The following is a 72,089-nucleotide window of genomic DNA, read 5'->3' on the forward strand; positions in this document are numbered from 1 at the left end:
CAGGCTACTAATATCAGACCCCAGCTGAATACCTAGCCTTTACTAGCTATTAAAATGGGGGACCCCCCCAAAAAAAATGACGTGGGGTCCCCCCTATTTTAATAGCTAGCAAAGGCTAGGCAGACAGCTGGGGGCTGATATTAATAGCCCAGGAAGGGTGCCATGAATATTGGCCCCCTCCCAGGCTAGAAACACCAGTCGTCAGCCGCCCCAGAAATGGCGCATCCATAGGATGCGCCAACTCTGGCACTTAGCCTCGCTCTTCCACGCTGCCCTGGTGCGGTGGCAGGGGGTAATAGTGGTGGGGTTCATGTCAGCGCCAGCTGCCATGAAGCCCAGGTTAGTAATGATGGGCGTCTATAAGACACCCCCATTACTAACCTACAAAGTGTTAAAAAGAAAAAACACACTACACCCAGAAAAAAATAATTTATTTGAAATAAAACACACAATTTTATTTAATTCTTAGTTTACTAAAAATAATAGTTACCTGTCCACGTTCCTGCGCTGATCTCCCATGCACAGCTGTCATATCTGGAAATGGTGACAGCTGTGCATGGCTGCTGTAAGCTCACACTGCCGGGAACACGTCCGCTCCCGGCAGCGGGAGCCACTGACTGAGGTCACCGGAGTGCATTCAGGCAGCGCAGCTCCGGAGACCTCCTTTACGGCACTGCTGTACCGTGGGAATTTCTCACGATACAGCAGGGCCGTAAAGGAGCTAACCGGAGCAGCGCTGCCTGAACTCCGGTGAACCCTTACGGCCCCGTCATTCTAGCGGCGGCAGCGGTTCAAAGCGGTCACATTCTATGTGGCTGCTCTGAACTGGAGATCTTCGTGGGACACTCGTGGACTGCTACGGAGGGGTAAGGATAAGGTTGTGGTTTATTATTTTATATTTTATTACAGGAGATCGATGGCTTCGGGGAATTAGGTGTCTTGGTGAGTATAGGTGTAGTTTTTTATTTTTTACTTTATTTTAGGTGGCGATCGGCGGGGACAGGTAATGTATGAACTAATTTCTTTTAGGTAACCACTGGCCACCAATGACATGTATTTAACATTTATTGGGGACACAGTAGGGCAATTTAAATAGCAGGATCAGGCTGATGGGAACTACTGCTCCCATCGAGCTGATCCTGCTGGCAGGAGTGGACGGGGGACAGACATAGGCCGATGGGAGTAGTAGTGTCACATCGGCCTATGTCTGCCTGCACGCACACACCCGCACACACACCGCACACACCCGCACACATCGCACAGACACCGCGCACACCCGCACAAACATCGCGCACACACCCCGCACACACACCCCGCACACACACTAATCATGACGGTCTGATCGTCTGGGAGGTGAGGCTGACCTGTGCGGCCGTGGGAAAGTTCATGTGAGTTCATGCAGTCAAGCATGAACTCACATGAACCCTCTGAGGGCAACGCGGCGACTTCAAATGAACAGCTGATCGGCATCACCTGATACCTCAGCTGTTCATTTGAAATAACCGGCGGGAAAGCGCAGCACAGAACGGGAAAGCCGGCGGTGAAGTCTTTTCACTGCCGGCTTCCTCGCCCGGGTCCTTCACTCCCCGCTCCTTGGAGCTGCGCTCCCCGCCCGGTCCTAACTTACGATCGGGATGGGAGGTGGCGAGGGGAGCGGAGGATCGGGGTGGGAGGCTGCGGGGAAGCAGTATGGGGCTGTGTGATTGTTTAAAAGCCGGCGGCTTTATACCGCCCGCCGGCTTTTAAACAATCAGGAGAATTCTCCCCCGCTGGGATGGCATTCTGATGACAGGCTGGATCGCGCTGCCATCCAACTTGTCATCCTTCACAGACACTGCAGAGCGCAGGCATTATGGGAACTTCCGATTCCGGTATCCGATATTGTAAAAGTATCGGAATTAAGTATCGGAATTCCGATACCGCGAATATCGGCCGATACCCGATATTACAGTATCGGAATGCTCAACACTAATGACCATGTGATATTTCAGTTTTTCTTTTTTAATACATTTTCAAAAATTTCTACATTTCTGTTTTTTCCCGTCAAGATGGGGTGCAGAGTGTACTTTAATGAGAAAAAAATGAACTTTTTAGAATTTACCAAATATCTGCAATGAAACAAAGAATGAAAAATTTAAAGGAGTCTGAAAACTTTCCGTACCCACTGTACATAGGCATATGTCTTCACACAGATATATATACAGTATATATATATATATACATACAGTATACATACCACCTAGAGTTCATACATTCTAGGCTCAACCACACACTCAGAGATACATAGACACAGACAGACAGAGACACCCACACATCTATTCACATCATTGAGCTGTCTGTGTCATACAGGATGGGTCCTCCAGAAAGAGACGCTCTTCTAATTTTTTAGCAAAGAGCTCCTATATACGTCATACTAAAATCAATTTTACATAGAAAAAAGTTACATTTGAATTATTGAGCACCATCCTGGTGTTCCAAAATCCCTATGACAACACTTCCTGTCTTGTGTTGTTATGGGGTCACCAGGGTGCTCACTAGTGGAAATGTTGAACTTAATGCCTTGTAAGTTCTGCCTGGTAAATGTCTACACATTTAAGAATTAAGGAGGTGTCCTAACTCTAATTACATTTTATAGATATTATTATTTTTTAATTTGATAGTACAACCATCATGAACCTCCAAAGAATGAAGCCTGCAGGGAGCGCTTGTGCTGCTATTATTTGGCTATTACAAGAATTTTAACCCCTTCATCCCCAAGCGATTTTCCATTTTTTTTGTGTTTGTTTTTTCCCCCCTCTTCTTCCCTGAGTCATAACCTTATTTTTCCATCCACATAGCCGTATGAGGGCTTGTTTTTTGCAGGACGAGTTGTACTTTTGAATACCACCTTTCATTCTACCACACAATGTACTGGAAAATGGTAAAAAAAAATCCAAATGCGTTGAAACTGCAAAAAAATTGCAATTCCACAATTGTTTTGGGGATTTTTATTTAGCATGTTCACTGTATGGTAAAAGTGACTTGGCAATATGATTCTCCAGGTCAGTACGAGTACGCCGATAAACTTGTATATTTTTATTTTATTTAAATGCTGAAAAAAAATACAGAAATTTGTAAAAAAAAAAAAAAAAAAAAGGTTTAGCTTTTGTCACCATTTTCCGAGACATTTTCATTTTTCAGGATTTCAGGATATGGGGCAGTGCATGGACTTATCTTTTGCACCCTGAACTGACATTTTTACTGATACCATTTTGGTGTAGATATGATGTTTTCATCGCCTCTTATTGCATTTTATTTTAATTTCAATGTTGTGGCTGCCACAAAAACTTAATTCTGGCGGTTCTATTTTTTCTCTCATTATGTCGTTTACCGATCAGATTAATTTATTTTATATTTTGACAGACATTTCGGAATCCAGCGATATCAAATTTCTGTATTTTTTATTATTGTCTTATTTTCAATGGGGCAAAAGGGGATGATTTGCTCTTGTGTGGGTTTCTTTATTTTTTCACTTTTTACTGTATTTTATGGTCCCCTTAGGGGATTTGAAGATATGATTGTCTGATGACTTCTGCTATACAAAGGAGTGTCACAGCACTGCTATCTAAGTATAGCGAAATTCACAATCTCCAATGAACGCCGGCCATTGACCGGCGTTCACAGGAGAATCATGATGACAGGCACAGGGGTCATCAGCAGACCTCCAACTTTCATGGCAACCCATGTATTAGACCCATGTGTTAAATGCCGCTGTCTCTTTAGTCCTTCTGATTCCTGCAGATTGCAGGATCTGTGGTGACATCATGGTCACATGATTGGTCACATGATCATAATGTTACCAAAGGTCCTGAAATCCCGCTGAGTACAAGACCTTTGGTGACATCACAGCCACATGACCAGTCACACGATCGTGATGTCACCAAAGGTCCTGAAGCAGTCTCCCCATTGGAATGCTATTATCAGTGAAGTTCCTGCTGTAGACGCTGGGGACATTGTACCAGCCGCCGATTCGTTTTGTTCAAGATTAGTGTTTTTGCTATGTATACCCCCTTTTTCACATGTAAAGCGCCATGGAATAAATGGCGCTATAACAAAAAATAATAATAAAATTGTCCAGTCTGCCCCCCCCCCTAACACCTGCCCTGCCGAGTTCCCCAGCTGGTCGGCCTGACCTTGCTTACCAGATGTTCAGACTGAGTGGAAACCATCATCCTGCTCCTACCAATTCAGCTCTACTGTTCCTAGTGTCCTTACCCTGAACTCTGCTACATTAAGGTACCTTTCAACCTACTCGTCTTTGCTATTCCAAGGTGCTGTTCCCCCTTTCAACCAACTCTGCTGCATTCAAGGTACTTGCCTACTCATATTTGCTATTCATAGGTACTGTCCGCACTCTCAACTTTTCTGCATTAATGTACCTGCCAGTCTATTTATCTCTGTTTTTCCAAGGTGCTGTTCTCATCCTTCAACTCTCCTACACCAAGGTGCCTGATTGCCTTTTTACCTCTGCTGTTTCCATTTTCTATCCGCACATGTGGATTGGCTGCATCAACTACTTCCAGCTCTGCTGATCCACCTGCATATTAGTTTTACTGGTTACTGTTTTGCCTGGTTTATCAGCTCTGCTGCATCAATGTGTCTGCTCATGCTGCTAACCCTGATTTTTGGTTTAGCAAATCCACCTAAATAGGTGAGTCCATAACACAATGGTATAATAATTATTAACTAAAATCTACAAAGACATAAGTGAGAAAGAGAATGCTATTAGGTAATTGCTGCACATATTATTTTTTTTACTGCCTTTGGATCGATCTTGAGCCATGGTGACTTGATGGTCGAATGCTCTGTAGGAAGATTGATCTTGTGCAAGCCTAGATAGTTCCTCCAGGTTCTTCACCATTATCTTGATTGTATCAAGCCATCGGATTGCTGGTTTTCCTCTCTGCCTTTTTCCTTCTATTCTTCCGATTATGATGTCTTTCTCCAGTGATTGCTCTCTTTGTATGATGTGCCCAAAGTAGACAAGTCATAGGTTGGTGATCCTTGCTTCCAATGACATGTCTGGCTTGATTTATTCCAAAATTGATTTGTTTGTTCTTTTTGCCGTCCATGGTATTGATAACATCCTTCTCCAGCAAAATATTTGAAAGGCGTCACTCTTCTACTGTCTTGCTTCTTTATCCTCTCAGTTTCGCATCCATAAGTTACTACAGAAAAGACCAAACTATATATGAGCCGTGTCTTCGTCGCCAGTGAAATGTTCCTCAATTTGAAGACCTTGTCCATTTCTTATTATCATTTTTTATTTGCCCATAGCTATTCTCCTATTCATATCCAGTGTTGTTTCTGCATCTTGAGTGATCATTGATCAGAGTAGGTTGAAGTCCTTTAGAACCACCAGTTTGTCACCGTCCATCTCAAGTGTGTCCCACCCGTACTTGACAGTAGTCAATATCTTTGTCTTCTTTGTGTTGAGTAGGAGTCCCATGTTTGTTCTTTCCATCTTGACACTTCGCAATAAGTCCTTCATTCCATCTACGCTTGTTGCTATCAATGTTGTATCGTCTGCGTATTTAAGATTGTTGATGGTTCGTCCAGCAATCTTGATTACTTCTGTTTCGCCGACTCCAGCCTTCTTGAAAATAGCTTTTGCATATAAATTGAAGAGAACTTTGAACCATGCCATGCCGCCATGTTCTGTTCAGACTGTTGCTTCTTGGCTGATGTAAAGTTTCCTAATGAGACTGATCAGATGGTTCGGCACATCCATATCATTCATGGTATTCCAAAGTTTCTGGTAATCAACACAGTTGAAGACATTGCTGTAGTCAAGGAAGCAAAATTAGATCTTCTTGTTGTATTCTTTAATTAGCACATGCAAGTAAATAGCCTCCTCTGAAGTTTCTCTCTCAGTAATGTGTTCCTGAAAGCTGATCTCCATATCACTGGGAAGCAGATAAGAGAAAGGACACCATTAATTTGAGGTGTGAGGACTATTTTAAAAAGGAGTTTGAATTGGAACAGAGGCAATAGACAAGAGTGGTGCTGTCTCTTACAAAAGGAAGCCTTATTTTTTTAAATTTCATACAACTCCATTTAAAGTGAAAGTGCAACAGAAAATAACCTATCATTTAAGCTTCTTTTTATGTTGAATGTATTTATTTAACTTTTTGTGTGTATATATATATATATATATATATATATATATATATATATATATATATATATATATACAGTGGTAGCCAAAAGTATTAGCAAAATGTAGCAAAAATCAAATCATTGATCATTTCACACAAAACTCCAAAAATAGGCCAGACAAAAGTATTGGCATCCTCAGCCTAATACTTGGTTGCACAACCTTTAGCCAAAATAACTGCGAACAACCGCTTCCAGTAGCCATCAATGAGTTTCTTACAATGCTCTGCTGGAATTGTAGACCATTCTTCTTTGGAAAACTGCTCCAGGTCCCTGATATTTGAAGGGTGCTTTCTCCAAACTGCCATTTTGAGATCTCTCCACAGGTGTTCTATGGGATTCAGGTCTGGACTCATTGCTGGCCACCTTAGAAGTCTCCAGTGCTTTCTCTCAAACCATTTTATAGTGCTTTTGGAAGTGTGTTTTGGGTCATTGTCCTGCTGGAAGACCCATGACCACTGGGCCCTACATTATGCTGCAAAATTTGTTGGTAGTCTTCAGACTTCATAATGTCATGCACACGGTCAAGCAGTCCAGTGCCAGAGGCAGCAAAGCAGCCCCAAAACATCAGGGAACCTCCGCCATGTTTGACTGTAGGGACCGTGTTCTTTTCTTTGAATGCCTCTTTTTTTTTCCAGTACACTCTATGTTGATGCTTTTTCCCAAAAAGCTCTACTTTTGTCTCTGACCAGAGAACATTCTTCCAAAACGTTTTAGGCTTTCTCAGGTAAGTTTTGGCAAACTCCAGCCTGGCTTTTTTATGTCTCGGGGTAAGAAGTGGGGTCTTCCTGGGTATCCTACCATACAGTCCCTTTTCATTCAGACGCCGACGGATAGTACGGGTTGACACTGTTGTACCCTCGGACTGCAGGGCAGCTTGAACTTGTTTGGATGTTAGTCGAGGTTCTTTATCCACCATCCGCACAATCTTGCGTTGAAATCTCTCGTCAATTTTTCTTTTCCATCCACATCTAGGGAGGTTAGCCACAGTGCCATGGGCTTTAAACTTCTTGATGACACTGCGCACGGAAGACACAGGAACATTCAGGTCTTTGGAGATGGACTTGTAGCCTTAAGATTGCTCATGCTTCCTCACAATTTGGTTTCTCAAGTCTTTAGACAGTTCTTTGGTCTTCTTTCTTTTCTCCATGCTCAATGTGGTACACACAAGGACACAGGACAGAGGTTGAGTCAACTTTAATCCATGTTAACTGGCTGCAAGTGTGATTTAGTTATTGCCAACACCTGTTAGGTGCCACAGGTAAGTTACAGGGGCTGTTAATTACACGAATTAGAGAAGCATCACATGATTTTTCAAACAGTGCCAATACTTTTGTCCACCCCCTTTTTTAGGTTTGGTGTGGAATTGTATCCAATTTGGCTTTAGGACAATTCTTTTTGTGTTTTTTCATTGAAGACAAATTAAATGAAGATAATAATACCAAAGAATTTGTGATTGCAATCATTTTCATGAAGAAACTGAGTATTATCTGACAGAATTGCAGGTGTGCCAATACTTTTGGCCACCACTGTATATATATATTATTGTTATTAATAATTTATATAGCGCCATTGATTCCATGGTGCTGTACATGTATATATATATATATATATATATATATATATATATATATATATATATATATATATATATATACTGTGGCATGTAAAAGTTTGGGCACCCCTGGTCAAAGTTAGTGTTATGTGAACAGTTAAGCAAGTTGAAGATGAAATGATCTCTAAAATGCCTGAAGTTAAAGATAACAGATTTCCTTTGTATTTTAGGCAAAAAATATATATTTTTTAATCTTTTACATTTTAAAAATGACGAAAAAGGAAAATGGACCAATGCAAAAGTTTGGGCATCCTGCATGGTTAGTATCTAGTAGCGCCCCCTTCTGAAAGTATCACTGCTTGTAAAAGATTTTTGTAGCAAGACAAGAGTCTTTCAATTCTTGTTTGAGGGATTTTCATCCATTCTTCCTTGGAAAATCCTTCCAGTTCTGTGAGATTCCTTGGTCATCTTGCATGCACTGCTATTTTGAGGTCTAGCCACAGATTTTCATTGATGTTCAGAAGAGGGGACTGTGAGGGCCATTGTAAAACCTTCAGCTTGCACCTTTTGTGTATTTTGATGTTTGTTTAGGATCATTAACCATTTGTAGAAGCCATCCTCTTTTCAACTTCAGCTTTTTTACAGATGGTGTTATGTTTGCATCAAGAATTTGTTGAAATTTCATTTAATCCATTGTTCCCTCTACCCGTGAAATGTCCCCTGTACCATTGGCTGCAACACAACCCCAAAGCATGACTGATCCACCCCCATGCTTAATAGTTGGCGAGATGTTATTTTCCTGAAATTTGGTGGCCTTTTTTCTACACACATACCTTTGATCATTGTGGCCAAAGACTTCTATTTTAACCTTTTCGGTCGACAGAACTTGTTTCCAAAATGTATCAGGCTTGTTTAGATGTTCTTTTGCATACTTCTGATGCTGAATTTTATGGTGAGGCTGCAGGAGAGGTTTTCTTCTGATGACTCTTCCAAGAAGGTCATATTTGTGCAGGTGTCTCTGAACAGTAGAACAATGAACCACAAAGCTAGAGTCTGTTAAATCTTTCTGTAGGTCTTTTGAGGTCAAGCGGGGGTTCTGATTTGCCTCTCTAGCAATCGTACGAACAGCTCTCACTGAAATTTTGCTTGGTCTTCCAGACCTTATCTTGACCTTCACTGTTCCTGTTAACTGCCATTTCTTAATTACATTTCAAACTGAGGAAAGGGCAACTTGAAAACACTTTGCTATTTTCTTATAGCCTTCTCCTGTTTTATGGGCCTCCACCATTTTCATTTTCAGAGTGCTAGGCAGCTGCGTAGAAGAACCCATGGCTGCTGTTTTTTTGGCATAAAGTTAGAGGAGGCTAGGTTTTTATAAAGCTGGGAAATTTTCATCACCTGGCATTTCCTAACGATGGTAGTGAACAAGCCATAACCCTAGCAGGCTAATTAAGGTCAGAAACCTTGGTCAAAATTATCAAAGCACACAAATCTCCAAGGGTGCCCAAACTTTTGCATAGGCCCATTTCCTTTATTGTAATTTTTTAAAATGAAAAAAAAAGACCATCTATATACTTATTTGCCTAAAATACAACTGAAATATGTCATCTTTAACAATATGCCTTTTAGAGATCATTTCATCTTCAACTTAACTGTTCACAATAACAGTGATTTTGACCAGGGGTGCCCAAACGTTTACATGCCACTGTATATATATATATATATATATATATATATTATAAATACTGACTAAGACCCTATTTGTGTCAAATTGTTATCTGAGCATGCTCTAATCTGGCCAGCGGTCATTGTGAGGGAAGGGGAAGATGTGAGTTGTGAAATCACCTATTGTGAATGGTGGATCCTGTGTTAGCTACTGTATATAGAGGTGTTATCAGTCATTGCACAGGAGGAGGAGGTGAACTGTGACATCATCTATTGTGAATGGTGGATCCTGTGTTATCTACTGTATATAGAGGTGTTATCAGTCATTGTACAGGAGGAGGAGGAGGTGAGCTGTGACATCACCTATTGTGAATGGTGGATCCTGTGTTATCTACTGTATAATGAGGTGTTATCAGTCATTGTACAGGAGCAGGAGGTGCATTCTGACATCACCTATTGTGATTGGTGTTTTCTATTATATGTACTGTTTATAGTGGTTATTGTAATTCAGTGTGAGATGATTATGAGACTGCTGAAAAGTCATCAGTACAGAACACGATGTAGAAGCCTAATGTTAGGCCTAGAGCACAATTTCTGATTTTTTTTTATATAAGGTTGATATAAGGTAGAAGCCAGACCATGTACTAAAGGTGACTTTTATAATAATAATTGTGACTCATAGCGTCCTCAACAATGCAAATGCTTAAAACTTGAAGACTGCAACAGCTGCCCTTTATAAACCTTCATGAATATTGGGGTTGATTATTTACAGAGGTATGGCCACTAGACTGGTCTAAAAGAGCACCTGAAGATGCAGCTGCACAAAAATATACAAAAAAAGATCCAGAGCAAAGTAAAAACTTTTCAAGGAGTCACTCACCACTAGAATTCATATCTTATGGGATGAAACATAAATAGAGTCAAGCAGAACATTCACAGAACTCTGGTCCAGTTGAAGGAGAGGTCAGGGCTTATGCTGTGGGCCGGTTCTAACTTCTTTTCACCCTGAAACCCCTCTTCTAGTTGGATATTTTTCCCATGTGTTGTGCTGTTGCATTAGCTCTGCTCTTACTTTTAGGCCGGAGGCCTCTGCTCCATCTCCGTCCTTGGGACCGGGATTAGTAGCACACATACCAGAAGACCTTGGGTCCGGTTAAACAGGTTTGATTTTACTGTAAAATTCAGGTATATTTGGCTGCGGTATACAGTATGGGGCAGAGCCCCCTCCAGTTGATGTTCCCATAAAACAGTAAGCTTCTGGGTCCTGCCTCCGGTCTCCCCGAACTGTCCCTACCTCAATAGCTTCTGTTGGCACTAGGGACTCCCCGTCCGGCAGCCCAGCTTTCCTGAAGCCTGCTGCCATTTCCTCTTGCTCTTTCCCAACTGGCCTCTTCCTCTTAGGAGAGAATGAGACATGAACTCCAATGCCTCTTCTGGGCCATAGGCCCCAGACCGTCCAGGGATCTACTCTAGACTATCGGTAGGCCCTCCTGCTGTTTGGCAGCTTGTTACTATTAGGGCCCATCGCAGCTTGTACGTGAACTTAAACCTTGCACTAACACTGTCTGAGACTTCCAAAACCCCAACTAGGAAGCGCTTCCCCTTTTTATCTGATCTAACCCCTCCCAGTATGTTGGCTATTCCAAAGCATTTAACTATATCTTACACCAAATTGCTACTAACTGTATCCCTATAGCCTTAACTGGTTCCCCTATTGGACAGCCCCTCCCCACTCCCTGGGGATGGCCTTGAGGTTAAACCCCCAGGAATACCAAGACACAAGCCAGCCATAAGGATAAAATGTAGATTTATATATAAAACATGTAGCAATTAGTGTTGAGCGAACATGCTCGACACTGCTCGGTACTCGCCCGAGCATCACACTACTCGGGATGTTCGGCGAGCACCGAGCATTTCCGGGTTACTCGGGCGGGAGCTCGGGTCTCTGCCCTGCATGTTTGGCGCTCTTTACAGAGCCAATGAACATGAAGGGATTGCCAGCCAGTCACTGTAATGCTGCAGCCATGTTGGTTGTGGGCACTACAGTGATTGGCTGGCCGCACAGCGTCACCTCGAGTATTTAAAACCGGGCGCCGCCATCTTGGACACAGTCGCTCCGGATTAGACAGTGTAGGGACAGCGCTGCTGATTTAGGGAGAGATATAAACTGCGAAATAGTTAGTGTAGGGTCTGTAAAGGCTGCCAGAACAAACAAACAGTCCTTTTCAGGACTAATATCCATCCCAGATACCAGGCAGGCAGGCTGTATAGGGGACACAGTGGTTATACCAGCAAACGCTGCATTACAGTCCTGTGTGCTCCTGTTGATGAAATTGCTGGACTTAGCACCAGGTGTCGGGGGCCAGGAAAAATCCTTTTTTTTCATCTAAATCCTCCTTTTTTTTCCTCCTTCACACTGTACAAATAGCTGTCTTATTAACCTTTTGGTGTGTCCCCCCCCACAAAAAAAAGCGTGTCTCTGATTTTTCAGACACAAATATAACTGTTGAAAATAGTCTGGTGTAGGCTAGAGAAACAGAAGTGTTGTTTTGCACTTCCACGGTTCAAACCTCTGTATTATCCATTTTGGGCCATTTGTATCTAAAAAAAAAAGCAGTTTGAGTGTGTCGCTCACTGTTCAGCCGCAAATATCTCTATTTAAAAAAGTCTGGTATACCCCAGTAAACAATAACTGTGGTTTTGCCATCCCACGGTAAAAAATCTCTATTATTCAGGTTTTGGTATATTTTCCGTAAAGAAAAACAGTAGAGTCTCCTGACTGTTGTGACACAAAAATATATCTGTTGAAAATAGTCTTGTGTAGGCCTGACATCCCAGTGTGGTTTCGCAGTTCCACGGGTCAAATCGCTGTACTATCCAGTTTTGGGCCTTTGGTATCTAAAAAAAAAGCAGTTTGACTGTGTCGCTCACTGTTCAGCCGCAAATATCTCTATTTAAAAAAGTGTGGTATACCCCAGTAAACAATAACTGTGGTTTTGCCATCCCACGGTAAAAAATCTCTATTATTCAGCTTTTGGTATTTTTTTCCGTAAAGAAAAACAGTAGTGTCTCCTGACTGTTGTGACACAAAAATATATCTGTTGAAAATAGTCTTGTGTAGGCCCGACATCCCAGTGTGGTTTCGCAGTTCCACGGGTCAAATCGCTGTACTATCCAGTTTTGGGCCTTTGGTATCTAAAAAAAAAGCAGTTTGAGTGTGTCGCTCACTGTTCAGCCGCAAATATCTCTATTTAAAAAAGTGTGGTATATCCCAGTAAAAAATAACTGTGGTTTTGCCACCCCACGGTAAAAAATCTCTATTATTCAGCTTTTGGTAGTTTTTTCCGTAAAGAAAAACAGTAGTGTCTCCTGACTGTTGTGACACAAAAATATATCTGTTGAAAATAGTCTTCTGTAGGCCAGACATCCCAGTGTGGTTTCGCAGTTCCACGGGTCAAATCGCTGTACTATCCAGTTTTGGGCCTTTGGTATCTAAAAAAAAAGCAGTTTGAGTGTGTCGCTCACTGTTCAGCCGCAAATATCTCTATTTAAAAAAGTATGGTATACCCCAGTAAACAATAACTGTGGTTTTGCCATCCCACAGTAAAAAATCTCTATTATTCAGCTTTTGGTAGTTTTTTCCGTAAAGAAAAACAGTAGTGTCTCCTGACTGTTGTGACACAAAAATATATCTGTTGAAAATAGTCTTGTGTAGGCCTGCCATCCCAGTGTGGTTTCGCAGTTCCACAGATCAAATCGCTGTACTATCCAGTTTTGGGCCTTTGGTATCTAAAAAAAAGCAGTTTGAGTGTGTCGCTCACTGTTCAGCCGCAAATATCTCTATTTAAAAAAGTGTGGTATACCCCAGTAAACAATAACTGTGGTTTTGCCATCCCACGGTAAAAAATCTCTATTATTCAGCTTTTGGTAGTTTTTTCCGTAAAGAAAAACAGTAGTGTCTCCTGACTGTTGTGACACAAAAATATATCTGTTGAAAATAGTCTTGTGTAGGCCTGACATCCCAGTGTGGTTTCGCAGTTCCACGGGTCAAATCGCCGTACTATCCAGTTTTGGGCCTTTGGTATCTAAAAAAAAAGCAGTTTGAGTGTGTTGCTCACTGTTCAGCCGCAAATATCTCTATTTAAAAAAGTGTGGTATACCCCAGTAAACAATAACTGTGGTTTTGCCATCCCACGGTAAAAAATCTCTATTATTCAGCTTTTGGTAGTTTTTTCCGTAAAGAAAAACAGTAGTGTCTCCTGACTGTTGTGACACAAAAATATATCTGTTGAAAATAGTCTTGTGTAGGCCCGACATCCCAGTGTGGTTTCGCAGTTCCACGGGTCAAATCGCTGTACTATCCAGTTTTGGGCCTTTGGTATCTAAAAAAAAAGCAGTTTGAGTGTGTCGCTCACTGTTCAGCCGCAAATATCTCTATTTAAAAAAGTGTGGTATACCCCAGTAAACAATAACTGTGGTTTTGCCATCCCACGGTAAAAAATCTCTATTATTCAGCTTTTGGTAGTTTTTTCCGTAAAGAAAAACAGTAGTGTCTCCTGACTGTTGTGACACAAAAATATATCTGTTGAAAATAGTCTTGTGTAGGCCCGACATCCCAGTGTGGTTTCGCAGTTCCACGGGTCAAATCGCTGTACTATCCAGTTTTGGGCCTTTGGTATCTAAAAAAAAAGCAGTTTGAGTGTGTTGCTCACTGTTCAGCCGCAAATATCTCTATTTAAAAAAGTGTGGTATACCCCAGTAAACAATAACTGTGGTTTTGCCATCCCACGGTAAAAAATCTCTATTATTCAGCTTTCGGTAGTTTTTTCCGTAAAGAAAATCAATAGTGTCTCCTGACTGTTGTGACACAAAAATATATCTGTTGAAAATAGTCTTGTGTAGGCCCGACATCCCAGTGTGGTTTCGCAGTTCCACGGGTCAAATCGCTGTACTATCCAGTTTTGGGCCTTTGGTATCTAAAAAAAAAAGCAGTTTGAGTGTGTCGCTCACTGTTCAGCCACAAATATCTCTATTTAAAAAAGTGTGGTATACCCCAGTAAACAATAACTGTGGTTTTGCCATCCCACGGTAAAAAATCTCTATTATTCAGCTTTTGGTAGTTTTTTCCGTAAAGAAAAACAGTAGTGTCTCCTGACTGTTGTGACACAAAAATATATCTGTTGAAAATAGTCTTGTGTAGGCCAGACATCCCAGTGTGGTTTCGCAGTTCCACGGGTCAAATCGCTGTACTATCCAGTTTTGGGCCTTTGGTATCTAAAAAAAAAGCAGTTTGAGTGTGTCGCTCACTGTTCAGCCGCAAATATCTCTATTTAAAAAAGTGTGGTATACCCCAGCAAACAATAATTGTGGTTTTGCCATCCCACGGTAAAAAATCTCTATTATTCAGCTTTTGGTAGCTTTTTCCGTAAAGAAAAACAGTAGTGTCTCCTGACTGTTGTGACACAAAAATATATCTGTTGAAAATAGTCTTGTGTAGGCCCGACATCCCAGTGTGGTTTCGCAGTTCCACGGGTCAAATCGCTGTACTATCCAGTTTTGGGCCTTTGGTATCTAAAAAAAAAGCAGTTTGAGTGTGTCGCTCACTGTTCAGCCGCAAATATCTCTATTTAAAAAAGTGTGGTATACCCCAGTAAACAATAACTGTGGTTTTCCTCTTCCACGGTTCTAATCTACTCTTTATTACCCTTTTTCCATTGATAGTGCAAGTGTAAGCTATTTTACTTCATTTACAATGGGCAAGGCGCGTGGCAAGGGACGTGGAAGTGGGCGTTCTGGTGATGGTTCGTGCAGAGGACGGGGCCATGGCCAAGGTGAAAATGTGCCACAACCAACAGCCACATGTTCTCGCTCCCACTTCTTGATCGAATTACTAGGGAAGCACAGAACAACACCAGTATTGAGAACTGATCAGTGTGAACAGGTTATTAATTGGATAGCAGATAATACTTCCAGTTACCTGGGCACCACCACCTCCGGTCTGTCTTCCACATGGTCAACTCTTAGTAGCCGTGAGTCTCGACCGCATACTCCTACTCACCCTGATGGTCCTTCCTCCCACCATGCCGAATGTCGTCAGACAGCAAGTGATCCCACACTTGGACACTCTGAAGAGCTGTTCACTGGTCCATTTCCATATTTGGGCCCCTCGCCTGATACGCTTGAAGTGGTGGAAGAGGAGATCCCATGTTGCGATGCCCAAATATTTGAACAGCCACGGCCACAGGAAGTTGACGTTGGCAATCTGTCACAAGAGGTGGACGATGACGAGATACAATTGCCAGGAAGTGAGGAGGAGGATCGTGGTGCGCAAGTGGAAGAGGAGGAGGTGGTGGATGATCTAGTAACTGACCCAACGTGGAAGGAGGACATGCAGAGTGAGGCCAGCAGCACACAGGGGGAGGGAGGCAGAGTACCCCAACAGGCAGGAAGAAGCAGTGTGGTGGCCGCAGACAGAAGGCAGGCAACCGTTCCCCGTAACACCAACACGAGGGACATTGCCAGTACAAGCGGTAGGTCTTCCAGAGTCTGGAATTCTTTTAAAGACTCTGCTGATAACCCCAAAAAGGCCATATGTTCCACCTGCCATGCCAGCATCAGCAGGGGTGACAAAACTACCAGCCTGACCACCACCAGCATGATCAGGCACATGGCAGCAAAGCACCCGACTTTGTGGGGCGAAACCCAGGGTCCACGACCAGTGTCAGCGGGTGTCACCACTGCTTCTTCCACTGTTGTGCGTGCAATAGAACCCCCTGTTGTGTGTGCAAGGCAATCCCCTGTCCATACTGCATGTAAAGATGCCCCCTCCTCTCAGTCTTCACTTGTTATGGCAGTTTCTCAAGAAACAGCATCAACGTCCACGTCCACGTCCCACCGCAGCGTTCAATTGTCCATATCCCAGACCTTTGAACGAAAGCGGAAATTCACAGCTAACGCCCCACAGGCCACAGTCCTAAATTCGCACATTTCACGACTGCTTGCGTTGGAAATGCGGCCTTTTAGGCTAGTGGAGACGGAATCCTTCCGCAATCTTATGGCGGTGGCCGTCCCTCGGTACTCGGTCCCCAGCCGACACTATTTTGCCCGGTGTGCCATCCCCGCACTACACAAGCACGTGTCCCAAAGCATCTGCTGTGCCCTCAACAACGCAGTTACTGGGAGAGTCCACCTGACAACGGACACGTGGACAAGTGCTTGTGGCCAGGGACAGTACATCTCTCTGACGGCACACTTGGTAAACATAGTGGAAGTCGGGACCCAGTCGGACCTTGGGACGGAACACATCCTCCCCACACCGAGGATTGCGGGCCTTATGTCAGTCAGAGTTGCCCCCACAGTGTACAGCTCCTGCGCATCCTCCTCCTCATGTTCAGCCTCCATCTCAGATATCACCACATCAGTTACAAGCTGGAAGCATTGCAGTGCTGCCTCCGCCAAGCGGCAACAGACTGTGCTGAAACTCATAAGCTTAGGTGATAAACCTCACACTGCTTGTGAGTTGTGGACAGCTGTGAAAGAGCAGGCAGATCTGTGGCTGAGACCGATGAACCTACATCCCGGCATGGTCGTGTGTGACAATGGCCGTAACCTGGTGGCGGCTCTGAGGCGAGGTGAGATCACACACGTACCATGCCTGGCTCATGTGCTTAACCTCGTGGTTCAGCGGTTTCTTAAATCGTACCCCGAGTTGCCAGATCTGCTCGTGAAAGTACGCCGCCTGTCAGCTCATTTTCGCAAGTCGGCTACAGCTTCCGCCGCCCTTGCTGTGTTGCAGCAGCGTTTGCAGCTTCCGGCACACAGACTGGTGTGTGATGTCCCCACACGTTGGAACTCTACCCTCCACATGTTGCAAAGGATTTGTGAGCAGAAGAGAGCAGTTGTGGAGTACCAGCTGCAACAAGGCCGTCGATATTCAGGTCTGACTCCACACATAAGACCTCAGGAGTGGACCTGGATGTCTGACATATGTACCATCCTGACAAACTTTGAGGAGGCCACCAAGATGGTGAGTGGCGATGATGCCATCATTAGTGTCAGCATCCCACTTGTCTGTCTTTTGCAACGCTCTCTGCAGAGAATTAAAGAGGAGGCATTGCAGCCAGAGTAAGATGAGATGGATCAAGAAGCCGTAGCGGGCGATTACACACAGCCCAGCTTCATCTCATCCCAACGTGCATTGGGGGACAATGAGGGAGAGGAGGAGGAAGAGGAAGAACAGGAGCTGCTATCATGCGTTGTAGACGGTAGTACCTGTACAAGTGTCATACCGTCGGTTCAGCGTGCGTGGCCTGAGGACAGGGGGGAGGAGGAAGAGGAGGAGGAGGAGGAGAGCATGGTCAGTCGTCATCTTGGTGAGGACACGGAAATCTTGCCCGTTACCAGTCTGGCACGCATGGCTGACTTTATGTTACGCTGCCTTAACCGTGACTCTCGCGTTGTCAAAATGTTGGGTGACAGTCATTACTGGTTGGTGGCACTTGTAGACCCCCCGCTACAAGGAGAACTTTCACTCTCTTATTCCTGAGGTGGAGAGGTCTACAAAAATGGGGCAGTACCAGAAGGCCCTTGCTGCAGAATTCCCATCTGAACACGCTAGCGGCAGAGGTCACAGTTCGTTGCCCAACCAAGGCGTACAACGTTCTGGGACAGTTTTCTGACACCCGCCCAGCTTACAGGCCCTGAGGCGCGGGGTACTCTCACAAGGAGTGGAAAGTTTCAAAAGATGGTGAGGGAGTACCTTGCTGACCGTACCAGCATCCTCCGTGATTCCTCTGTGCCTTTTAATTATTGGGTATCCAAGCTGGACACTTGGAATGAACTCGCTCTGTACGCCTTGGAGGTCCTGGCCTGCCCTGCCGCTAGCGTGTTATCGGAGCGTGTTTTTAGTGCCGCTGGGGGAATTATAACTGATAAGCGCACTCGCATGTCAACTGACAATGCTGACAAGCTGACCCTTATCAAAATGAACAAGGGCTGGATTGGGCCAGACTTCTCATCACCACCAAATGACAGCAGAGTAACATAAAGTCAAATCCACTGTGTTATTTCGGGAGGTGTATTCACATGCACCGCTTCACACCCACACATGGGTATACGCTTCCTCGTTTTGGCTGTTTTATCTTCTTCTCCTTATCCTCAGCCTCCACCACCACTATACCACCAGGGTGCCAGCATTGCAAGTTCCTCCGTCCTTATTTTTGGTAGCTTTTGCTTGCAAGGCATAAGCAAATACTATGGGACACCCACTCCCCAATAATGGGACTTATATTTGTAATATGCTGTACTGCATGGTTCTTGTAAGGGGCATTGCAAGTTGCTCCGTCCTAATTTTTGGCAGCTTTTGCTTGGAAAGCATAAGCAAATACCATGGGACACCCATTCCCCAATAATGGGACTTATATTTGTAATATGCTGTACTGCATGGCTCTTGTAAGGGGCATTGCAAGTTGCTCCGTCCTAATTTTTGGCAGCTTTTGCTTGGAAAGCATAAGCAAATACTATGGGAGACCCACTCCCCAATAATGGGACTTATGTTTGTAATATGCTGTACTGCATGGCTCTTGTAAGGGGCATTGCAAGTTGCTCCGTCCTAATTTTTGGCAGCTTTTGCTTGCAAGGCATAAGCTAATACTATGGGACACCCACTCCCCAATAATGGGACTTATGTTTGTAATATGCTGTACTGCATGTGACGCGCCCCCTGGGCCGTGTGTACACATGTGTGGGATACCCGGTGCCGGGTCTCTGGGGTCTGTAGTCTCCGTGGCGGTGACCCGGTCCCGTGGCTCAGGCTGGTCAAACCAGTGGCAGTCTTTCTTAGGTTTTGAGGTTAATTGTCCGACTGCGCCACCCGTGGATTGCGGTCAGGGAGTACCACCGCTGCGAGGCAGACCGCTGAGGCTGGTGTTGTGTGCGCAGCAGAGAATGGGATAACTCCCCACGGGAGGAGTATAGCCTCAGGGCAGTGAGTGTGGATGATGGGGGTGATGGTTCACGAGCGCAGCAGGAATGACTCAGGGTCTTTGCAGTGCAGTTCAGGGTCTTTACTGATGATTATAAGGTAGCATAAGAGGCCTGGTCAGTCTGTGAGCAAGCAGGAGTTCCCCTGGCCAGGTGGAGTTGTAGGCCTTCCCATCTGTCTGCACTCTTCCTGGCTACCTTGCTGTAAGCGGGTAGAAGTAGCCCACGTCCCTGAGTGTACCGTGTAGTGCTCACCCGTATGGCTGGTGACTTGGGGCCTTCTGTTAGCCTCCGCTCCACGACGGCGGTGCTGGTCCCTTGCTTGTGACTGAGCCTCCGGGCTTCTATGGCCAGAGGACCTGAAATCCCCTGCCGGCTGGTTTCTGCTGCTGGATATATAAGTCCTCACAGCCTCGGACTCCTGTGTCCGGTTCCTATTGTCTTCTGCCAGGGCGCGCTCTGCTCAGCTTCCAGCCCCTGGTCTTTAGCTCCTAGCTCCTACAGAGCTCTTTGCTGTTACTTTCCCTTGCTCTCACTCTGACTCTGACTGTTCTCTGTTCTCTGACTCACTCAACCCCGCCCCAGATCCAGTTTATAAGGGCAGAATTCTCCCCTCCCAGGACTGGGGCAGGAGGATGTTGCATGTTTAAGGGATCCTGACCAGGAAACCTCCCACTTGCTCTCCGATGTAATATCTCTATTACTGTGGTGACCAGACCCCTGGGGTGCCACACATGGCTCTTGTAAGGGGCATTGCAGTTCCTCATAATTTTTGGAAAGCCTTCCATTCACTGCTTAGGCCAACAGTGCACAGGAGACCCAGTTGCTATAAATGGAAAAAAAGGTTTAGTTAACGCCCTCTGACCTCCATGTCATTTCCAAGGGGCATTGGAGTGCCTCGAAATTTTTGGTAGGCATTGCACTCACTGTATGCCCTATAACTGTGTAGCCGAACCGCTCCTTTTGTTACAGAAACATATCCTACAAGACATATCTGGTTGACTGGCCTGATATTGATGTGAATGGTCCCTGTTCCTCCTGCTCTTTCTCCTTTGTCACTATCTCATCCATAATTTATCACCTGAAGCTTTGTTTTAACGGGAGTCATAGAACTTGGATAGTAGCAGGAAAACATCCAGCAATCCTCGGAGGAGGTAGGATATGCGCCAAAACGCTGACCACCTCAGGCCTAGCCGCTACTACATACATGCGCTTGCATTACAACAAAACAAAGCAGATGCTAACTTCTATCATCCTCATCATACTCCTCACCTTGGCACTCTCAACTCTCCTGATGGAGAAGCCAGGGCCCACCGGAGGAGTCTGATAGTCTGGTGGGCTCGGCCAATGCTACCCTAAAGCAGACCAGGCTAAGAAAAGTGTGGGAAAGGTTACCAGGACAAATAGGGGTGGCTGGGGACCGAGTATGGACACCCGGCCACCCCCTGGAGGCTGGGGAGCAAGCGGGGACACCCGGCCACCAGGCGGCTGGGGACTGAGTATGGATACCAGGCCGCCGACACAGCCATGGCGTGGTGGCCAGATTCCGCCTCCACATGCCTAAAAGGCCCAATTTAAAGTGCAAGCAAGCAGTATGGTATTGCAGCCTGGGGGTGGGTGGGTGGCAGGCTGCATACTTGTGCTTGCATAGCAAGGAATGGGAGAGGTACAATTGAACACTGCCCTGGGACAAGGACTTGAATGGGGATAGTTGCAAGTCTGCAACGACAGGTGCAAGGTGGGAGGCATTTTTGCATGTACCATGAACAGGGGTTTGGCATGCACACACTACAGCGGAATAGGCTCTCCTTCCCACTAAATGCACTGGGGAGGGCACAGGTAATGTTTTGGTATACGCGCTTAACCTTATGTATAAGGCACACCAGGACAAATAGGGGCGGCTGGGGACTGAGTATGGATACCTCGCTGCCGAAGCAGCCATGAGGTAGTAGCCAGCTTCGGCCTCCTCCAAACTAAAAGGCCCCATTTCAAGTGCAAGCTAGCAGTATGGAATTGCAGTCTGGGTGTGGGTGGGTGGCAGGCTGCACACTTACACTTGCATTAAAAGAAAACATAGCAGATGCTAACTTCTGTCATCATCATCATGCTCCTCACCATGGCACTCTCAACTCCACCGATGGAGAAGTCAGGGCCCACCGGAGGAGTCTGGTTCTCTGGTGGCTCGTCCAATGCTGCCTAAAGCAGGCCGGGCTAAGAAAAGTGTGTGGGGGGATGTTCCAAGGAGAAATAGGGGCGGCTGGGGACCGTTTATGGACACCCGGCTGCCCCCAGGCGGCTGGGGACCGTGTGTGGACACCCGGCCGCGGGGCGGCTGGGGACCGAGTATGGACACTCGGCCGCCGGGCAGCTGGGGACTGAGTATGGATTCCAGGCCGCCAACACAGCCTTGACGTGGTGGCCAGATTCCGCCTCCACATGCCTAAAAGGCCCAATTTCAAGTTCAAGCAAGCAAGCAGTATGGTATTGCAGCCTGGGGGTGGGTGGGTGGCAGGCTGCATACTTGCGCTTGCATTGCAAGGAATGGGGGAGGTACAATTGAACACTGCCCTGGGACTAGAACTTGCATGGGGATAGTTGCAAGTCTGCATCTTCTGATGCGGCAAGGATCACTTATGATGGGCACACTTTTAGACAGTGACCTGAGAGTCAGAGATGCTTCCATGGGTCTTCCCCATGCTGTTCCCATGTCTTTTCAGCACTTTATGCATGTGTCACACAGCACATGGCCAGATAAGGTTGTAAAATGTTAAAATGACATTTCCCGGTGAATGCATTTGTCATAGTTGAAAGCAATACAAAAGTGCAAAAACGCATAAAAAATGCTACTTGTGAACATAGCCGAAGGTGTGGAGGAGTATTTTTGTTTTTGGTCATTTATTTTAACTTATACACAAGTCTTTTCCCTGGAAAGGATGTTCCTTAACATATTTCACAGGAAAAAAGTTTCACTTTCGTTTTTGAACGTTTTATTGTGAGCCCGTAAAAGTGGCTTAATACCTCTGACCACGTTGTTGACAGCAGTGACCTGGGGGTCAGAAATGCTTCCTGGGGCGATCCCATGCTGTCCCCATGTCATTTGAGCACTGTCACTATCGTTTTGGGCACTTGTTAGGCTTTTAAAAGACTGCCGGGGGTGCCACCGCAAAAATGCTCGAGTCTCCCATAGACTAACATTGGGCTCGTTGCTCGGGTCGAGCACCCGAGTATCACAGCGAGCTCGGCCCGAGCTTCGAGCACCCGAGCATTTTAGTGCTCGCTCAACACTAGTAGCAATAAAACATTTCTATGAAATTAAATTCTCTCTTGACATGGCATCTTCTTGACCACCGCTCACCCTCTTACACAGTAGTCACATCAGTAATTCGCTCCCACCAGACCAGAGCCCTGCAAACCTGCCCCTACTAGCCAGCATCCCTGACACCCCTTTTAATCAACTGCAGGCTACTGACAAGTAGGTCAGTAGTGTTGGGTGTGTGTCCAACATGACGTATTGCAATTGTGGAAGTCTCGGTATAATCAGGCTCATCAATGGAACCATAAAATTATTCTGCTCGTCAATATCCAGATCTTCCCATTCCAGCAAAGAGCATTAGAAATGGTTTGATATCTAGGTCGCGTAACACAAGGTCTGTGGCCAATGAAAAAAACAGACAACCAAGTGTTCGGATGCCTGTCACTTTTTAAGACATCCAGGAGAGAATTATGAGAAGCCCCAGGAAAATGACTAGAAAATGATCCCCACTGGTGCATGTCTACAAAAGAACATCTCTCCTTGTACACAAGTCCCTTCACTTACAGCCACCGGTGCCATCAATGCACAAGTTAAAGAGGGGGTGTATAGATGGACTTGAGTGTATTGGATATGGATATGATTGAATGAACCCCTTTCCAAAACATGAAGTACAATGAAGCATGGCTCCATCTGACTTGGTATGGTAATTCATAAAACAATAGATCCTGGAACACAGAAAATTAATGGCGTCCTGTTTTTCGGAATCTCCACTGGGCCCCCCTTCTTACTCCACATTGAGATGCCATTAGTCTCCCAAGATTGAAGTTGTGTATACCACTTAGAAATACATCTATAAAACCATAATAAACCATCCGTCTGGTTGGACACATGCTCCGGTCTCCAAGTTCATTGCCTCCGGGCTTCACATTTTTCAAGAAATATTAGATCTCTTAACAACGTATCCGACAATTTCCTCCAAACATCATCAATTTGTATGGAACATGCAAGTAAATCAGCCAACCCTGAGCTACGCAGTTACTGGGATAATCAGAAGACTGGTAACAAAAAATAGTTTTTTGGCTTTTCATAAATTATTTTCTCTGGATGAATTTCATAAGTGGATGAGGAAAAAGATGGAAAAATTAGATCCTATGAGTGATGGCCACAGGACGAGGGGTACGGCAACAATCAGCAAACACGCACAAAGATTAGATAATATAATATGAATATTTACTAATCAGTTTATAAAACAAAGGAAAGGATGATTGGTAAATAGTTTATAAGTAACAAATATGATGACAGCAGTTCCTCTCAATAACACCAAATAAGAGTATTCACAGGTACACTTAAACAGAATTAACAGTTATATGAGAGCAAAATACAATGCAATTAACCTTTTCTATGCATAAATCAATAAAACAACAGTGTTGTGCCTTTTCTCCTAAATAACTGGACCTCTTTAAGCCTATTTATGCATGCACATATATATTTAGATGTAAGATGGTACTAGAGCGTCCTGAGACTGAATTAGAAGGGTCTTTGCTGGGTTGAGTTCCGAATAATCAAAAACGCCATCTTGAAGCTCTTGGGGAATGCCGATCTCTCCAACGCAGGGCTTCTCTAAGTCCTTAGAGATAGGGCCCCATATAGCCTAGCCCAAGATGCTGTGTACTTGGTTGTCCTCACCGTCAGCTCATGTCAAACCGAACAACGGATTCCAGGGTCACGAACAACAGATCCAGAGTCGTACCGCTCTATCTAGACTTTTTCCAAGGGTTCGCCACTTCACTTCCACCCAGACTCGCCTTCGACCCCTCCCAACCACCAAACCCCTGTGCCCTACCTCCGGCCTCTCTCTGCTGCCCTCTACTGGCCGGATCATACAGTATATTAAATCACAAATCTCCAACAATACAGTAAACTGTGATTAACCATTAAACCTACGTGAGAGAAGAAATAGGACTTTCCCTCCCTTTCCTGAATAATTTTTGGACAGATTTTCTCGAAATTTCAGCCCACATAATACTGCCATAAAAAGTTAAATGGGTTGTCTGGCCTTAGGTTACAAATCTTCAGTCACTCTACGTGACTGCAGACTTGTGAATCCTCACATCATGGATACTGTGAGGATTCTCTGGTGCCATCGCCGGGAGTGGGTGGTGATGTGACCCGCAAGAATGCGATTTGCATCCTTCTGGCCACATTCCAAGTAGACTGTATTTGGCCTCGCTCAATACATTTGCATTGATCGTGACCACATGTATGCAGATTACATACATATGGTCACGCACCTGCCAGCTACCGCCACCGGAGAATCCTCAAAGCGAGTAGTATGCACACTGTGACGATTCACAAGTCTGCAGTCACATTAAGTGACTGCAGACTTGTAGCATAAAGCCATTTTAGACAATACTGCTACATACAGCTTATATAATCCCAATATAATACATTTATATATGACCTACTGCTACAGTCTGCCAGCAAGCAGTCATGGATGGTCCTATTTCTTTGATAACTGAGCAAATAGAGATCAACTGGTTCCACAGCTGAATGTGTGTATTTCTAAACAAAAAACATTATATGGACAAAAGTATGTGCCCCCTCCACGTTACATCTACAGGAGCTTTTCTAATCTCTCATTCTACATCCATAGCATTAATATGGAGTCGGTTAATTAATTAATATTGCAGCCATAATAGCTTCTGCTCTTCTAGGAAGACTTTCTAAAAGAATTTGGAGTGGTCTGTGGAAAAATTTGTCCCTTTATCCAGAAGAGCATTTGTGGCACCCCAGGGGTCTGGTTTCCACAGTAACGGCAATGTTATGTCTGAGAGCAGGTGGGAGGTCTCTTGGTCAGGGATCCTGTGCATGCCACACCTCCTGCCCAGTCCTGGGAGGGGAAGAACTTCCCCTATATAAACCTAGGGCTGAGGCAGGGTTAGTGAGTAGAGAAGAAGTAGAGACAGAGAAGAGAAGCAGCATAGGAAGAAACAACAGGAGCTCTGTGGGAGCAGTACTACAAGGAGTCAGGGGCTGGCAGCTGCAGAGCTCGCCCTGACTGAGAAGCTATCACCGGACCCGGAGTCCGAGGCTGTGGGGACTAACTCCTATCCAGCAGCAGAAACCGACCGGCAGGGGATTTCAGGTCCTCTGGCCAAGAAACCCGAAGGCACGGTCACACGCGTGGGACCAGCACCGCCGTCGTGGAGCGGAAGCTACTAGAAGGCCCCGAGTCACCGGCCATACGGGTGAGCACCACACGGTACACTCAGGGACGTGGGCTACTTATACCCGCCTCTAGCAAGGTAGCCAGAAGAGTACAGTTAGTTTGGGAGGCCTACAACTCCGCCTGGCCAGGGGAGATCCCATCTGCTCAAGGACTGACCAGGCCCCAATCGCTAGCCAGTACTCCGGGAGGGTCTATCTTTGTCACCAGTAAAGACCCTGAACTACACCGTACCGTCTCCGAGTGGTTCCTGCTACCCCCATCATCCACGTCGGCTGCCCTGAGGCCATACCCCTCCCGTTGGGGGTGATACTATCACGCTGCACAATCCTACCACCGGCCTCAGCGGTCTGCCCTGCAGCGGCAGCTCCTTCGCTGCATTCAACGGGTGGCGTAGTCGTACAACATCTACCGCTAATACAGCGCCACTTAGTCTGACTCCCTGGGCACGGACCGGGTCACCGCCACGAGACTACAACCCTCAACAGATCCGGCTCCGGGTAAGCTCCCGCGTGCGCAACGCTGCGCGACACAGGCCCAGGGGTGCGTCAACTTTTGGCGTAGTCGGCAGGATTTCGTGCCCGCAACCACCGGGTACTGCGTGCCTGAAAAAGACTGTTCAAACTTACCAGTGGTGAAGATTCCCGCCATCCGGCGCCATCTTCAGCCTTCTTCCCGCCATCGGTGAAGATTCCCGCCATCCGGCGCCATTTTCAGCCTTCTTCCCGCCTTCCGTGGAGTTTTCCCGCCGTTGGACGCCATCTTGAAGACGCCGCGCGGGAAGAAAAGGGGCGTGGACTCCAAAAGCGCGCGAGAACTGAAGCCCCGCCTCACGTTCAGACGTCGCGTAAGGTCCTGGAAGGAGCCCAGCAGATGCTGACGTCACAGGAGCGCGACGGAAGGTCCTCAACCCTGACGATCCACTGCGGAGCCGCGGCCTACGGAAGAGGATCATCGCAAGGTAGGCCACGGTCCACTAGGGGGGAGAAGGATGTCGGATACGGAGGAGAGCTTCACCGCTTCAACCCCCGCCAGCGCCACCGCCGTTGCGGTCATGCCTTTCACCATGCCCTATATCCCGGGGGCAGCCTGGCTACCCCAGTACTCAGGGGAATCACATACCCTGCATGACTTTAGAGAAAAGTTGGATAGCCTCTTCCAGGTGTATCCCCTCACAGAGGAGCAAAAAGTGAGCATCCTGGTGGCCCAATTAACCGGGGCAGCCCAAAGGGAGGTAAAGTCCTGGCCACCTGGGAGGAGGACTGTCGCAGAGATACTAACCCGGCTGAGGGACACCTTTGATACCCGCACCTCAGCCGAGATCAAGCTTAGATTCTACGGGTGCAAACAGCGGGCACATGAGAGTATAAGGGACTATGCCCTGAACCTACAAGAGGCCCTGAGAGCCATTAAGCAGACCGACCCTGACGGCATGGGAGACGAGGACAGGCTGTTGACTGAACAATTTATAGAGGGTTTATATTGCAATGCCCACCGAACCCAGTTGCGGGCAATGGCCTTACAGGACCCTCATCTGGGATTTGCACAGTTCAAGGACAGAGCCATCCGGGTGCTCCGAGAACCAGCACCAGGTGGCGTTGTGACCCACAGACGCCCCACTACCACTTACCACCAGGAGGCGGCGCCCTTGTCGGCAGGGCCTGTGGGAGCTGATGCGCAGGCTTTGAACAATGACCCGGCTCCAAACCTGCACCATCAGGTCCAAGAGCTAGCTAAAAGCGTTGCTGCGCTAACCCGAACTGTGCAGTCTTTACAGGTTTCCACTCCAGGGAAGATCCAGCTGGCATCCGGACCGGAGGACATCCCGTGGCGTCGACCAAGGAGGACCCCACCGGCCAGAGGAAGACCCAGCGACCGATACAACGAGGACGGACGACCCATCTGCCGCCGCTGCAATCAACCTAGACATATCGCAAGGTACTGTCCTTTAAACTGGCACAACCTGGGGTAGAGGGCCAACCCCCAGGAAAAAGATCATCAGGCCCATCGAACTGGCGCGACAGATATGTGGGAGGACGTCCAGTCTTGCCTGTGGTACTGGATGGCATCCCTATGAGTGCCCTATTGGACACCGGGTCACAGGTCACCACTATCCCGTACGTGCTCTTCAAGCAGTACTGGAATGACTCGGATATCACCCGCTACCCTGACGACGACTTGAGTATCATCGCCAGCAATGGTCAGCCCGTGCCACAGATTGGATTTAAAGAGGTGACCATTAAAATCGGTAGAGTCGAACTGGCAGCACAGGGACTGATCATTGTAGACATTGACAAACACGAGAGTCACCCAAAGATAACTCTAGGAACTAATGTAATTTGTAAATTGTCTTGCAGAGGTGATTTTCCTTTTACAACAGGTTGCCAAGAACGCCAGCTCCGGCCAGCAGCGAGTGCTCCAGAAAGAGATCCGGGCACTGATGCGACGGCAACAGATAGAACTCTCCGGTGGTGAGATTGGTAGCGTAAGAATGTGTGACCCTTTCCCTATTGCCATGCCCCCAAAAAGTGAAATGATGATTTGGTGCCGGGCAGCTATTGGTCTGAGAGGTAGAGATTACCAGGCAATGGTAGAACCAGTTTACTCAGACAGTAGGCCCACCATTTTGACAGCACGGGGGGTGGTCAATGTACGCCATGGGAGGGTGCCCGTTCGCATAATAAATATCGGGAAGAGGGAAGTGTACCTGCCCCGGTATGCCACGCTAGCCAAATTGTATACCATCAATCAAAATTCCATACAGTCCGTAGAACCCTTGCCTCCATCTTCCCCGGAGGAAGGTAACGGCTCTAAGGAAACAATGGAGGACTGGTGTCAGCAACTACATTTGGGTACTGACTCCACTCCCTCACACCAGAAACAGGGAGTCTATCGGGTGGTTCAAGAGTACGAGAGAGTGTTTAGTAAACACCCGTTAGACTTCGGGCGAGTCAAAGGGGTGGAACACCACATCCCCACGGGAGACCATCTTCCCATAAAAGAGAGGTATCGACCCGTACCCCCTGCACACTACCAACACGCCAAGGGGATGCTTAGGGACATGAAGGAGGCTGGGGTGATCAGGGATAGCTGTAGCCCCTGGGCAGCTCCACTAGTCTTAGTCAAAAAGAAAGACAACACCATGAGGATGTGTGTAGATTACCGGAAAATTAACCGTATTACACACAAGGATGCGTACCCCTTACCAAGGATAGAGGAGTCTTTGGCTGCTTTAAGATCTGCTAACTTCTTCTCTACCTTGGATCTCACTAGCGGGTACTGGCAGGTTCCTGTAGCAGAGGCGGACCGGGAGAAGACCGCATTCACCACCCCGATGGGACTTAGCGAGTTTACCTGTATGCCGTTCGGACTCTGCAACGCACCGGGAACCTTCCAACGATTAATGGAGTGCTGTCTGGGCCACAGAAACTTCGAGACGGTCCTGTTGTACCTGGACGATGTCATCGTATATTCCAAGACTTATGAGGACCACCTGAAACACCTGGCGGAAGTGTTCGAAGCTCTGGCAAGCTACGGCTTAAAGGTAAAACCCTCCAAGTGTCACCTCTTGAAACCAAAGGTGCAGTACCTGGGACACGTGGTGAGCGCTGACGGAGTGGCTCCCGACCCTGATAAGATCACCGCAATTAAGGAATGGCCAAGTCCCTCCAGTGTAAAGGAAGTGCGGCAGTTCCTCGGGTTGGTAGGCTATTACCGCAGATTCATCCCCGGTTTCACCAAAAAGGCAGCTCCTATGCAGGACCTCCTGATAGGCCAGTCCCGGAAGGCCAAGAACCAGAAGCCGCCCTTCAAATGGGAGAAGTTAGAAGAAGAGTCCTTCCGCCAGCTGAAGATGGCCCTCACGGGGGATGAAATCCTGGCGTACCCTGATTACAGCCAGCCCTTTATCCTCTACACCGACGCAAGTAACATCGGGCTAGGAGCCGTACTGTCCCAGGTCCAGCAGGGGAAAGAACGAGTAATCGCTTACGCTAGCCGAAAACTGCGACCCACCGAAAGAAACCCTGAGAATTACAGCTCATTTAAGCTAGAGTTCCTGGCAGTGGTGTGGGCAGTCACCGAACGCTTTAAGCACTACCTCGCTTCTTCCCGGTTCACCGTGTACACGGATAACAACCCGTTGACACACCTGGACACGGCAAGACTCGGTGCCCTAGAGCAGAGATGGATGGCCCGTCTGTCCAACTACGAGTTCACAATCAAATACCGGGCAGGACGCTCCAATACCAACGCGGACGCCTTGTCCAGGATGCCAAACCTACCGGACGTAGGAGAAGATCCAGAGGGACTGGAAGAAGTCGAACTCCCCGCGTTCCACCGTCATGGGACTATCCAGTATTCCCATCGGGTAAGGAGTAAGGAAGCCGCTACGTTTAACCCCTTGCCTCACTACAACTGGGAGGAAACGCAAGACAGTGACCCTGCCGTCCGGCTGGTAAAGGAGATGCTGACTCGGCCAGAGGCTCGCCTTGACCCAGACGCTCCGGAGGAAGCCAAGCAACTGTGGGCTGAGAAGAGTCGACTGTTCCTTTACAAGGGGAAGTTGTGCCGCAGAATGGTTAACTCCCGGACGCATGAACTAATCTGGCAAGTAGTGGTGCCACGGAGAGACGCAGCCATGGTGATGGAGGCATACCACGACGGGGCTGGACACTTCGGATGGAAGAAGCTGGAGTTCCTGCTGCGTGGGCGGTTCCACTGGGTAGGCATGAGGGGAACCATCGAGAGGTGGTGCAGAGACTGTGGCCCGTGCAACCTAAGAAGGAAGGACCGTGCCAGCCAGAAGACTCCCCTGCAGTCCATCGTCACCCGGCAGCCGTTGGAACTGGTAGCCTTGGATCATGTAAAACTGACCCCAAGCAGAAGTGGCTACGTCTACGCGTTAACCATTGTGGATCATTACTCCCGGTTCTTGGTTGTCGTCCCCGTTAAGGACTTAACGGCTTAAACAGCAGCTAGAGCCTTCCAGCAGCACTTCTGCCGTCCACACGGGTACCCGGACCAAGTGCTGACGGACCAGGGACCTGCCTTTGAAGCGGAGGTCTTCCAGGAATTCTGCAATCTGTATGGCTGCCGGAAGATAAGGACGACACCCTATCATCCGCAAACTAATGGACTTTGTGAGAAAATGAACCAGGTGGTAATGGATCTCCTGAAAACGTTGCCCCTGGAAGAACGCAGTCTGTGGCCTGAGAAGCTGCCCGATCTGGTGGACCTATACAACCACATCCCGGTAGGTTCCACCAACTGTACCCCGGCTTACCTAATGAGGGCGAGACCTGGTAAGTTACCTGTTGACCTGGAAATGGGAGTCCTGACACCCGAGGACACTTCACCAGAAGCAGACTGGGACACAGAGAGGCAGCAGCAGTACCGGAAAGTACAGGAGAGCGTGGAGCGAAGTCTCTGTCAGGCTAGGGAAAGACAAGAGAAAACTTACAACCAGTATGCTCCCGCTGTTCCCCTGGTACCCGGAGAGCAGGTCTTGAAGAGGAAAAGACGGCTCCACAAGTTGGACAACCAGTGGGAGAAGGACCCGTACACCGTACTGCCCTCAAGCCACGAGAACCCGAAAGTCTGTACCATCAGTAAAGACGGAGGGGAGACCATAGCCATTGTATCCCGGGATCACCTGAAGAAGTGTCCTGAACAGCTACGGAACCCTGAAGAGGAACAAGAAGACCATCGACCCGTAGAGGAAAGGGAAGATATGGTTAGTACTGTGCTCGGAGACTTCCCTCGGTCCTGGACTCAAGTCAATGGTGCAGTTGTGGTACCCGTCCTCACGTTCCTCCAACCAGCATCCCAAGTGCCTACGGAGCAACAGGTAGAGCTGGAAGAGCAGCCGGTCCAGGAGGCAGAAGACTCCACACAAGCAGAACAGGAGGATCAACCCTCTGCTTATAGTGAGCCTGCCGTACCCCTAGTGAGCCAAAGAGCCTGTAGACAGCTGCCCAGTTTACCCTTGACAGCTCCTACACCCTGTAGTTCAGGGCTAGACAGTCAGCTCCGTAGGTCCACTAGGGCCACTAGAGGCCAGTTACCCGCACGTTGGAGGATTTGAAGTGTATAAATTGTTTTATTTGTGGTTACCTGTTTTTCTTGTTGCTTGTATATAATTATGTGTTTCTAGTTATTTATAGGAGTCCTTGGTGGATTTACCGGGAATCCTTGTACATGGTTGGAGCGTAACCTAGGAATGGACTAAAGACTGTTAAGGACTCGGGGCAGGACAGACCCCTACCTGGTTACGTCTCCCTGTTTTGGTGAAATGGACACCTTGCTTTTCTTCAAAGACTGCACCCGGTTGCGGACACGCCGTAACCATCTTTATGTGTTTTTCTTATTGTATTATTATTGTTTATACCTTGTTATGTTTTTCTAAAAATATGTTTAGTCCCGGAGTACTAAATTTCACTAGGGGGGAATGTGGCACCCCAGGGGTCTGGTTTCCACAGTAACGGCAATGTTATGTCTGAGAGCAGGTGGGAGGTCTCTTGGTCAGGGATCCTGTGCATGCCACACCTCCTGCCCAGTCCTGGGAGGGGAAGAACTTCCCCTATATAAACCTAGGGCTGAGGCAGGGTTAGTGAGTAGAGAAGAAGTAGAGACAGAGAAGAGAAGCAGCATAGGAAGAAACAACAGGAGCTCTGTGGGAGCAGTACTACAAGAAGTCAGGGGCTGGCAGCTGCAGAGCTCGCCCTGACTGAGAAGCTATCACCGGACCCGGAGTCCGAGGCTGTGGGGACTAACTCCTATCCAGCAGCAGAAACCGACCGGCAGGGGATTTCAGGTCCTCTGGCCAAGAAACCCGAAGGCACGGTCACACACGTGGGACCAGCACCGCCGTCGTGGAGCGGAAGCTACTAGAAGGCCCCGAGTCACCGGCCATACGGGTGAGCACCACACGGTACACTCAGGGACGTGGGCTACTTATACCCGCCTCAAGCAAGGTAGCCAGAAGAGTACAGTTAGTTTGGGAGGCCTACAACTCCGCCTGGCCAGGGGAGATCCCATCTGCTCAAGGACTGACCAGTAGTGTTGAGCCACCCCCGTAGTGTTCGGGTTCGGTTCGGTTCGTCGAACACCGGGATGTTCGAGGAACTGTTCGTCGAACTGTTCGTCGAACACCTTAGAACACCGTCGAACACCGTTAAAACCAATGGCAGGCAAACAAAAACACATAGAAACACATAGAAAACACCTGCAAAGGTGTCCAAAAGCTGACAAACTGCTCAGAAGACACTCTCTTTAAAAAAGCCGGCCGGCAAATTCAGCAGCGGCTTACACCGGTACCCGACAATTTAGACAAGAAGGAATAGAGCATCACACATAGATTAGATAGATAGAAACATGTCAGTCACACATATAAGAAGCACAGTGACAGTGTTGGTTACTGCACTTGTCATTTAGTGTAAAGGATTTATTAAAAAAAATATTAGTGTTTTCATGCACCGTCTCTTTAAAAAAGCCGGCCGGCAATTCAGCATCGGTACCCGACAATTTACAACAGAAATAATAGAGCATCACACATAGATTAGATAGATAGAAACATGTCAGTCACATATATATGAAGTACAGTGATAGTGTTGCTTACTGTACTTGTCATTTAGTGTAAAGGATTTATTTAAAAAAATAATAGTGTTTTCATGCACTGTCTCTTTAAAAAAGCCGGCCGGCAATTCAGCAGCGGTACCCGACAATTTAGAACAGAAAGATAGAGCATCACACATAGATTAGATAGATAGAAACATGTCAGTCACATATATATGAAGTACAGTGATAGTGTTGGTTACTGTACTTGTCATTTAGTATTAAAATAAAGGATTTATTATTAAAAAAATTGGCGTGGGGTTCCCCTTAATTTTAGGCTCTAGCGGAGGTTAAGCAGACGGCTGGGGCAGATGTTTGAAGCCTGGGAAGGGGGTAATACCCACGGAGCTTCCCAGGCTACTAATATCAGCCCCCAGCTGAATACATAGCCTTTACTAGCTATTAAAATGGGGGACCCCCCCAAAAAAATGACGTGGGGTCCCCCCTAATTTAATAGCTAGCAAAGGCTAGGCAGACAGCTGGGGGCTGATATTAATAGCCCAGGAAGGGAGCCATGAATATTGGCCCCCTCCCAGGCTAGAAACACCAGCCGTCAGCCGCCCCAGAAATGGCGCATTCATAGGATGCGCCAATTCTGGCACTTAGCCTCGCTCTTCCACGCTGCCCTGGTGCGGTGGCAGGGGGTAATAGGGTTGGGGTTGATGTCAGCTTATAATGCCAGCTGACATCAAGCCCAGGTTAGTAATGGAGAGGCGTCTATAAGACACCCCCATTACTAACCCCATAGTCAAAGTTAAAAAAAACACAAACACCCAGAATAAAGTCCTTTAATTGAAATAAAGACACAATCCTTTATTGTTCTAAATTAAACCATACTTACCATCACGCCCATTCCAGCTGAAGCCAACGATCTCCTGCAATAAAAGAAAAATAATAAAGCAACCTCATCCTTACCTTTCCATGGTTCCCACGACAGCTTCAGCTCTGCTACATCGAGATGACAGGCTGGACCGCAGCAGAACGCTGCCATCCAGTCTGTCATCCCGCAGACACTGAGAAGCGTAGGCTTGCTTGCGCTGCTCAGCGTCTCTCTGTGACGACATCCAGAGGAGCCGAGTTCATGTCCAATGAACTCGGCTCACCTCATGCACATCACTGACAGCGTGGGAAAATTCTCACGCTGAAGCGCTGATTGCAGGAGAATTTTCCCACGCTGTCAGTGACGTGCAGGAGGTGAGCTGAGTTCATTGGACATGAGCTCACCTCATGCACATCACTGACAGCGTGGGAGAATTCTCCTGCACTCAGCACTTCAGCGTGAGAATTTTCCCACGCTGTCAGTGACGTGCATGAGGTGAGCCGAGTTCATTTGACATGACCTCGGCTCATCTGGATGCCGTCACAGCGAGACAGTGAGGAGCGCAAGCATGCCTGCGCTTCTCAGTGTCTGCGGGATGACAGACTGGATGGCAGCGTTCTGCTGCGGTCCAGCCAGTCATCTCGATGTAGCAGAGCTGAAGCTGTCGTGGGAACCATGGAAAGGTAAGGATGAGGTTGGTTTATTATTTTTCTTTTACTGCAGGAGATCGTTGGCTTCAGCTGGAATGGGTGTGATGGTAAGTATGGTTTAATTTAGAACAATAAAGAATTGTGTCTTTATTTCAATTAAAGGACTTTATTCTGGGTGTTGTGTTTTTTTTAAATACTTTACTAGAAATTCATGGCGGTCATGTCTAATACTGGCGTGACCCCATGAATTTTGGGCTTGGGGCCAGCTGATAATACCAAGCTGGCCCTAACCCCTTTATTACCCAGTGAGCCACCGCACCAGGGCCCTGGATGAGTTGGGTACAGCGCCAGAAGATGGCGCTTCTATGAACGCGCCATTTTCCGGGGTGGCTGCGGACTGCAATTTGTAGCGGGGGGGGGCCCAGAAAGCTTGGGCCTCCCTGCGCTGCAGATTCCAGCCCCCAGCTGCCTAGTTGTACCTGGCTGGACACAAAAATAGGGCGAAGCCCCACGTACTTTTTTTTAAATTATTTCATGAAATTCATGAAATAATTAAGAAAAAAAGGCCTTCCCTATATTGTTGTGTCCGGCCAGGTACAAATAGGCAGCTGGTGGTTGGGGGCAGCCCGTTCCTGCCTGCTGTACCTGGCTGGACACAAATATAGTGCGAAGCCCCACTTCAATTTTTTTTAATTATTTCATGAAATTCATGAAATAATTAAGAAAAAAAGGCCTTCCCTATATTGTTGTGTCCGGCCAGGTACAAATAGGCAGCTGGTGGATGGGGGCAGCCCGTTCCTGCCTGCTGTACCTGACTGGACACAAATATAGGGCGAAGCCCCACTTCAATTTTTTTTAAATCATTTCAGGAAATTCATGAAATAATTTTAAAAAAATTGACGTGGGGCTTCGCACTATATTTGTGTCCAGCCAGGTACAGCAGGCAGGAACGGGCTGCCCCCAACCACCAGCTGCCTATTTGTACCTGGCCGGACACAACAATATAGGGAAGGCCTTTTTTTCTTAATTATTTCATGAATTTCATGAAATAATTAAAAAAAAAATACGTGGGGCTTCGCCCTATTTTTGTGTCCAGCCAGGTACAACTAGGCAGCTGGGGGCTGGAATCCGCAGCGCAGGGAGGCCCAAGCTTTCTGGGCCACCCCCGCTGCAAATTGCAGTCCGCAGCCACCCCGGAAAATGGCGCGTTCATAGAAGCGCCATCTTCTGGCGCTGTACCCAACTCATCCAGGGCCCTGATGCGGTGGCTCACTGGGTAATAAAGGGGTTAGGGCCAGCTTGGCATTATCAGCTGGCCCTAAGCCCGAAATTCATGGGGTCACGCCAATATTAGACATGACCACCATGAATTTCTAGTAAAGTATTTAAAAAAAACACAACACCCAGAAAAAAGTCCTTTAATTGAAATAAACACACAATTCTTTATTGTTCTAAATTAAACCATACTTACCATCACGCCCATTCCAGCTGAAGCCAACGATCTCCTGAAATAAAAGAAAAATAATAAAGCAACATCATCCTTACCTTTCCATGGTTCCCATGACAGCTTCAGCTCTGCTACATCGAGATGACAGGCTGGACCGCAGCAGAACGCTGCCATCCAGCCTGTCATCCCGCAGACACTGAGAAGCGCAGGCTTGCTTGCGCTCCACAGTGTCTCTCTGTGAGGGCATCCAGATGAGCCGAGTTAATGTCCAATGAACTCGGCTCACCTCATGCACGTCACTGACAGCGTGGGAAAATTCTCCTGCACTCAGCGCTTCAGCGTGGGAGAATTCTCACACTGAAGCGCTGAGTGCAGGAGAATTCTCCCACGCTGTCAGTGACGTGCAGGAGGTGAGCTGAGTTCATTGGACATGAGCTCACCTTATGCACGTCACTGACAGCGTGGGAAAATTCTCCTGCACTCAGCGCTTCAGCGTGGGAGAATTCTCACGCTGAAGCGCTGAGTGCAGGAGAATTCTCCCACGCTGTCAGTGACGTGCAGGAGGTGAGCTGAGTTCATTGGACATGAGCTCACCTTATGCACGTCACTGACAGCGTGGGAGAATTCTCCTGCACTCACCGCTTCAGCGTGAGAATTTTCCCACGCTGTCAGTGACGTGCATGAGGTGAGCCGAGTTCATTGGACATGAACTCGGCTCATCTGGATGTCGTCACAGAGAGACGCTGAGCAGCGCAAGCAAGCCTGCGCTTCTCAGTGTCTGCGGGATGAGAGGCTGGATGGCAGCGTTCTGCTGCGGTCCAGCCTGTCATCTCGATGTAGCAGAGCTGAAGCTGTCGTGGGAACCATGGAAAGGTAAGGATGAGGTTGCTTTATTATTTTTCTTTTATTGCAGGAGATCGTTGGCTTCAGCTGGAATGGGCGTGACGGTAAGTATGGTTTAATTTAGAACAATAAAGGATTGTGTCTTTATTTCAATTAAAGGACTTTATTCTGGGTGTTTGTGTTTTTTTTAACTTTGACTATGGGGTTAGTAATGGGGGTGTCTTATAGACGCCTCTCCATTACTAACCTGGGCTTGATGTCAGCTGGCATTATAAGCTGACATCAACCCCAACCCTATTACCCCCTGCCACCGCACCAGGGCAGCGTGGAAGAGCGAGGCTAAGTGCCAGAATTGGCGCATCCTATGAATGCGCCATTTCTGGGGCGGCTGACGGCTGGTGTTTCTAGCCTGGGAGGGGGCCAATATTCATGGCTCCCTTCCTGGGCTATTAATATCAGCCCCCAGCTGTCTGCCTAGCCTTTGCTAGCTATTAAATTAGGGGGGACCCCACGTCATTTTTTTTGGGGGGTCCCCCATTTTAATAGCTAGTAAAGGCTATGTATTCAGCTGGGGGCTGATATTAGTAGCCTGGGAAGCTCCGTGGGTATTACCCCCTTCCCAGGCTTCAAACATCTGCCCCAGCCGTCTGCTTAACCTCCGCTAGAGCCTAAAATTAAGGGGAACCCCACGCCAATTTTTTTAATAATAAATCCTTTATTTTAATACTAAATGACAAGTACAGTAACCAACACTATCACTGTACTTCATATATATGTGACTGACATGTTTCTATCTATCTAATTTATGTGTGAAGCTCTATTCTGTCTGTTATAAATTGTCGGGTACCGCTGCTGAATTGCCGGCCGGCTTTTTTAAAGAGACGGTGCATGAAAACACTATTATTTTTTTTGATAAATCCTTTACGCTAAATGACAAGTACAGTAAGCAGCACTGTCACTGTACTTCATATATATGTGACTGACATGTTTCTATCTATCTAATCTATGTGTGATTCTCTATTCTTTCTATTCTAAATTGTCGGGTACCGCTGCTGAATTGCCGGCCGGCTTTTTTAAAGAGACGGTGCATGAAAACACTATTATTTTTTTTGATAAATCCTTTACGCTAAATGACAAGTACAGTAAGCAGCACTTTCACTGTACTTCGTATATATGTGGCTGACATGTTTATATCTATCTAATCTATGTGTGAAGCTCTATTCTTTCGGTTCTAAATTGTCGGGTACAGGTGTATGCCGCTGCTGAATTGCCGGCTTTTCATGTTTCACTGTTGGCACTGTTCCCATCGATTTGGGCAATCACTGTAATGCCACAACCACCATGGCTGTGGCATTACAGTGAGTGGCAGACAATCTCTGCATGATTGGTGCTCAAAATAGCGCCAGACATGCAGGACACGCTTTTGGTGCACGAACAGTTATCGAACATAACCTCGAACAGCCAAATTTTTTGCAAATCGTTCGGGTTCGTCGAACAACTCGAACACCGCCCAAAACAGCTCGAATTTGAGATTGGCGAACAGTTCTAGTCGAACACCGCTCATCTCTACTGACCAGGCCCCAATCGCTAGCCAGTACTCCGGGAGGGTCTATCTTTGTCACCAGTAAAGACCCTGAACTACACCGTACCGTCTCCGAGTGGTTCCTGCTACCCCCATCATCCACGTCGGCTGCCCTGAGGCCATACCCCTCCCGTTGGGGGTGATACTATCACGCTGCACAATCCTACCACCGGCCTCAGCGGTCTGCCCTGCAGCGGCAGCTCCTTCGCTGCATTCAACGGGTGGCGTAGTCGTACAACATCTACCGCTAATACAGCGCCACTTAGTCTGACTCCCTGGGCACGGACCGGGTCACCGCCACGAGACTACAACCCTCAACAGATCCGGCTCCGGGTAAGCTCCCGCGTGCGCAACGCTGCGCGACACAGGCCCAGGGGTGCGTCACATTTATGAGGTCAGACCCTGATGTTGGGGGGAGGCCGGACTCACAATGTTTGCTTCATTCCATCCCAAAGCAGTTGGATGAAGCTGAGGTCCGAACTCTGTGCAGCCGGTCATGTTCTTCCCACCAAACTCCCCCAACCATGTTTATATGGACCTTATGCACTGGGCACAGTCATGGGGAATACAAAAGGGCCTTTCCCAAACTGTTCCCACAAAGTTGGAAGCTAAAATTGTCCAAAATGTCTTATGCTGAAGTATTAAGATTTCCCTTCACTAAAACTAAGGGGCCAAGGCCGCCCCCTGATAACAACCCATAGCATCATCCTCCACCATCTGTACAGCGGGCACAATGCAGTCAGGGGGTAACGTTCTTCTGTAATCACCAAACCCAGACTCCTCCATCAGACGCCAGATAGAGAAGTGTGATCCATCACTGCACTGAACACGTCTCCTCCAGAGTCCAGTGGTGGCGGCTTTACACCACTCCATCTGACACTCAGCATTGTGCTTGGTGATGTACGGCTGCATGCAGCTGCTCAGCTATGAAGCTCCCGGCAGGGGCGCAATATTTGTACTGATGTTATACCATAGGAGGTCTGGACTTTGCAGTTATGGGGTCAGCAGAGCAATGGTGACTTTTCTGCCATCTGCTCCTCAGCACTCGGCCCCCCCCGCTCTGTAATATTACGGGGTCTCCACTTCAAGGCTCAGTTGCTGCGGTTCCTTCCACTTCTCAATAATATCACTTACAGGTGATGGGAGAAGATTTAGGAGGAGAAATGTCATGAACGAACTTGTTACCTTGGTTGCTCCTATTACAGGACCGTGCTGGTATCAGTGATCTCTGCACTACCAGCCGTTTTGTTAGATGTAAGTAAAGGCAGACATCATGGCGGGGGCTGGAGGTTATATACTGAGAGCAATGGGGCTGGATGCTATATACTGTAGGCAATGGGACTGAAATTAGAAACCTGAATTCCATGCGCTGTTCCATCATTGGTGCTGCTGTTCCCGGCGGGTGGCATGACTTGTTGTGTCACATGCTTGCTCGAGCCAATCAGCAGTCAATCTTCAGCTGAAGCTTCTACTATACCATCAGAGAGGACGTCCGCCATGACGAAATATTGATGAGCGGCCACTCATTGTCTGCAGCAGACACGTGACCAACAAGTCACGTCACCCGCTGAGAATAGTGTGTATAGATTGTTGTTATTTTAATTGGGGCCCTGAATTGATTGAGCTGGGGATGTCCAGAAGAGGACAGCCCCTTTAAGACGTGTATCTCAATACTATTTTCCATATAGTATATATTAGAATTTATGGTTTATGTAAATAAAAATTAATTGTGTCAATCAAAAATTCTACAAATTTTGAATTTTGCTTTTTTTGAAGCCTTCACTATTTTCAAGACATGCGTCCATGGATAAGAAAATTTTTGTTCACATCCATAGGCCGTTATCCTGTACCTATAGTATCTCATCCTGCTCTCAGCTGAGAAGTGGATACAATTAAATCCAGTGCAGACAATGCTCTGTGAGCTAAGCACATACAACAATACCAAATGGCTCTGCTGGTTTGCTACAATGTATCAGTCTGTTCTCCGATTGTTTAGCTCACATTCTAGACTGGATAGAATGATTTAAACTTCTCTGCTACAGACAGAACTAGCTGTGTACAAAATGTATATAAGAGCGCCCCCTATACCCTGACAGCAAGCAGAGGTTTTGAAAATTATTAAATAGAAATGAACGAACCGATTCAAGAGGAACTGAATTCACTTCAAATTTCACCCAAAAAATTGGATTCACCAAAACCAAAAGTTTTTTTTTAATTAGATTTGCTCAAATCAAGAAAAATGGCTCCCTGCTGGCTGCTATTTGGCTTGATTCTGCTTTCCTGGAGAGGCAGCTCCCTACATTGTCCTCCGTTGGTGTTACGGGTCCGGGTGGTGGAACCTCTGTGCTTCGGTGCAAGGAGGGACCAGAGGGGCGTAACTAAGTGCCTACTCGGACCGACCAAGGTCGCACGGCGGCTCAATCGACTCCGTGAACCAGGGAGGGACCGAGCAGGGGGACCAGGTGCCACTCTGGGACCGACCTTGTATGAGAGCAGGTGACACCCATGGGTCAGATGGCAGGAACTGACCGGTACAGCGGATGAGCACGGCTGGAAGGCTGACGGGTGATCCAGGTAGATAAGCAGGCTGGTTCGGCAGATAGCCAGACGGGTGCTCTGGGTAGGCAGGCTGGCGGGCAAAGCAGGTTACAGGCAGGTGCTCCAGGTAGGCAGGCTGGCCGGCACAACAGGTAACAGACAGGTGCTCCAGGTAAGCAGGCTGGCGGGCACGGCAGGTAACTGGCAGGTGCTTCCAGGTAAGCAGGCTGGCGGTCAGGACTGTAGACAGACTGGCGGACTGGACTGAAGACAGACTGGCGGGCAGGACTGAAGACAGACTGGCGGGCAGGACTGAAGACAGGCTGCAGGACCTGAGGGCTGAAGCAAGTGTAAGCACATGGAACAACAACCTTGCACAGGCACCTCCATATTGGATGAGGTGCTTTAAATAGGGGAAGTCCTCCGGCCATTGGCCGGGGACTTTTTAGGACGGCGCGTGCGGCCCCTTTAAGAGGGAGGGAGCGTGCGCGCACCCTAAGCACAGTGCCCGGGAAGCTGTGCGCACTGCGCGCCACAGTAGCTGCAGGATGGGAGTCGGAAGACGCCGGACCAGGGCCGTGGCGGTGAGGGGAACGGCGTCTCCCCCAGCAGGAGGCAGAGACGCCGATGCTACAGTTGGTTAGCACCAGTGACACCGAAAAATGAAGACTGAAAGGAAAGAAGCGAATGAGCGGAGGACCGGACAGGGAGTTACAGCACCAAGACAGGTAACAGGCAAGGGGAGAATAATGGGTTTTTAAAAAATTTTAACCTCTCTGTTTATTATGTTTTGGAGACCCTAGAGCTCAATAAACTAGTAATTAGTATAACTCTGAGACAAATCAAGGCAAATCCCAGGCAAATTCAAGCCAATTTGGAATGAAAAATGTAATTATTAGAATATCAGAAATTCTATTTTTCATTTTATAAAATTGACTAGGCTTTATTTGTGCAAAAGCAGAAAACCCCTTTAAGTGGTGGCCAATAACTCATGACCATCCAGTGTCAAATAATAGTATCATATGCTGCGTGTTTAAAAAAAAAAAACACAAAAATACAAGTGAAAAAAATTCTTCTTTCCTCATATATGAGTGCTGTTTCCCTGTATTAATCCACTACGGGGAGAGAAAGAATTAGCTCAATCCAAGATTTCCCTAAATCAAGCACACGTGGTATAATAAATGTACTGTGCGCTGGTAGGAGGCGAACCTTGCCAGGGCCTCGTCCCTCTTATTGTGGGGGGCTGGGGGGTGACAGGATAAGAGGAATGACTCAGGTATGAAGATGTGCTGACATCTATGAATGAATAACTTTCTTCCTTCGGCTCTTGCTACATTAGGTCCAAATGCGTAGAAACATTAGTCAGCTCGGCTGCAAGGGGTCCCGAAAAAGCAGCCGCTTCCAAAAAAATTGTAAGACGCTCCTGGAAATGATTACGAAGAGCTGTAATAAAGGACGTCTTAATGATTAAGAGAACATCGCTACTATTTTCTCTAAGGCCTCATTCAGACATCCGATTTTTGTGTACTAGTGCTAGTATCCGTGATTTCCCCAGATAGCACTCGGACCTGTGACAGTCTATGGGAACATTCACATGTCCGATTTTTTTTTTCTTTCGGAGAGAGGTCCAGGGAAAATATCAGAGACATGATCTATTTTGATTCCAAGGGTCGGATGAAAATCAGAAATGCAAGTCAATGGGTTTGTGAAAAAATTGGTGAAAAAAATCCCTGGTGATTAAAGGGTTAAAATGGCTCTCCTTGTAAGGCCACGTTCACACGTTCAACATGAGGTAAGTATTTGATGTCAGTATTTGTAAGCTAAAACCAGGAGTGGAACAATCAGGGGAAAAGTATAATGGAAACACGTCACCACTTCTGTATTTTTCACCCACTCCTGGTTTTGGTCTACATATACTGATGTAAAATACTGACCAAATATCGTGAACGTGGCCTTACAAGGATGTGTTGAGTCCTTCATAGATAGAGACGCTCTTTCTAGATGCGCTCTGATCCAGATAATTGAAGAGGACCGTGTGACACCCCTTCACCCTCCTACCTCTTTTAGTTTTCCAAGCTAGATAACTGTTATGGGTTTACCTTGACAGAGAGGAGTCAAAAGACCACAGCGTCTGATTCCTCCCACTCTTGCACTCATTAGAAGCCTTTCACTTTCATATTATGGTTCTTTCAGCAGTGTAGGGGTTAATCTGCTCTGGAAGCTTACCTGCATTTTGGCTCTCAGCTGTCCAGTGTTAGCCACTCAACGCTCCTATATATTCTGGGCTTTGGCTTGGAGTCATTGCCAGAGCTAGCTTATGCTGCATGGTTCTAGGAGTGTGGGGGGTGTAGTTGTTTGAGACGGTATTTGAAGGATTTGAGCTAACATTGTTGTGGGGTTTAGGTTGTGTGTATTCCTCTTCTCCTATTTTGTTTTTTTTCCCCATCCTCCACTCCCTGGTGTTAACCTCTGTTGTTTGTGTGCATATATTTGTATGATTGGTATTTTCCTTTAGCCCTGTTTGTATTACCTTGTTAGTCTGGTTGGTGTACTACCATACACTACTACTCCCCTCTTCCGTGGGTGGGGGAAGTGAAGAAACTGAGGGCAGATTGAAGAGCTCAGACAAGGTACGTGGCCCCGGCGTCTTCACCTTCAGAAGTAATTCTAGGAACAGCTCCAGCTAGGGTGCGCCTAGCGTTAGGGACAGGGAAGGAGCCCCTGGTCCCGGGATACTCGATAACAGAGTCGTGACAATAACGTTTTTAATGAACCTGGAGTTCAAAAAAATTTAGAAATTGTTATATAAAGCAGACCAGACAAGATTGTCAAAGTCTAAGGTTCATTGAACAGCTAATGCTGCACAAATTGCTGAAAACGTTTGCGCTGCTTGCGCTAGAAAGGTGCCAGACACACAGTGCATCGCAGCATGCTGTATATGGGGTTGTATAGCCCATGATGACCTCCGTACACCACCAAAGGTGCCTACAATGGGCATGGGAGCATCAAAACTTGACCATAGAGCCAGGGCTAGCTCCAGGTTTCTGCAGTCTTTGGGTAGCAAAGTCTCGGTTTGCCCCTCTTCACTTTCAATTTTTCCTCCTCGCCTTTCAAGAGCTAAAGTTTTTTTTATTTTTTTGTCTCTAGAGCTGTATGAAGGTTTTTTTATGTATTGCATTATGAGTTGTAGCTTTTATCATTACCATTTTGAGGTTATAATCTCTTTTAAATTCCATTTTTTGAGAAGCAAAGTGACCAAACAAAATAACAATAGTGCCATTTCGAATTTGCTTTCCTTTTCATTCATGCAGCGATACCAAGGACGTTAGTTTTGTTATTTTTTTTTTATATTTTAATTATATTCTGGTTAAAGGGAATCTGCCACAAGGTTTGTGCTATTTAATCTGAGATCTGCATAATGTAGAGAGCCTAGATCCTGGGATGTATCACTTATTAGGCTGTGTGCTCTAGTTTCAATACAATCAGTGTTTTATTAGCAGGAGATTATCATGGCAGGACTAGGAGTCTTATGCTAGACAGTCCAGCTGATCTGTATAACCCCACCCCCACCACTGATTGGCAGCTTGCTGACAATGTACGGTGTATACAGAAAACTGCCAATCAAGGGTGTGGGCGGGGTTATACAAAGCTCAGCATTCTAAAAACTGCTAGATCTACAGTAAAGAAAACAGGGATTCTATCAAAACTGCACCACACAGCCCGGTAAGTGATGCATCATTGGAATCAGGGTCTCTGTGCCTGCATCATGCTACTCTCATATTCCATAGAAAAATCTTGCTGACAGATTCCCTTTAAAGGGGCACATGGGAGTGATATGAACTTTTATATTTAGAAAAAAATATATTTTTATTTTACCTTTGGTTTTTCCCTAAGGAACTTGAACCTCTTGCCACTTGTACAGTACACTGCAATACTATAATATTTCAGTGTGTTGTAAAATTGTCAATCTGTTACAAAGCCCAGCTGCAGAATAGTTCTGCAAACATGGCAGATATGGGGGTCTTCAGCAGGCACTATGGGAAGAAGACAAGTACAGTACAGACCAAGTACAGCCCTTCATAGCAATGATATTTCATAGCTGTCAACAGTCCCAAATGTGCCAAAACTGTCCTTATTTTTTAGATATAATTGCTGCTGCCCATGTTAATTAAGGCTCAGCTTTCATTTTCAAAAGCAGAATATGAAATAAAAGCCGCTCAGTGATTGTTTGCTACAAAGACAGTTTTCCTATACAGGGACTACTATACTTCTATGCCACATATGTCAAACTCTTGCCCGAGCAGAGGATTTGAAGACACCATGAAGAGACCGGAGTTGCGGGGGAATGGGCAGAGGTGAGTTTTCGTTTTTTTTAAAGTGGGGCCCATTATACATTATGGGGTCCATTATACTGCATGGAGCACTATGTGGGGCCATTATGCAGTATAAAGAACTATGTGGGGCCATTATTCAGTATGGAGGACTATGTGGGGCCATTATACTGTATGGAGGACTATGTGGGGCCATTATACTGTATGGAGGACTATGTGGGGCCCATTATACTATATGAAGGACTATGTGGGGCCATTATTCCTTATGGAGAACTATGTGGGGCCCATTATACTGAATGGAGGAATATGTGGGGTCATTATACTGTATGGAGGGCTATGTGAGGCCATTATACTGTATGGAGGGCTATGTGGGGGCCATTATTCTTTATGGAGAACTATGTGGGGCCATTATACTGTATGGAGGACTATGTATGGAGGACTATGTGGGCCCATTATTTTGTATGGAGGACTATGTGGGGCCCATTATTCTGTATGGAGGACTATGTGGGTCCATTATTCTGTATAGAAGACTATGTGGGGCCCATTATTCTCTATGGAGAACTATGTGGGACCCATTATTCTGTATGGAGCACTATGTGGGGCCCATTATTCTGTATGGAGGACAATGTGGGGTCCATTATTCTGTATGGAGAACTATGTGGGGCCATTATACTGTATGGAGAACTATGTGGGGCCCATTATTCTGTATGGAGGACAATTTGGGACCCATTATTTTGTATAGAGAACTATGTGGGACCATTATACTGTATGGAGCACTATGTGGGGCCATTATACTGTATGGAGCACTATGTGGGGCCCATTATTGTGTATGGAGGACCATGTGGGACCCATTATTCTGTATGGAGGACTATGTGGGACCCATTATTCTCTTTGGAGAACTATGTGGGGCCCATTATTCTGTATGGAGGACAATGTGGGGCCCATTATTCTCTATGGAGGACTATGTAGGGCCATTATACTGTATGGAGGACAATGTGGGGCTATTATACTGTATGGAGGACTATGTGGGGCCATTATACTGTATGGAGGGCTAAGTGGGGCCCATTATTCTGTATGGATGATAATGTGGGGCCCATTATTCTGTATGGAGAACTATGTGGGGCCATTATACTGTGTGGAGGGCTATGTGGGGCCCCTTATTCTCTATGGAGAACTATGTGGGGTCATTATACTGTATGGAGGACTATGTGGGGCCATTATTCTGTATGTAGGACTATGTGGGGCCCATCATTCTGTATGGAGGACTATGTGGTGCCCATTGTTCTGTATGGAGGACCATGTGGGGCCCATTATACTGTGTGGAGGACTATGTGGGGCCCATTATTCTGTATGGAGGACTATGTGGGGCCCATTATTCTGTATGGAGGACTATGTGGGGCCAATTATTCTGTATGGAGGACTATGTCGGCCCATTATTCTGTATGGAGGACTATGTGAGGCCATTATACTGTATGGAGGACTATGTGGGGCCCATTATACTATATGAAGGACTATGTGGGGCCCATTATTCTCTATGGAGAACTATGTGGGGCCATTTTACTGTATGGAGGACTATGTGGGGTCATTATACTGTATGGAGGGCTATGTGAGGCCATTATACTGTATGGAGGGCTATGTGGGGCCCATTATTCTCTATGGAGAACTATGTGGGGCCATTATACTGTATGGAGGACTATGTATGGAGGACTATGTGGGGCCCATTATTCTGTATGGAGAACTATGTGGGACCCATTCTGTATAGAACACTATGTGGAGCCCATTACTCTGTATGGAGGACAATGTGGGGCCCATTATTCTGTATGGAGAACTATGTGGGGCCCATTATTCTGTATGGAGGACAATGTGGGGTCCATTATTCTGTATGGAGAATTATGTGGGGCCATTATACTGTATGGAGAACTATGTGGGGCCCATTATTCTGTATGGAGGACAATTTGGGACCCATTATTTTGTATAGAGAACTATGTGGGACCATTATACTGTATGGAGCACTATGTGGGGCCATTATACTGTATGGAGCACTATGTGGGGCCCATTATTGTGTATGGAGGACCATGTGGGACCCATTATTCTGTATGGAGGACTATGTGGGACCCATTATTCTCTTTGGAGAACTATGTGGGGCCCATTATTCTGTATGGAGGACTATGTGGGGCCAATTATTCTGTATGGAGGACTATGTCGGCCCATTATTCTGTATGGAGGACTATGTGAGGCCATTATACTGTATGGAGGACTATGTGGGGCCCATTATACTATATGAAGGACTATGTGGGGCCCATTATTCTCTATGGAGAACTATGTGGGGCCATTTTACTGTATGGAGGACTATGTGGGGTCATTATACTGTATGGAGGGCTATGTGAGGCCATTATACTGTATGGAGGGCTATGTGGGGCCCATTATTCTCTATGGAGAACTATGTGGGGCCATTATACTGTATGGAGGACTATGTGGGCCCATTATTTTTTATGGAGGACTATGTGGGGCCCATTATTCTGTATGGAGAACTATGTGGGACCCATTCTGTATAGAACACTATGTGGAGCCCATTACTCTGTATGGAGGACAATGTGGGGCCCATTATTCTGTATGGAGAACTATGTGGGGCCATTATACTGTATGGCGAACTATGTGGGGCCCATTATTCTGTATGGAGGACAATGTGGGATCCATTATTTTGTGTAGAGAACTATGTGGGGCCATTATACTGTATGGAGCACTATGTGGGTCCAATGTACTGTATGGAGCACTATGTGGGGCCCATTATTCTGTATGGAGGGCAATGTGGGGCCCATTATTCTGTATGGAGGACTATGTTGGACCCATTATTCTGTATGGAGGACTATGTGGGGCCCATGATTCAGTATGGAAGACTATGTGGGGCCATTATACTGTATGGAGGACTATGTGGGAGCATTATTCTGTATGAAGGAATAGGTGGGACCATTATTCTGTATGGAGGACTATGTGGGGCCCATTATACTGTATGGAGGACTATGTGGGGCCCATTATACTGTATGGAGGACTATGTGGGCCCATTATACTTTATGGAGGACTATGTGGGCCCATTATTCTGTATGGAGGACTATGTGGAGCCCATTATTCTGTATGGAGGACTATATGGGGCCATTATTCGATATGGAGAACTATGTGGGCCCATTATTCTGTATGGAGGACTATGTGGGGCCCATTATACTGCATGAAGAACTATGTGGGGCCCATTTTTTTGTATGGAGGACAATGTGGGGCCCATTATTGTGTATGGAGAACTATGTGGGGCCATTATACTGTATGGAGGACTATGTGGGGCCATTATACTTGATGGAGGACAATGTGGAGCCATTATCAGTATGGAGGACTATGTGGGGCCCATTATACTGTATGGAGGACTCTGTGGGGCCCATTATACTGTATGGAGGGCTATATGGGACCATTATTCTGTATGGAGGACTATGTGGGGTCCATTATTCTGTATGGAGGACTATGTCGGCCCATTATACTGTATGGAGGACTATGTGGGGCCCATTATACTGTATGGAGGACTATATGGGGCCATTATTCTCTATGGACCACTCTTTGTGGGCATTATCCTGTATGGAGCGCTGTGTGGGGATTACATTTGGAGAATCATACTATGATGGGGTCACCATTCTTTGTTGGAGGGACTGAGGGAGGGGGTACAGTAGGGTCATCATACCATGTGTGTGGAGGGTACTGTGAAGGAATTCACTGTGTGGGTATCATACTGTGTTTGGGGGGCACTTTTGTTGGCATTGTACTTTATTGTCTATGAGGCGCCCCCTGGGCCGTAGGGTACTCGGTGCCTGGCCGGTCGTTGCTAGGGGAGATGTCACCGTGGCGGTGACCCGGTCCGTGACCCAGGGCAGTCAATCAAAAGGGAATATTTACAGGGGAATTAAAGTTTTTATATAAAGCTCGTGACGCCACCTGTGGTATGCGGCTATGTGGAGTCGCCGCTGCGGTGCAGATCCTCTGGAGCTGTTGTTGATGCAGCAGAGTTGGTTTAGCTCTCCACAGGTAGAGCTTAGCTCCAGGGCAGTGTAGATGTTGTCGATGTTGCTGGGTGTTGTAGTGCAGTGTAGTGCAGGGAGTGATGGCGCAGCAGTAATTCACAGAGACAGTGGGGTGCAGTCTTCAGAGTTTACTCACAGTTGTTAAGTTCCTCAGGTTGCACTGTACAGGTTGTAACGGGTCTGGGAGGTGGAACCTCTGAGCAACTATACAATGGGGCAGTCCTTGTAAGGAAGCGGGTGGCTCCCAGGGAAGGCGGGCAGGTAGTCACGGCTAGTGACGGGGACAGTCTCTGGGTAGAAGGGCAGGAGGACACGGCAGGTGACGGGGACAGTCTCTGGGTAGAAGGGCAGGAGGTCACGTCGAGTGACGGGGACAGTCTCTGGGTAGAAGGGCAGGAGATCACGGCAAGTGACGGGGACAGTCTCTTGACAGGTGGGTGGTCACGGCAAGTGACGGCAGAGCCTCCAGGTAGGCTAGCAGGCAGGTAGCAGGTGGACGCTCCCAGGTGAGCGGGCAAGAGTCTCTGGACTGGCCGGTGGTCACAGCAAATGACGGCTCCAGGTAGGCTAGCAGGCAGGTAGCAGAGAAGCGCTCCCAGGTGAGCGGGCAAGAGTCTCTGGACAGGCAGGAGGTCATGGCACGTGACTGCAGAGCCTCCAGGTAGGCTAGCAGGCAGGTAGCAGGTGAGCGCTCCCAGGTGAGCGGGCAAGAGTCTCTGGACAGGCAGGTGGTCATGGCAGGTGACGGCAGAGCCTCCAGGTAGGCTAACAGGCAGGTAGCAGGTGAGCGCTCCCAGGTGAGCGGGCAAGAGTCTCTGGACAGGCAGGTGGTCACAGTACGTGATGGCGGAGCCTCCAGGTAGGCTAACAGGCAGGTAGCAGGTGAGCGCTCCCAGGTGAGCGGGCAAGAGTCTCTGGACAGGCAGGTGGTCACAGCACGTGACGGCGGTGCCTCCAGGTAGGCTAGCAGACAGGTAGTAGGTGAGCGCTCCCAGGTGAGCGGGCAGACTGATCCATAGACAGACTGGGCAGGGCTGGTAGGCAGACTGTCGGACCGCAGATAGATAAGTAACAGGCAGGAATCTGGCAGATGACTGGCAGGTGACTGGCAGGTAACTGGCAGGTAACTGGTAACGGGACCTGAGGGCTGAAGCAGAGTTGAAAGGCTTTGCAACAACATTGCTCGGGCACCTCCATTTTGGAGGAGGTGCCTTATATATGGTGAGGTCCTCCAGCCATTGGCCGGGGACTCCTTAGGACGGCGCGCGCGGCCCCTTTAAGAGAGGGGGAGCGCGCGCGCGCCCTAAGCACAGAGGCCGGGAAGCAGCGCGCGCTGCCAGCAGAGCGGGAGGAAGCCGCCGGGCACGGAGCGGAGAGGTGAGGGGAACGGCGTCCCTGCCTAGCAGGAGGCAGGGACGCCGACGCTACACAGGTTACAGCCTCCCACGTTGCGCTGCATTCACCAGGCAGGGGTTCAGTAATCCCTCAGGTAATTCCAGAGCACTTAACGGGACCCCTTTCTGTGTGCCTTCCTCAGTTGTCTTCCTGCGCTGGCTCTCACCCTCCTGCCCTACGCCTCACAATCAGTGTCCCAATCCGGTAGCCTCGGGTCTTGTCGGGTGACCTGCAGTCCCCTGGACCCTCTGGGACCACCTCCTCGGCGATGTAATTGTGGCTGTGGCAACTGCACCCTAAAAGTTCAGAAGCCTCTGGTTTCTAGCTGAGCCTTGTAGTTCTCCACTAGTTTAAGGGCCGGTCCCCTCTGTGGCTTGATCGAACGGGTGGCCTCCTCGTTCCTCCTGGAGCCTTCTCTCCTGCTCCTCTCTCTCTCCCTCTTCTGGGCCTCTCTCACTAGGCCCACTCTGGTGCAGAGCTCATGCAGAGCCCCTGCTCCCCTCACTTTCCTCCTCCAACTGACCACACGCTCTCAAGATGGCTTCCCATTTTATACAGCTCCTTCACAAGTGCTCCCCTGAACTACGTCCTCCACCCACACCCACTACATGGTTCCCCCTCACTTTGTTCCCCTCCACTCCAGCCAGGGACCATGGACTGTGCTCTCCCTTAGGAGCAATCTCGCCCTGCCCTACTGAAGTGGATATGTTGGATGCAGGTGTTGGGGTCCCGGGCAGCACTCTATCCTTACCTGAGAGTGGGATACCTCACCTCTGGGTGAGATGCAGTACCTCTGTGGCGACTGAACCCTCAGAGGCGCCACATCTATATTATTCCAGTTTTTTTATCCTTTGTTATTACATATTTAAATTAGGCCATTGGCCTTATTCTATTTACTGCTCTTACAGAACATATTATAATATTCCAATATTTTATTCTAAGATCTATTAACTAAAATGTACTTTGTTCGTGGGACAACCCCTTTACGTTTATTTCCATATGAAAAAGTTCATAGTTATATTTTATAATAAGGAAAAACCTCCTCAATTGTAGACATTTTTTTAAATAAATATCAAGGTTGGACCCTGACTTTGTTCAAGCTTTTAATTTTGGTCCCCTGTGTGAGTTTGACATCACTAGTCTATGCAGTGGATTTTGTGTTCTGTATCAGAAAAATTAAAATTTTTGTTGGGTCCCAGGAGTTCCTAGTTAAGACTCTAGGAGAATGAAGCCCAGGACCCTAATGTTTCAAGTCACAGACTGCCCACATACGTATAACCCTGGGTTGTCTTCTGTTATCGCATCATTACATTTGCTGTTGACATATAGAATCATAGAATCATAGAATGGTAGAGTTGGAAGGGACCTCCTGGGTCATCTGGTCCAACCCCCTGCTCAAAGCAGGATTCACTAAATCATCTCAGACAGATGTCTGTCCAGCCTCTGTTTGAAGGCGTCCATTGAAGGGGAACTCACCACCTCTCGTGGCAGCCTGTTCCACTCATTAATCACCCTGTCAAAAAGTTTTTTCTAATATCTAATCTGTGTCTCCTCCCATTTAGTTTCATCCCATTGCTTCTAGTCTTTCCTTGTGCAAATGAGAATAAAGATGATCCTTCTACAATGTGACAGCCCTTGACATATTTGTAGACAGCTATTAAGTCTCCTCTCAGTCTTCTTTTTTGCAAGCTAAACATTCCCAAATCCTGCAACCGTTCCTCATAGGACATGGTTTGCAGACCAGTCACCATTCTGGTCGCTCTTCTCTGAACTTGCTCCAGTTTGTCGATGTCTTTTTTAAAATGTGGTGCCCAAAACTGTACACAGTATTCCAGATGAGGTCTGACCAAAGAGGAGTAAAGACCGATAATGACTTCACGTGATCTAGACTGTATGCTTCTGTTAATACATCCCAGAATTGTATTTGCCTTTTTTGCTGCTGCATCACACTGTTGACTCATGTTCAGTCTATGATCTATTAGTATACCTAAATCTTTTTCACATGTACTGTTGCTTAGCTCTATTCCTCCCATTCTGTATATGCTTTTTTCATTTTTATTGCCCAGATGTAGTACTTTGCATTTTTCCCTGTTAAAAACCATTCTGTTGGTTGCTGCCCACTGCTCCAGTTTATTTAGGTCTTTTTGAATCCTCTCTCTCTCTTCTCTAGTATTAGCTATCCCTCCTAGCTTTGTGTCATCAGCAAATTTAATCAGTTTACCCTCAATTCCTTCATCTAAATCATTGATAAAGATGTTGAACAATACAGGTCCCAGGACGGAGCCCTGTGGTACCCCACTTGAGACATTCATCCAGCTGGATGTGAAGCCATTTACAACCACCCTTTGAGTCCGATCACTAAGCCAGTTATGAATCCACCTAACAGTTGCCTGGTCCATTGCATACTTGGTCATTTTTTCAATAAGGATGATGTGAGATACTTTGTCAAATGCTTTGCTGAAGTCAAGATATACTATATCTACAGCATTTCCCTGATCCACCCAGTCAGTGATTCTGTCATAGAAGGAAATTAAGTTAGTCTGACATGACTTGTTAGTTACAAACCCATGCTGACTCTGGTTAATCACTTCATTCTTATCCATGTACTTACATACATGTTGTTTAATAATTTGTTCAAAGATCTTTCCTGGTATAGAAGTCAGACTCACCGGCCTATAGTTCCCTGGGTCCACCTTCTTCCCCTTTTTGAAGATAGGAACAACATTTGCTCTTCTCCAGTCTTCTGGGACTTCTCCTGTTCTCCAAGAATTTTCAAAGATTATGGAGAGTGGTTCTAAAATTTCTTCTACAATCTCCTTCAGTACTCTGGGGTGTAATTCATCTGGACCTGGAGACTTGAACTCATTTATGTTAGCTAAATATTCCCTCACAATCTTTCTGTTTACTGATAACTTGGATTCTTCTATTCCTTTAAAAGGACAGTGAAAATCAGTTGATGTTACATTTTCTTTCTGAGAGAAAACAGATGCAAAATAGGAATTAAAAAGTTCGGCCTTCTCAACATCCTCTCTTACCATTTCTCCATTTTCATCCTGTAAAAATCCTATAGCATCTTTGACTTTTCTTTTACTTTTGACATACCCCCAAAATCCTTTTTTATTGCTTTTGACATCTCTTGCAAGCCTTAATTCATTGTCAGCTTTAGCTAACCTGATACGTGCCCTACAGGATCTGCAGACTGCATTATAATCTTCTTTAGATATGCCTCCCTCTTTCCATTTAATAAACATTTCTTTCTTTCTTTTTAGCATGTGTTTAAGTTCTGTGTTCATCCATCCTGGTTTCCTTAAATGCTTCCCATTCTTCCTACTTTTCGGGATTGTTAACGATTGTGCTTTGAGAATCTCATTTTTAAAAATTTCCCATCCTTCCTGGACATTTTTGTCCTTAAGGACATCCAGCCATTGGATCCCTCCTATTCTCTTTCTGAGTCTCTTAAAATCTGCCTTTCTAAAATCTAACCTTGAAGTTTGAGTCTTCACATGTCTTCCTCCTCTAGTTATCCAAAATTCTATAATAGCATGATCGCTGCCTCCTAGGGTCCCAGCCACCTTTACCTCCTCAACCATTTCCTCCCTGTTTATAAGGATTAGATCCAAAGTAGCAGATCCCCTTGTTTTCTCCCCTACCTTTTGGAAGATAAAGTTGTCAGCAAGAGAGGATAAGAATTTGCTTGACCTGTTAGTTTTACTTGAGAGAGATTCCCAACAAATGTCTGGATAGTTGAAATCTCCCATGACCACTACGTCATATTTTTTGGAGAACTTGGTCATTTGATACATAAAGAGTTCATCCATATCTTCAGCTTGCCCAGGTGGCCTGTAGTAAATGCCTACAATGGTGTCCTTTCCGTTGTTCTCTCCTTGTATTCTTACCCAAACAGTTTCCACAGAACTCCCAGTCTCTGAAGCTTCAATCTCTGTGCAGATATACGCTTTTCTAACATACAATGCAACACCTCCTCCTCGTTTATCAAGTCTGTTTCTTGCAAATAAGTTGTATCCTTTTAGCCTTTTATTCCAATCATGTGCATCGTCCCACCAAGTTTCAGTGATTCCAATGACATCATATTCCTTTTCCTGCATTAGTAGTTCCAATTCTCCTTGTTTGTTGCCCATGCTTTGTGCATTTGTATAAAAACATTTTAGTTTGTGATTGGTTTCTCTTCCTCCCATATTTTTATTATTTAGATTTTTTTGTCTTTGTTCTTCTTTTCCACTTCCAGTAGCAGAGATCTCAATAGTATTTGTCAGCTGTATGGCTTTTTCTGGCCTTTTGCTTCCCTTCCCACATTGTTCTAGTTTAAAGCTCTTCTGATGAGTGTAGCAAGGCGACTTCCAAATACATGTTTTCCAGTCTTCGTAAGGTGCACCCCATCTCTAGCAAGTAGTCCATCGTATAGGTAATTCATTCCGTGATCCAGAAATCCAAATCCTTGTTGACGGCACCATCGACGTAGCCAGTTGTTCACCTGTAGAATCTTATTCCACCTCATTGTTCCATGGCCATCCACTGGGAGGATGGATGAGAAGACCACCTGCGCTCCCAATTCTTTCACTTTCTTGCCTAAGTCTTCAAAGTCACTGCAGATGGTTTCCAGGTCCTTTCTTGCGGTGTCATTTGTCCCCACATGTATTAGCAGGAATGGGTAGTGATCTGTAGGTCTGAAGAGTCTTGATATCCTGTCAGACACATCTTTAATTTTTGCTCCTGGAAGACAGCACATTTCTCTTGAGGTTATGTCTGGTCTGCAGATAGCGGCCTCTGTTCCTCTTAACAGGGAATCCCCCATGACCACCACTCTCCGTTTTTTCTTCACAACATTCTTCTTTCTCCATCCAGGAGGATTCTGAGGGCTTACAAGGTTATTCATTGCTGGCAAAGTGTTATCTTGCTGTATTTCTTCATGGTTCTCCTGTGTGAGAGCCTGGTACTGGTTCCTGAGCAGTATGGGTGCTGACTGCCTCTCGATCCTCCTGCTTCTGTGGGTCACATGCTTCCATTCCTCTGTTTCGTCAGGTGCAGTTCGAATTTCTTCTCTTTCTGAATCATGAAGAGATAATTCTGCTCTGTCTAAGAACTCTTCACCTTCCTTAATGATTTTCAAGGTAGTTAACCTCTCTTCTAGATTTCGCAACTTTTCCTCCAGCAGGGACACAAGCTTGCATTTCTGGCATGTGAAGTCTGGCTTTTCCACTGGCAAGTCTGTGAACATGTAGCAGGATATGCAGCTCACCAAATGGCTCCTGGACTCTTCCATGTTCTTATTGTTAATGTTCTGAAAACAGTGAAAAAAGCTTAAAAAAAAAGCTTCAAAATGCGCGCGGTTTACCGATGTTCTCTTTTCAGCTCCAACAGCCAAAATCCAGTGTTCTTTGAGCTCGCGGAGACTCTTCACTTACCCCAAAATGCAGTGGGAATATGCAAATTATCTCCTCAGGACTCCTCCCCTGGTTTTTTTACTTAAAAGGGACCTGTCACTTGACATAAATATGTTATTTTTTACCCGGTGTAAAGGCCGCTGTTCTCCTAAATCCGGCAATGTTTTTCTTGTGTTACTGCTCCTCTCCGTTGAGATATGGCTATCTGTATCCTGTGTATCAGGGGCGTACATAGGAATCATGGGGCCCCATAGTAGAAGTTCTAGTTGGCCCCCCCCCACCAACAAAAAAATGTAAATAATTGTTGGGGTCACAGAATACCATATCTCATAACTTTCCAGCCTTTAACAAGTTATTTTCCTCCTGCTGAAGTCCCAGATCCCTCTTTCATTGTCCCATAAAGTATGATGCCAACAAAAGTGCCCCCCAAACACAGTATGATACCCCCATGGTGAATTCCTCCACATTCACAGTATAATGACCCTACTGTACCCCACCTCAACTCCCAAGGCAAAGTATGGTGACCCCAACTGTGACCCCCACACAGCCCTCCATGCAGTATAATGGGCCTACATACAATATAATGGCCCGCACTAGCCCTCCAAACAGTATAATGGCCCCCACACAAACGTTCACACTCCACAGAGTATGATGCACTCCCCATGGTCCTCCACGCAGTATAGTGCACTGTGATGTGGGGCATCCTGATCTCTGTGTCTGCAGTGTGAAATCAGTGGCCCAAAGTCACTTAACCCTTTCAAAAATGCCCATTCTTGTGCCAGAGAGAGCAAGAAAGAGAGAGAAAGATAAAAAGAGAGGGAGAGAAAGAGAGAGAGAAAGAAATATATATATAGTACAGACCAAAAGTTTGGACACACCTTCTCATTTAAAGATTTTTCTGTATTTTCATGACTATGAAAATTGTACATTCACACTGAAGGCATCAAAACTATGAATTAAACATGTGGAATTATATACTTAACAAAAAAGAGTGAAACAACTGAAAATATGTCTTATATTCTAGGTTCTTCAAAGTAGCCACCTTTTGCTTTGATGACTGCTTTGCACACTCTTGGCATTCTCTTGATGAGCTTCAAGAGGTAGTCACCGGAAATGGTTTTCACTTCACAGGTGTGCCCTGTCAGGTTTAATAAATGGGATTTCTTGCCTTATAAATGGCGTTGGGACCATCAGTTGTGCTGTGCAGAAGTCAGGTGGATACACAGCTGATAGTCCTACTGAATAGACTGTTAGAATTTGAATTATGGCAAGAAAAAAGCAGCTAAGTAAAGAAAAACGAGAGGCCATCATTACTTTAAGAAATGAAGGTCAGTCAGTCTGAAAAATTGGGCAAACTTTGAAAGTGTCCCCAAGTGCAGTTGCAAAAACCATCAAACGCTACAAAGAAGCTGGCTCACATGAGGACCGCCCCAGGAAAGGAAGACCTAGAGTCACCTCTGCTTCTGAGGATAAGTTTATCTGAGTCACCAGCCTCAGAAATCGCAGGTTAACAGCAGCTCAGATTAGAGACCAGGTCAATGCCACACAGAGTTCTAGCAGCAGACACATCTTGTCAACAACTGTTAAGAGGAGACTTTGTGCAGCAGGCCTTCATGGTAAAATAGCTGCTAGGAAACCACTGCTAAGGACAGGCAACAAGCAGAATAGACTTGTTTGGGCTAAAGAACGCAAGGAATGGACATTAGACCAGTGGAAATCTGTGCTTTGGTCTGATGAGTCCAAATTTGAGATCTTTGGTTCCAATCACCATGTCTTTGTGAAACGCAGAAAAGGTGAACGGATGGACTCTACATGCCTGGTTCCCACCGTCAAGCATGGAGGAGGTGTGATGGTGTGGGGGTGCTTTGCTGGTGACACTGTTGGAGATTTATTCAAAATTGAAGGCATACTGAAGCAGCATGGCTACCACAGCATCTTGCAGTGGCATGCTATTCCATCCGGTCTGCGTTTAGTTGGACCATCATTTATTTTTCAACAGGACAATGACCCCAAACACACCTCCAGGCTCTGTAAGGGCTATTTGACCAAGAAGGAGAGTGATGGGGTGCTACGCCAGATGACCTGGCCTCCACAGTCACCAGACCTGAACCCAATCGAGATGGTTTGGGGTGAGCTGGACCGCAGAGTGAAGGCAAAAGGGCCAACAAGTGCTAAGCATCTCTGGGAACTCCTTCAAGATTGTTGGAAGACCATTTCCGGTGACTACCTCTTGAAGCTCATCAAGAGAATGCCAAGAGTGTGCAAAGCAGTCATCAAAGCAAAAGGTGGCTACTTTGAAGAACCTAGAATATAAGACATGTTTTCAGTTGTTTCACACTTTTTTGTTAAGTATATAATTCCACATGTGTTAATTCATAGTTTTGATACCTTCATTGTGAATGTACAATTTTCATAGTCATGAAAATACAGAAAAATCTTTAAATGAGAAGGTGTGTCCAAACTTTTGGTCTGTACTATATATATATATATATATATATATATATATATATATATATATATATATATTACACACAGGTCCACTATATAATTTTTTTTTAGAGGGGGATATTCCAGCGATCGCCCCCTGTGAGTGCTGTCAGCAGGTGTGCGATCCCTCCCCCCCCACCCTGCGCCCTGTGTGACCCCAGTATAGAAGCAGTGCAGTGTAGGCAGGGGGCAGTAGAAGCTGCCGGGAGTCTGCAAGCAGCAGCGGATGATGCAGTCAGGTAGATGCAGCAGAGTGGAGGCGGCTACAGTGTTAGGACAAGCTCGGCTCTGCTGCCCCCGGTGTCCTCCTCCTGATTCTGGGACATGTCGCTTCCGGTCGCTCCTGGTGCTAGATACTCAGAGCCTTGCTGGGTCCTGTAGTCTGCCGCACTGTCTCACCTGCTGCAGGTCCTTCTCTATCTCCCTGGCTTTCATCACGATGGGTCCCAGCACCGCATACACTAGCGCCCGGACCTGCGGTGACCTGCGTCAGATGCAGAGGAGGAATGATGGGAGAGGGAGTGTCACATGACGCTCCCTCCTCCAATCATTGCTTTCAACTGTATCGGCATCTGCCAGCCCATACAGTTGAATGCGGAGCTGGGGGTACGACGCTGACTGGCAAGAGAAGGGGAAGGGCAGATGCAGGAGTGGCGGCGGGGTCCCTCCCGTCTCACTGGGCCCCATAGCAGTCGAGTGGCCTGCCGCCATTGGCGGTACGCCACTGCTGTGTATAAATCTAGACTTTTTACTAAGAGGGCATGGTCCTCAAAAAGACACCCATTAAAAAGACCTGGGGATCATGCCTACTTGGCTAAAAGATTATATTTATATAAAGGGAAGAGGAGGCCATATCTCAGGAATGGAGAGGTGAAGGAACAAAGGAAAAACAACAACGGATTCAGGAGAATAATGGCATTTATACCAAGTAAAAACATACATATTTATGGCCAGTAACACATGCTCTTTAGGGTAATTTCAGGCTCATTTGTCCTATAATTTGGGGAAACATTTCTGTATAAAAGCTAAAATCCTACAAATTACCTTATGGTCGATATAAAAAATTTTCAAAAATTTGCCAAGCCTCGCCACAAAACCCGAACCAGGCGAATGTGGTCATCTCATCACTAATATGAAACCATAAACTCTTCTAGGAAGGACAGAACAATCACACATGGCATTGACCCGTCTGGGCTCCGTGCCAGGCCGCTTCACCTGAGAGCTATTAAAGACAACTGGCAGCTCTCCAGCTTACCCCAGCATCTGCTAAGTCAATGACAAGCATGATAATCTGTTAAAGATTTTCATTTTGGGGTCTTCACTGTTATTAAAGCTTTGAAGCAGAATGTAAAAGTTTGGAAAGGGGCAAATACTTTTTAAACAAAGATACGCTTAGTAATTCATCCTGAAAGCAGTTTATTTGGTTGTACAAAGATTGCCCCCCCAGAGCTGGACCATATGCTATGAGTAGGCAGTATGGACAGGCAGATTCCCCTCCTCGCCTTAGTTAGGCTGAACTACTTTTTATACTGCATAATACTTGCTAGTAGCTGAAAACCCTCCCCAAGCACTATGAGAGACATATTGTTTCACATTTTTTTAATTTATTTTGCAACTAGGGAGCGCTCACTGCATTCTGATTCATAATGTATTCAATAGGAGCTGTATTAATTCACATAAGGTGAGCTCCCCCTAGTGGGGGCTTTAGGAAGCTAGAATTGAATAATCTAACTCTTTGGTTGCTTGAATGGAAGAATGGAATGTGGTTTTGGACAACATCACGTTTTTGACTCATTTTAGCCATAAATCACAGCAAAAAAAATCTGGTCACATGACTGTATCTATGCTGATCCTCAGGCCAGTGAGAGGAGGAGAGTGTGAGCTATTCTGTCATGTTTTAGGTAAGTGTTTGGCGTTTGTATTTATTTAGAGGGTCTGTTTATCTTTTAAACCAAATAAAGTTTATTGAGGAGTTAAAAAGGATTACATACATGTCAGATATAGCAAGCAAACAAATTTTGGTACTTAACATACTTTGCACAGTGCATAGTAATGGCAGCATTGAAAGGAGAAAAACAGATACAGTGCATTTGAAAATAATACAAAATATACATGCTAGCTGGCACCACCGACGTGTATAGAGAGAATGTTTTTTAAACGCGAGAGAGAGGTTTACCACCGATTTCCATTGAGAGCTGATAGGCGCTCTTGAGGACAATTTCTGGCCACATACTTTAGGGCTATAGCTAGAACCTCATTCAGTAATAATCTATCTACAGTCCTTTCGTATTGTTCAGGGTCAACAAACAGAAGACAAGTCTTAAGGTCCTCTGTGATGAACTGAACCACTTGGGCCCAGTATCCCCTGATGCATAGCTCCCAACCGTCCCGGTTTCCGTGGGACCGTCCCGGCATGGCTCAGCTGTTCTCCCGGCTCATACTCACTTCTCCGACATCTTCCTAGCTCCGCCCTGTGAAGTGCATAAACTTAATTTATTCACCTCACTATCAGGTCTCTTGGGACTCAAACGCCATTCGCAGGCGTGATTCTCTTCCTTCCCAGGAAGCAGCTCTACCAATGAGACATAGCTCATAATGGGGGATACAGGAGGTTTTGATAATCTTGACTAGTGATGAGCGAGTATGTTTTGTTAACCCTTTTGCCGAGTATGCTCGGAATATTTACAGCATGCTCGGTGATATGTATGAATCACTCCCGTGTGCATGATTTGCGACGGTTTGACAGCTGTAATACATGTGAGTAATGTGTAAGAAGCAGACATTCCCACATGTATTAAAGCTGTCAAACCGTCGCAAATCATGCACACGGGAGTGATTCATACATATCACCGAGCACGCTGAAGATACTCGGTGCTCACCCGAGCATACTCGACTAAACGGTTAACAAAACATAATCTTGACCTCTATATCAGGCAGTGACTCCAGATGCACAGAATACAAGTACATTGGATACAGCAGTGTATATCTTTGAACTTGAATTCTGAGGTGGGAAAAAAGTCAGATTTTTGTTCCTATAAAAGATTTTTATTATAAACAATTACAAAATTGGATTTTTTTTTAATGAAAACCTCCATGCGGGCTCAACCCCACAGCCCTCAGTATTCCAGGCAGGAGCTGAACACACTGATCCACACGCTCAGGTGATGCCATGAGGAGAACTTTCTATACTGTTATAGCAGCTCTGACTGCAGACATTACATAGAGATACAGTACACACAGCAGTGGATTTCTATGTAATGTATTCTAGAGGGAGAAGAAGAGATTTTTTTTTTATTCCTATAAAATTAGAAAAAAAATAATGAAAAACACTTAAAATATTGTTATTTTTAATGCGCTTTTTAAAAAATAATAAACATCATAAATCAGCACATAACATGGACATATCTGATGTCCCTGTAATCGTAACGACCCGCACATCACAGCGATCAGATTACTTAAGGGGATCAGTAAAGGTGTGAAAAAAAAATGGCGCAATTTATATTTTTCCTCTATTAAACCCATATAAAATGTATTATAAATGTATTGAAAGCATAACGCTGAGGCCGTGTTCACACGTAGTGTAAATGCGGTTTTTTTCTGATCGTTTTCTGCAGGTTTACGCACCATACAACGCAATAACAATCTTCTCTGGTTATGGCGTGTTTGCTGCGTTTCTTTTATGCGTTTTCCCGCTTATTTGATGCGTTTCTGGTGCAGATGTGAATCCACATTTTTAATGCTTTTTTTATAGCACAGAAAAGCTTTGATTTCTTTGTGCGTTTTTTTTTTTTTTCTGAAGAAGCCTATAGAGAGAAAATACACCCAGACTGCAGAGTTCAGCAGCATCTTCAGACCACAGGGGGCAGAGATTTCATGGAATCACATACACTTTGCTTGGACATTTAGACCGTGTTCATATGTAGAGTAAATGCTGCGTTTTTTCTGCTGTTTTTTTTGTACAGAAATTCTGCTCTGCTTAACCGTCGAAGCAAAGTGGATGTGATTTCATGAGAACTGCGCCCCCTGTGGTCTAAGGACGTTGCTGAACTGTGCGGTTTTGGTGCTTTTTTTTCTCCTCTTCTATTTGGATCCTTAAAAAAAAAAAACGCAGGTAAAAAACTGCAGAAAGCTTTTCTGTACTATAAAAAGCGAGTGGTGAAGGGCCTGCGGTTACATGACTGTGACGTCACCGCAGGTCCTCAAGCGAGGCCGGCATTCAGAGACAAGCCGCCGGATAGGTGAATATAAACTTTATTTGTTATTTTATTCTTTTTTTTACAGGTACAATGGTACCCAGGTCTGGATGAGAGTCTCCTCTCCTCCAGAACTGGGTACCATCCGCACATAGAGACGCATAGAAGCCGCTTGTAAAAATGTACAGTCGCGGTTTCTATGCGTCTCAATGCAAGTCAATGGCGGGAGTTCCGCTGCGCTTCCGCAAAATTAAATTACATGCTGCGGATTTTTGTACGCAGCATAAACGCTGCGGAAAAATCCGCAGCATGTGCATAGAAAATGCGGAATCCCCTTGGGGACCATGGGGTGCGGATTACCTAGCGTTTCACAAGCGTTTCTGCTGCGGAAATTCCGCAGCATAAACGCTTGAAAAACGCTACGTGGGCACCCAGCCTTACTCACAGTTGAAATCCAAGTCACCTCTGTCAGCAATGACTGCCCAAGCCGTGCTGCGTCCACCAGGTGAGGGGCTCGGTCAACCCCCAGGCAGTTCAGGAGTATGGCACAGGACCCCCTTCTATCCTTTCTCTAGCCTCTCGTGCCCCACCAGTGACCACGCTTCTGTCCAGCTGCCTCGGGCCTTCTCTGGTAAAACTTGGCGCCAGTTTCCCTGACCCTATGTGGTGCCTTCCTAGCAGGTGTAGCAGGGGGTCGCACCAATAGATGATCACGACCTCCGGTTTTTGGCTGAGGGATAATTTACCTCCACCAACTTGGGAATCCGGTACCCTTCTGCGGCCTGACCCTTCACCTGATATAACGCGGGCTTGCAACGGTTGCTGTCCGTTCTGCTCTCTTAGGGTCCCTTCTGCCTTCTTGTTTCTGGAGCCTTTCTACTCCTCTGTCTCTCCTCGTTCCTTCCTTCTCCTTCTTCTCTTCTCCTCTCTGGCCCCGGCCTTCTCTCCAGGCCTGCCTCGTGGAGCTGAGCTCAGGCTGAGCCACAGCTCCCAGTCAGCTCTGACTGACTGACTGAACTCCCTCTTAAGATGGCCCCCACCTTTTATCTACTTCTCTGTGCTGAGCTCAGGTGACCTGCACCCAATGAGCTTCTTCCTATGCTCCAGAAACCGTCCCCTTCTGCTCCTACATCACTGGGTTCTCACCCCCCTCCAGCTAGGGACATAGTCAGTTGTGCCTGCAATTATATGGGAGCACCGTCGATCTGTCCCCCGGAAATGGGAAGTGTGTATATGTATGTATGCAGCTAACTGAGCCCTGGTCCACACTCCATCCTTACCTGGGAGTGGAATATCACACCTCTGGTTGAGGTGCAATACCCCTGTAGCAACCAAACCCTCGGGGCGCTACACACTCATCTTTAGCCCCAACTGTCCTGGATACAGCGGACAGTCCTGGATTTGGGTCTACACCCTGCAGTCTGGGGAGTCAGCTGAATTTCCCTCACTGCTAGCGTCCCTATGACAACTCCTCCTGCCAGGGGAGAAAGAAATGGTAAATGGGTGTGGATTGGGGTGTGGCAAGGGGCGTGGCCAAAATTTGCCCCATCAGTCCCTCTTTCTATTCTTCAAAAGTTGGGAGGTATGCCTGATGCTCGGGCATTCCCATAAAAGTTGAAAGAACGTCTCCGAGCCCCTTCTACATTTGGGGCACTCAGCCAAGAACTGAGGTTGTACCCTGTGCATTCTGGATGTAGTGAGTACGTACGGTGGGGGGTGTGGCTCTTTCAGTATAGTTAGGGGGAAATCTGTTCAGGAGCTTCCAAGGCAAACTCAGTGCTCATCGCTTATAGATCCTACAGTTGCCTCCCATTCGCATCGCGTATGATCATGTAGTGGTTCCATGCTCCATGACAGTAAGGTATGTGATTTGCATACGTGCAGACTAGACGTGCACAGCCTCACTCAATATAAGTGAATTGAGCGAGGTTAGACACGTCTAGTCGGAATGTGTCCAGAAGTATGCAAATCACATACTTGCAGTCGCATGACCTCCCACTCCCGGCACCAGCAGCAAAGAATCCTCACAGCGCGCACATAGTGACTGCAGACTTGTACCCCAAGCCTGACCAACCCCTTTAAGGTCCCAGTCACAAATGTCTGGCCCAGATAAATCATTCTCCAACATAGGTCCCCATTTCAGATTTAACAGTTCAGTAAGGGTTCCATTATTCTAGAAAGGCTGGTGAAGAAAACAATCTTAGCACTGCCAGCTAGTGATGAGCGAGCATGCTCGCTAATGCTCGGTGCTCGCCGAATATTTCCTAGTTGCTCGGGTGGGAACTCGGGTGTCCTCCCTGCATGTTTGGCTCTCTTTAGAGAGCCAATGAACATGCAGGGATTGCCTGCCATGCACTGTAATGCCGTAGCCATGTTGGTTGTGGGCATTACAGTGATTGGCTGGCCGCACAGCGTCATCAGGTCTATATCAAACCTGGCGCCGCCATGCTCATCACAGTTACTCCGGATCAGACAGTGTAGGGGAGAGCTGCTGCTGCATTAGGGACAGATGTGATTGTGTATTAGGTAGTGTAGAGAGGAAAACCGTACATTACACATATCCATCTTAACAAACAGTCCTTCTGAGGACTAATCCATCTGCAGAGATATCAGGCAGGCAGTGTATATAGGCAGGCAGTGTATATAGCAGACTGCAGTGCATATAGCACAAGAGGCTCCATTTCAATTCTGCCTTCTGCTGCTGTTAGATATTTCTATACAAAGGTCCAGGTCTCAGGGGCCAGAAATACTTTTCTTTGGATCTTAATCCTCATTATTTGCTTAAAAAGCAATCCAGAAAACACCATTTTTTCTGCGCCATTTGCTTGTTGGCACTGCAGAATACAGCCAGGTCCTTTCCATATTAGAGCGCTAGAAATCCAGCTATTTAAAACTGTGTTTTCTCCGTCAAACGGATCACATATACATTTTCAAAAAATACTGCCATTTCTGGCCTCCATTAAAAATTTCCTTTAGTGTGTCAGTGAAGTAATTCACCGCAGTTTGCTGTTCAAACTACTTACCTACAGGCCAGGTATTTAAAACTCTGTTTTCTCCGTCACACGGATCACATATAAGTTCGCTCCAAACTCAGTCATTTGTAGTGAGCGTGGAAGATACTGTCCTCAATTTAAAATGGGCAAGGCACGTGGCAAGGGACGGGGAATTGGACGTGATGGTAATGGTGCATGCAGAGGCCGAGAACAAGGCCGTGGGCAAGCCGAAATTGTGCCACAACAAACACCCACATCTTCTCGCCTGACCTTCCTGTCCCAATTTCTAGGGTACCGCAGCACACCACTATTGAACCGAGAGCAGTGTCAAAAGGTTGTTAGTTGGAAAGCGGATAATGCTTCCAGTCACTTAGCCACGACCTCCACCACCCTGTCTTCCACACGGTCAAGTCTCAGTAGCCGTGAGTCTGGACCTCATATTGCTCACCCTGATCCTCCTTCCTCCCACCATGCCGAGTACCCAGAGACAACTGATCCCACACTTGGACACTCTGAAGAGCTGTTCACTTTTCCATTTATAGATTCGGGCCCCTAGCCCGGTCCACTTGAAGTGGGGCAAGAGTAGATCGCGTGCAGCGATGCCCAAATATTTGAGCAGCCACGGTCACACGAAGGCGACGGTGGGAAAGTGTCACAAGAGGTGGACGATGATGAGACACAATTGCCAGAAAGTCAGGAGGAGGACCAGGGTGCGGAAGTGGAAGATGAGGTAGTGGATGATATAGTAACTGACCCAACTTGGCAGGAGAACATGCAGAGTGAGGAGAGCAGCACACAGGGGGAGGGAGGCAGAGCACCCCAACAGGCAGGAAGAAGCAGTGTGGTGGCAGCAGACAGAAGGCAGGCAACCATTCCCCGTAACACCAACACAAAGGAAGTTGCCAGTACAACTGTTAGGTCTTCCCGAGTCTGGTTGTTTTTTTAAAGATTCTGCCGATAACCCCAAAAAGGCCATTTGCACCACCTGCCAGGCCAGCATCAGCAGGGGTGGCAAAACGACGAGCCTGACCACCACCAGCATGATCAGGCACCTGACAGCAAAGCACCTGACTTTGTGGGCCAAATCCCAGGGTCCAGGAACAGTGTCTGCGGGTGGCACCATTGCTTCTTCCGCTGTTGTGCATGCAAGCCAATCCCCTGTCCATGGTGCATGCGAAGACGCCTCCTGCCTTGCACCTGTCGTTGTACACTCTCAAGCAGCAGCATCAGGAAGCACGTCCACGTCCTTGTCCCAGCGCAGCGTTCAGCTGTCCATACCCCAGTCCTTGGAACGCAAGCGCAAATATGCAGCCAGCGCCCCACAGGCCACACTACTAAATTCTCACATTTCATGACTGCTTGCGCTCGAACTGTTGCCTTTTAGGCTTGTGGAGACGGAAGCATTCCGCAACCTGATGGTGGTGGCCGTCCCTCGGTACTCGGTCCCCAGCCGCCACTATTTCTCCCGGTGTGCCGTCCCCGCATTATACAAGCACGTGTCCCAAAACATTAGCCGTGCTCTCAACAACGCAGTTACTGGTAAAGTCCACCTAACCACGGACACGTGGACAAGTGCTTGTGGGCAGGGACGGTACATCTCGCTGACGGCACACTGGGTTAACATAGTGGAAGCCGGGACTCAGTCGGACCTTGGGACGGAACACATCCTCTCGACGCCAAGGATTGCGGGCCCTAGGTCAATCAGGGTTGCCCCCACGGTCTACAGCTCCTGCACCTCATCCTCCTCAGCCTCCTCCTCCTCTTCAGCCTCCATCTCCAAAATGACCACATCAGTCACAAGCTGGAAGCACTGCAGCACTGCCTCGGCCAAGCGGCAACAGGCTGTGCTGAAGCTAATGTGCTTAGGTGAAAAAATGCACAATGCTGAAGAGTTGTGGACAGCACTGAAAGAGCAGGCAGATCTGTGGCTCACACCGCTGAACCTACAGCCAGGCATGGTCGTGTGTGACAGTGGCCGGAACATGGTGGCGGCTCTGAGGCGAGGCGAGCTCACACACATACCATGTGCTTAACTTCGTGGTTCAGCGGTTTCTCAAATCCTACCTAGAGCTGCCGGATCTGCTTGTTAAAGTATGCCGCCTGTGTACCCATTTTAGAAAGTCAGCTACAGTTTCCGCCGCCCTTGCAGTGTTTCAGAAGCATTTGCAGCTTCCGGCTCACAGACTGGTGTGTGATGTCCCCACGCGTTGGAACTCTACACTGCAGATGTTGGGAAGGATTTGTGAGCAGAAGAGGGCTGTTGTTGAGTACCAGCATCAACAAGGCCGTCGGTATTCAGTTCAGACTCCACACATAAGACCTCAGGAGTGGACATGGATGTCAGACATATGTACCATCCTCCAAAACTTTGAGGACTCCACCAAGATGGTGAGCGGCGATGACGCCATAATTAGCGTCATCATCTCGCTTCTCTGTCTTCTCTGCTCACAATCAAAGAGGATGCATTTCAGGCGGAGCTCGATGAGATGGAGCAAGGAACCATACAGGGTGATTACACACAGCCAAGCCTCATCTCATCCCAACGTGGATAGGGTGACAATGAGGAAGAGTAGGAGGAGGAGGAAGGACAGGAGCTAGTTTCATGCACTATAGACGGTACTACCTGCACAGCTGTCATATCGTCTCTTCAGCGTGGATAGCCAGAGGACAGAGAGGAGGAGGAGGAGAGCATGGTCAGTCATCCTCTTGGTGAGGACACGGACGTCTTGCCTGTTAGTAGTCTGGCACGCATGGCTGAGTTTATGTTACGCTGCCTTTCCCATGACCCTCGCATTCTCAAAATTTTGGGTGACAGTCATTACTGGTTGGTGACACTTCTAGACCCACGCTACAAGGAGAACTTTATATCTCTTATTCCTGAGGCGGACAGGTCTACAAAAATGGGTCTGTACCAGAAGGCCCTTGTTGCGGAACTATTAAAAAAAATTCCCATCTGAAAACGCTGGCGGCAGAGGGCACACTTCGTTGGACAACCAAGGAGTACAGGCGAGAGAGACACAACTTCAATCCAGCAGAGGCAGGGGAACACTGTCAAAGTTCTGGGAGAGTTTTCTCAGACCCTCCCATCGCAGAGGCCCTGAGGCACGGGGTACTCTCACAAAGAGTGCAAAGTTTGGGAAGATGCTGAGGGAGTACCTTGCCGACCGTACCAACGTCCTCCGTGATTCCTCTGTGCCTTATAATTATTGGGTATCCAAGCTGGATACGTGGAATGAACTGGCTCTCTATGCCTTGGAGGTCCTAGCCTGCCCTGCCGCCAGCGTTTTATCAGAGCGGGTTTTTAGTGCCGCTGGTGGAATTATAACTGATAAGCGCATCCGCCTGTCAACTGAAAATGCTGACAGGCTGACTCTTATAAAAATGAACAAGGGCTGGATTGGGCCAGACTTCTCAACACCACCGAATGATAGCAGCGTAACATAAACTCAAATCCAGTGTCTTTTCTTGGGAGGTGTATTCCCATGCACCTTTTCACACCCACACATGGGTATACGCTTCCTGATTTTGACTATTTGCTCTTGTCCTCCTCCTTCTCCTCATCCTCCACCACCATATCACCAGGGTGACCGTGGTCCGTGATGCAACACCCACATAATTTTTTTAAAGGGTGTCTATGATGCCCATAAAAAAATTTTTTTATACAGTATGTTCATGTATACCCCCCAGGGGTAAATGTTTGGCAGCCCATACACTTAGTGCATGGGCATTACAAGTATAGGAGGCCCGCTCCTTTCTAATGGGAACATTTTTTTATGAGGCCCTCCTTCACGTCTCTTCCAAGGGTCATTGAAGTGCCTCCAAATTTTTGGCAGCCCTTGCATTCACTGCATAGGCCAACACTATGGGAGACTCTCTCCTTTCTAATGGGAATTTGTCATTACTGTGGCCCTGCTCTATGTGTCTTTAAATTCTTAGTGGGGTTTTTCCTAAAATTCGTCAGTCATTGGACTCACTGCATACCCTATAACTGTATAGCAGACCCTCTCCTTTCTAATGGGAACATGTCGTATATTGTTACTGTGGCCCTGCTCTATGTGTCTTTAAATTCTTAGTGGGGTTTTTCCTACATTTGGTCAGTCGTTGGACTCACTGCATACCCTATAACTGTATAGCAGACCCTCTCCTTTCTAATGGGAGCATGTCGTACCTTGTTACTGTGGCCCTGCTCTGTGGCCCTGCTCTGTGTGTCTTTAAATTCTTAGTGGGGTGTTTCCTAAAATTGGTCAGCCGTTGGACTCACTGCATACCCTATAACTGTATAGCAGACCCTCTCCTTTCTAATGGAAACATGTCGTACCTTGTGTAACGGGTCTGGGAGGCGGAACCTCTGAGCAACTTATACAAGGGGGTGGTCCTTGTAAGGAAGCGGGTGGCGACCAGGGAAGACAGGCAGGTAGTCACAGCAGGTGACCGGGACAGTCTCTGGGTAAACGGGCAGGAGGTCACGGCAAGTGACCGGGACAGTCTCTGGGTAAACGGGCAGGAGGTCACAGCAAGTGACCGGGGCAGTCTCTGGGTGAACGGGCAGGAGGTCACAGCAAGTGACCGGGGCAGTCTCTGGATGAACGGGCAAGAGGTCACGGCAAGTGACCGGGACAGTCTCTGGGTAAAGGGTAGGTACGACATGTGATGGCTGAGCCTCCAGGTAGGCTAGCAGGCAGATGGCAGATGTGTGCTCCCAGGTGAGCAGGCGAGAGTCTCTGGATAAGCAGGTGGTCACAGCATGTGACGGCGGAGCCTCCAGGTAGGCTAACAGGCAGGTAGCAGATGAGCGCTCCCAGGTGAGCGGGCAAGAGTCTCTGGACTGGCAGGTGGTCACAGCACGTGACGGCGGAGCCTCCAGGTAGGCTAACAGGCAGGTAGCAGATGAGCGCTCCCGGGTGAGCGGGCAAGAGTCTCTGGACTGGCAGGTGGTCACAGCACGTGACAGCGGAGCCTCCAGGTAGGCTAGCAGACAGGTAGCAGGTGAGCACTCCCAGGTGAGCGGGAAAGCTGGTCCATAGACAAACTGACAGGTGTCGGAAGGCAGACCGTCGGACCTCAGGCTAGCAAGCAGGTAAGCGGAAAACAGGCAGGAATCAGACAGCAAACTGGCAGGAAACTGGCAGGTAACTGGAAACGGGACCTGAGGGCTGAAGCAGAGTAGTGAACAGTGCAACAACATTGCTCGGGCACCTCCATTTTGGAGGAGGTGCCTTATATATGGTGAAGTCCTCCGGCCATTGGCCGGGGACTCCTTAGGACGGCGCGCGCGGCCCCTTTAAGAGGGGGGGAGCGCGCGCGCGCGCGCCCTAAGCACCGTGGCCGGGAAGGAGCGCGCACTGCCAGCAGAGCGGGAGGAGGGCGCCGGGCTCGGAGCGGAGAGGTGAGGGGAACAGCGTCCCTGCCTAGCAGGAGGCTGGGACGCCGACGCTACACCTTGTTACTGTGGCCCTGCTCTATGTGTCTTTAAATTCTTAGTGGGGTTTTTCCTAAAATTAGTCAGCCGTTGGACTCACTGCATACCCTATAACTGTATAGCAGACCCTCTCCTTTCTAATGGGAACATGTCGTACTTGTTACTGTGACCCTGCTCTGTGTGTCTTTAAATTCTTAGTGGAGTTTTTCCTAAAATTGGTCAGCCGTTGGACTCACTGCATACCCTATAACTGTAGAGCAGACTGTCTCCTTTCTAAATGGAATTTGTCGTTACTGTGGCCCTGCTCTAATTGTCTTTAAATTCTTAGTGGGGTTTTTCCCAAAGTTTGGCAGCCCTTGCAGTCACAGCATGGACATTACCACTATAGGAGACCCGCTCCTTTATAATGGGAACATTTTTTTTACTGAGACCCTCCTCTATG

At 47.0% G+C, this 72,089-nt stretch overlaps 1 protein-coding gene across 1 annotated transcript; it reads right to left on the reverse strand.

The window, feature by feature from the left end:
- Positions 1–22,971: 22,971 nt before the first annotated feature.
- LOC141264715 (uncharacterized) lies at positions 22,972–60,327 on the reverse strand. Its single transcript, XM_073676981.1, has 5 exons — positions 60,298–60,327; positions 59,442–59,580; positions 49,969–50,905; positions 23,214–23,374; positions 22,972–23,045 (listed from the first exon to the last, which is right to left on the reverse strand). Exons 1-5 carry the CDS (start codon positions 60,325–60,327, stop codon positions 22,972–22,974), a joined length of 1,341 nt encoding a protein of 446 aa, XP_073533082.1.
- Between the last annotated feature and the right edge of the window lie 11,762 nt (positions 60,328–72,089).

Source organism: Phyllobates terribilis, unplaced genomic scaffold, assembly GCF_046119375.1.
Source record: "Phyllobates terribilis strain yellow unplaced genomic scaffold, ASM4611937v1 Scaffold_4__5_contigs__length_816908805, whole genome shotgun sequence".
NCBI classification, from domain to species: Eukaryota; Metazoa; Chordata; class Amphibia; order Anura; family Dendrobatidae; genus Phyllobates; species Phyllobates terribilis.

Coding starts and splice junctions, on each gene's coding strand:
- LOC141264715 (XM_073676981.1), bottom strand. CDS start 60,327: ATGCTTGTCATTGACTTAGCAGATGCTGGG. Junction 23,375..49,968: donor CTTACAAGGACTGCCCCATT/GTATAGTTGCTC, acceptor TCTGTGTTCCAG/GATCTATTGTTTTATGAATT. Junction 23,046..23,213: donor CATTGATGGCACCGGTGGCT/GTAAGTGAAGGG, acceptor CATTGGCCACAG/ACCTTGTGTTACGCGACCTA.